Source organism: Megalops cyprinoides, chromosome 21 (genome assembly GCF_013368585.1).
Source record: "Megalops cyprinoides isolate fMegCyp1 chromosome 21, fMegCyp1.pri, whole genome shotgun sequence".
Classification (NCBI taxonomy): domain Eukaryota; kingdom Metazoa; phylum Chordata; class Actinopteri; order Elopiformes; family Megalopidae; genus Megalops; species Megalops cyprinoides.
In genome coordinates this window covers 19,598,430-19,653,577 of record NC_050603.1, presented here as the reverse complement: position 1 = coordinate 19,653,577, position 55,148 = coordinate 19,598,430, and the positions used below count along the sequence as shown (strand labels likewise).

Genomic DNA, 55,148 nt, shown 5'->3' with positions numbered 1-55,148 from the left:
AGTCAGGTGAGACGTCTCTCGTCTCAAAGTCACAGGGCTCTGAAAAAGACAGGCGTTTGTTATTTTGTATGCACCTGGGAATTCGTGTTGTGAATTTGTCACACAAAATGAGGAAAATAAAATAATAAAGGCTTATATCAGAAAGAATTACATCAAAGCACGGAAATAGCTTAGACGGTGGAACTCTGACAGGCAGTACTGTTAGTCATTTATCTATTACACAGTCATTGTATTAGCAGTTTAAAGTCATAAGTCAGGGCAAATCTCCAAACAGGGCTCAGGAGAAAGCATTCAAAAGCCTCCCGAGGTAACACAGCACCCCCACCTTGTTTTAGGTGCTTAGTTAACAAGCTGTCTTTTTGTTTACCTGTATTTCACATCGGACTGAACAACGGTCAGCCTTTGACTCTCTCTCACACACACACACACACACACACACACACACACACACACACACACACACGCACACACCAACCTACACAGAAACACACACACACATGCGCGCACACACGTCTACCCAAAAACACACACAAACAAATGAGCACACACACACAAGCGCACACAAACAAACACACACACACTCACGCATACTTGCGAGCTCAAACATACACACACACACTCAGCCTCCCTGCACTCCTTCACATCTGTTTTTATTTTTTTCCCTCCTGCGTTCAGTCCCCTCCGTCCCAGGCCCCGCAGCCTAAAATGTCATGAAACTTGAGGCAACCCCTTCCCCCCACCCACCGTGCCCCCCCCCTCCCCCCTGCAGTTGCCGAGTGGCAGGTATAGGGTGTCAGGATGGTGTGCTCGCAGGATACAGCGGGGGCATGTGAGCGCTGCTGCTGCCGACAGCTCCCATAGTTGACATAGTAAATCAATCCGGGGGGCCGGAGTGCGGCGGACCTGTGGGAGCGACAGTGGGGAACGCCTGATGCACACTCGGCCAACGGGAGAGGGGCGGCCGGCGAGTGGGAGAACGCTGGCGGAGCGGCGCTCACACGGAGATTGAATTACAGCCGAATTAGATCAGAGCTGTGGGAAACAGCACCTCCTAAACACACACACACACACACACACACACTCACACACACGCAGTCACCCAGGGAGACCTCAGGGAAGACAGAGGAAAGCAGCTGGGCAGAGGCCAGCTTTTAACAAATGCTTGCTTATACCTCTTAGCTTCCTGGCATTGGTAGGGGTGGGTATTGGGTAAAGGGAGGGGGGGTGTAGGGGGTGGCGGTGGTGGTGTGTGGGGGGGGGGGGGGGGGGGATGCGGGTGGGAGTGTGAAGGGAGCGCATGGGAGTCAGGAGAGTATGTGGGAGGCTGTTGTTTGGAATCAAGTCCTGGCCTTGACTTTAAGGCGCGATTGAAAGAAAAAGGGGGGAAAAAAACACAGAAAGAAAAGAGAAGAACAAGGGAGTAAACTCTCGACAACTTAATTTCCCTCCCTTTTTCACATGCAAATGTCTCCCCCCGGTGACACTCAAATGGGAGGGCAGGGCGAGCCGGTGCCAGTTTCAGAACACAGTCCACCAGTCTGTGATTATCTCTCCAAGGCGGAGCGTGAACCGGGCCTTTGTGGGAGGGGGGGGGGGGGGGGGGAGGCCCACGATGGACAAAACCCCACAAAACCCAATTTAATCAAGCGCCTTTCCCATGGAGCGCGGTTTGCCGAGGGGAGGGAGGAATCTGCCTTCTTTTGTCTTCCATATTTAGCCTGGCCATGTTCGCTGACACTGGCTACCCGGGCTCTGAGATCATAACTGTCACCCCTCCTGCACTCCTGCGCTGGTTCTGATTGGCCAAAAATCCCGCTGGTGATACGTGGGCCCTGCACGGATCGGGGTCAGGAGCGAACCGCGGTGCAAGCGAACGCTAAAGGCGTGAGACTGACGACCAGAAGGTTGTGAGTGTCCCCAATGGGGACATTTCTCGGCCAAAGTGAATCACTGCAGAGAGAATCAACCCGTGCAAATGTTAACCGTAGGCGTCCAGAATCAGCAAATAAGTTCTGTAATGGGAAAAAAGAGCCAGCTGTCTCTGAAATGTCTGATGGGAGGCGGGGTTGGGAGGAGGGTCATCTGATGCCGCTGTAATTTAGAAACCTGAAAAGTGCTGTGAGACTCTCGCAGGGTCGCAGACACAGGAAGCGCTTTTTATTTCACATGTAATCGTCCTTAATAAGGCCGAGAAATTTCAGCGCTAATGCTTTAATGCTCCAGGCCCTGACAGGCGGGACCTCACCATGTTTGCCTTTCAGAGCCGCAGGGACCATCTCTAAACAAGTCTGAGGCCGAGGAGCGTAGCCGTCGCTGTCCAACCAAAACCAACGATGAAATGAGCAGCAATAAGCCCATCTGAACTTAAGAACCGCACTGACACAAGGCATTTCTCTTGACAGAACTAGTCACCATTCATAGATGGGAAAGTCTGTTTCACACCAAAACAGATGGAAATACAGTAGTAGCTATGGAAATTATTTTCCATAGAATTAGTGAATAATGACCAATTCTGTCAAAAAAGCAAAAAAGAACAATTACAAATCACAATGAACTCTAAAAAACTGACTAAAAGCCAAGGAACCTTGACATGTCTATATGTCAATATATTGTTTCCGGTCCTTGACTCTTAAGATGGGGAGTCAAGGCTGTCTTCAAGACTCTTGACATCTGTGTATTTTGCAATGTGTGTTCTTGCTGGTGCCAGAAGCCACTCCCTGTTATTGGCTGCATTTTCGGTGCAAGGCACTGACCTCTCTAACATGTATTTTGCATAGCAGACATGTTTATAGCATTTCTGAATGACAGAAACATACAGATGACTAATTTTTTACTGCGTCATTACACAGTTTTTATTCTTACAGTTTTGTTTTAGGCACAAATCCACCAATGTACACAAGTCTGTTGTCAGTATACTGTAGTCTTTGTGAATTTGCCTATTTATGTGAACCTCTAGAACATAACTCCTATGAATGTTGTGGTTTCTGTATAAAAATGTACTGTAATAAATTGGACACAAGTAAGTAATTATGATAACAGTTCTAATAAATACTAATGAATGTTTATGAACTGTTATAAAACTCAGTATGCAGTCATGTGTGGTGCTTATTAAAGCATTATGTGTTTATACATCAGATTCTGTAAAAGTGAACCTAACTCTCATAGCAAAATTGGTTTGTTCAGTTTGATCTTGTTAATTTCTTTCAACCTGCGGCACAGTCCATATATGAATCAACCTAAAACAGCAACCAGCGGAATGGATAAAATTATCCGCAGTGGTGCACTTGATATGATCAAGGAAACACTCAGTGTTCCACTCGGCTCAATCAAAACCTCCAGCACGCTCTCGTAGCACTTGATCCTGACGTGTGAAACAAGATGCTAGCGGAAGCGGGTCTGTGGTTTCCGAATCGCTGGAGGGCCGGCGCTGGGAGCCGCTCCCGCCCGAGTCACGCTGCCAGGGCGGCGCGCCGTGCAAGCATGGTTCTCTCTAAACGGCGTAGCGAGGGCCAATAACATTACAGGCCAGTCGAGGGAGGCCATGCAGGGAGTGAGGGACACTGGAGCTGGCGGGGGGTGGTTTCCGAGGATTACAGCCCATAAATCGGGAATAGAGAGTGCGGAGATGTGGTTATTGGGGGCAGCCGGCCGACCCTCTCTCCTGCTTTAATGGGACGTGGTGTGGGGGGGTAGGGGGTTAGGGGGGGTAAGGTTACGGTATGCTGACTGCGCAGGGTGGCTGCTCCGGGCCGCGTTTCGGGAAGCGCGGGTTGCGAGGCCCCGCGCAGTTTGTCTTTCACCGCTGACAGCCCCCTGACATTTGCGAAGCGGGCGTCTGTCTGCAGTTGCTCCCTGAAATCAAGCCGCTCTCTCCACATGTCCGCCGCGGGCCTCAGCGGGTTAACAACTGACATGCCGGGGTCGAGGGGGGAAGACAGTTGCTCCTCTCCTGAGTGCTGAAGAGGATGTCAGAAGACTCAAGGGTTCTGTGGCAAAGTATGTGACCTGTGTCAAAAAAAGCTCTCTGGAAACTTGTTCAGTGGGGCAATGGAGGAAACGTGTCAACCGAAGGGGACACAATTCAACGATGAGTCCAAATGAAGCAGCTGGTTAAATCATTACAATCAGGACAGAGGAACCCAGTGTGAACAGTGGGTTAAATCAGCGTTTCCCAACCCTGCTCCTGAAGGCACACCGTCCTGCATATCTTCTATCTATCCCTGCTCTACCTACCTGACTGAACTCATCAGTGGCACTTTTGATTAGCTGAGCACACCTGATTTAGTCAAGCAGGAAGGATACATAGAAGATATGCAGGACAGCGTGCCTCCAGGAGCAGGGTTGGGAAACACGGGGTTAAATCACTACAACCAGGACAGGGAATCCAGTCAGAAAGGCAGGTTATACTGCTTTACCCTTAACAACAGCTCAGTCTTAAACAGAATCTGGATGGTTCATTGACAGTGAGGGAATGGGCGTTTAGGAATTGATCAGTTTGCATCCTAGCTGTGAGCAGACAATTCTTAAAAGGGAGGTGCTATTTTTATCTTGTCCTCTCCTTGTTTCAGGTCCTCTTTCCTGATACCCTTTAAGGTCAGTAAATATCACACTTAGGGTCTTTGTAGGACCTGCTATATGATCTCAAAACAGTGATCTTCCCGTTTTCATCGGATCTGCAATGGCAACAAAGCCATGATTCTGAGGAGGGTGTGAACCTGCTTCACCTGTTTTCTTTTCTCCACAGAGAGGTCGTAGGTTGAAGCTCCATGTAGGGTTTCTTATTGGCCCGGGAGCAGAGGACAGAGGGGAGACGCACCAACACAAACAAGCGCGGCCGTCCGCTTCCCGGCCCGGGCGGAGCTCCAAGCAGACAGAGCTCCCCGGCTCGCGGCGGGCCCCCGTGCCCCAGACAGACAGTTCCCGTCGCCGCGGCGCTCTCCGCGTGGGGGCTTGCAGCCGCACAGACTTTCCTGGCCCTGCCCCGCCGGAGGGCTCCATTTCACGGGGGTTCACATGGGCCGCGCCGGTTCCCAGCCACGCACGAGACGCAGGGGCATTCACGCACACACCCCTCCTGCCCTGACCCCTCCCTATTACCGGGGTCACGGCAATCTGCCTCCCAGCAAGCTCCTGGGGGTGGGGGGGGAAGCGGGGGCAGGGGGGGTGGTCGGAGGTCACGCCAAGGCCCTCTTGCCCCTGCACAGGTCCGGATCCGTGTTTCGATCCCGGGCTCGTTACCGTAAGAGGAAAAGCGTGCAGGCAGGGCTGTCATGTTAGCACAAGGCAGCCGTCTGACAAAGTGAAGGGCGCGTGGAGACCTTAATGGATTCTAACAGCGTTAACAGGGCTGACGCTCACTGAACTTTTCAGTCAAACAGGGAAACCATGGCAATTTTGATCTTTTTTGGAGCACCTTTCATGTATAAATGACTGTAATTCAACATTACCTGCGCATGACGAAGCACACTAAAAAACAGCCACATAGAACACGCAGATCTGAGAATCTCAGAGTCATTGGCCCCGGTGCTGAGAACTGGCAAACAGCCATTAACGTCAAATCAAATTGTTCAAAGGTTCCCAGAGAAAAATGGAAGTTGTGGTACGGCACAAACTTCCCTAGTTGTGGTCAGCAACACATGGAGGCAGGACACCACCCTCCTTCCTGTCTCCTCTGGTCTCCCCCCCCCCCCCCCCCCCCCACCCCCCATCTCCTGATGTAAAAGGATGAATGGGGAGGCACAGATCTGACCCCGTCCCCCTCCCTGGAGAAGCTCCTTCGGTTTCTGCTCTGGTTTTCGGCTTTCTCTGGCATCCGCGGCGGGGGCCACCCACGTGGAGTCGGGCTGTAACCTGTCTCCAGCCCGTCTCCGCCCACACTCCCGGACGCATGTCACACAGACGCTGCTAAAGCGGCGCTGCAGGAAGAGCCGCACCGACGGCTCGGTCACTCCTCTCCAAATAAACACCTGAGGTGAAGGCGTCACTTCAACTTTGTGTTTACAGAACGAGAGCTTTTTTTGAACATGTAATAATGGGAGACAGACATGGTTCTGTAAATATCATGATATTTGCAGAATTGCACTTTTGCAAATTCCCTTAATAATAACAAACGAACATAACAAACTATATATATATATACATACCGTTCAAGTAAAAAGTTGTGGTCACAACTTTTCTTATTTATTTTTACCATTTTCCACATTTTAGAATAATAGTAAAGACATCAAAGAGTAGTAAACAAATCAAAACGTATCTTATTTTAGGTTCTTCAAAGTAGCCAAAAAATATTTTTAAAAATAAAACATTTTTTGGAAAGAAATTCATGTATTGAACCACCTGAAACAACATTGCTGTACCGTCAATGTTTATCTTTATGATAAAATGAAAAATACAGTCACTGTGTGAACTGGATGGTACATCATGCATTAAATCAAAAAATTGACAAACAGCGGCCATGAAGTTGTGAGCTATGGGTGAAAACATCCAGGTCACAGGTCATTGGGTTGCAGCACGGCTCAGTTTCTGTGATGTGAAGCGGTCTGTTGTAAAAGGATACCCTTCAGGCAGGATGGTAGTCCATCACTCCCAAGTCATGCCTTTGATCTTTATGATGCCGAACCTCGACCAGAGAGGCGCCAAGCAAGCCTGAGGCATCCAGGCAGGGAATCGAACGCACAACCTTCTGACGATCCCATTGGGGGGGAGGGAACCTATGACCTCCTTGTGTCCCTCTGACCAAAAGACTACAGTGGCTTTTATTTTAGAACTGGTTGCCCCCAGTCTTTGAGTCTTTGTTTAGTTACAGATGTGGTTTTGGCTTGTTATTTGCCTAAACGTCCTGTATTAAGAGAGAGCGGATGCCAAAGCTTTGCAGCATTCCTGACCCAGACTTGGAGAAAACAAAAGGGTGATTCTTCCTTTTCCCCCCAACCCCAAACCAGCTTCCCGGGATGCAGTGGGTCATGTCACAACCTGACACAGGAGCCGGGAGTATCTTCGATGCAGCGTGCATCTGAGCCTCTCCGTAGAGCAACGGGCGAAACAGAGCACCGGAGGGACGCATGGGGGCGGAGAGAAAGACAAGGCTCCTGCTTCAAGTGGGTCACGGTGCCACTTCCTCCGCTCACATGCATTGTCACAGCGACAGGCTCGATTTCACGCGGCGGTACGCGACCGCCCGGCGCGGGCCGCAGACTAAAGATAACAGCCCCGCGAGTGAGGGAGGGAGGCCTGGACGAGCTGCCCTCACTGGGGCGGGGGGAGAGACGGAGAACAATGACGCTCCGCCAGCACAATGAGAGGTGTCACACACGTTTCGGGGAGAGTTAGTATCTGCTTCCTCTTCTCGTCCCTGAGACAAAGCTCGCTTTTCTCTGGGGACAGCTCCGAAAGCACAGGCCCTGTTTACAAACAATATCAACTCCAACTGCTGCTTGTCCTGATGGGTAACTTATTGTCTGGGCAGGGAACATCTGTCTGGGTGCCTCAGTCTGTGGAGTGACACTAGCCTTCAGTTCTTAGCACTCACTGGTGTAATGTGAGTTTATTTGTTTATTTGGGAGGCCTATCTGTCCAGCACACAGCAACATGACATCACATCATATAGGATTTTTTTTATTGAATTCCCATTAATCTGTCCTGTAAGGCTGTTTCTGGGTAGTTATTGACTCACATGCTGTTACATGCTTATACCGAAAAGAAACACTTCACTGTACTCTCTCCCCATTGGCTCGTCCTGTGTCTGGACCTTGATGACGCAATATTAGATTTGGTGTGTCACTTTTCATTGACTGTGATGGAAACGCAGCGTCTGAACAAATGAGATCCTTCCACAACGGCACAAATCCCCGGGGCTTACTGTGGTATTAGGGTGTCAAGCGAGAGAATCTGAAAACATTTGCGGCGATATTTAACGCTCTTTATCGATGCGCTGAATTATGTTCTCGCATGCCTGGGTAATCGTAAATGGTTTGTAAACTGATATGGTGACCCGTTATCTAAGACGAATAAATAAATGTAAGATTCCTAAAAATGAACAATGACGGCAGAAAGACTGACCGACTCACCCCGTGCTTTCCTGATGGGGGGAGTGATGTCGTGTCGCGGGTCCTCACCTTCAAAGGAGCTTCTGAAACCACTAATTAGAACATGTGACAAGAATGAGGAACAAACCGGCAGAAAATAGCAGCGTGGGAACCCTGTGTGAACTTCAGTTACAGCATGTCCCCAACCCCCCAAACAAAAAGCCCTCCCCTACAATCAGGCGCAAACACGGGGGAAAAAAATGAAGTCACTGAGTTACTCTGTCATGTTAACCAGAGGCTGGCAGCAAGAACAACAACAACAAAACAGCCTAAAGTGCTTCCTGTCATTCATAGTAGCTATAAAAGGGAGCTCCTCTTCTGTGTGGATGTAAATTGCACATGCTTTATTTAGACCGATAAGCATCCATGTCTAAAGATATCAATCTACTAATAGATGAACGGGGTGGTGACCTACTGGAAATCAAATAGGAGCACGTCCTTATTCCGATGCCTGATGCTTTGTTTGCCTTTTTCCTGAATGGGGCCCCGTGGAGGGAGGCCATACGTTTTTTGTTTGTTTTAACAAATCGAACATCACACTTTCTCGCTTATCGTGCAGTCATCTTTATTGCAGGTGCAAACAGCCCCGAGAAACGTATCAAACAGAGGTGGGAGCCTTAGGGTTGTCTCTCTTGCACACTCCTGACAGCCCGGAGTGAAGCCGTGCATGACGTCCAGTCGCTGCTATTGACCCGCGCAGCTGACGCCAGACAATGAACAGCGCACGGGGTCACCGCTCGCGCTAATGGCTTTTGTGTCCTGCAGGCGGCCCGGCTTGAGAGCCCACGGGGGTGTGTCTTGTGCTCAGCCTGCAATGTCCTTTCTTTGAAAATCTGGTTCACCGTGCCCCGTTTAATGTGTAATGCATGTTAAATAACAGCCGCGAGAGCGATGCACCATTATGCATGTACAACCGCCCGGCACCTGTCACCAAGCCATCGACGCATTCCTTTTTCCAATTACTTTCCAATTAAACTGTGAACTTCGACCCGCCCTGCATGCTCTACGTGCCTGTTTTATCATGCTGAATTCTACTTTCGTTCCTTACAAACCGGAATTCTCAGGGGACCACGATGAATTGCCTTATTTTTTTAAGTTAGCAGACTGCGTTCCGTACTGGCCGCAAACTTCTTCTTACGACACAATTCATTGCAGCTGGTGCGGTTCACCTGCGTAAAGGTGGCAGGTATTTTTTGGCTTTATTTTAACCTTTGTGTTGCTTCAGTAAAGTGTGTAAACACAGCGCTGTATTTCAAGACTGGGCCTTGCAGCTTCAGAATTCGGTGTGTGGACACGATGAATAACACAGCCTTATTTATGTCAGTGTATTTATTTGGCAGACATTCATGTCAAGGGCGAATTTTCGTGAAGCTCAAGTGATTCTGCCATCGGCGGCCCCCAAAAGCAATAGAAAAGGGAACAATCCCTGTCAAATTATTTGTAAGCGTGGCGAGGACTTTGGCTGTCTGGGCATGCGGCGTGGTGTGTGTGTTGGAGTGGAGAGGTTTCTTTTAATTGCATTATGCCTTTTGTTGGGACGCAGTCCTCCCAGCGCCGCTCGCATCTTTACCACGCACGATGCCTCGCCGTGGGGTAAGGCCAGACTTCGTAGCTTCCTCTTGTGCGCCGCGCTGGGTCGGATGAGTTAGTATTAGATTACAGGTTCACACGCTCGCTCGCAGACCGCCCGTCGCCCCAACCAATTGCCCCATTCATTCCAATGCCGGAGACGGCCGTCGCCCCTGATTGGTTATCAGCGCTCGGCGATGGAACTTTCCCACGGCTCGCGCGTGCTGACAGCCGGCCAGCCACTTCACAACGGGGACAGACAGCTACAGTGCCCGGAGTGCACGGGGGCGGGGTCCCGGAGTCACGGACTGCGAGCCCATTGGACCACTGTCAAGAATATTCAAAGCAGAAGGGCGTGTTCGGTTCCGAATCCTGGAAACCGAACCGTCGCTCAAAGCTTTGTCGATTTTTTATTGGCTCACCACTTCCCCTGCCCCGCCCCTTCTCGCTGGCAGCGGCGTAGAAATGATACCGTGGGAAAGCTCGGTGCTTTAAACTGGGGGGCACCGGCGGCGCAGCTGACAGTGGTAACGCTGACGAGTCGCTTATCGAAAGGACTACAGGCTATATCGCAGTCAAAACTCATTTGCGGTCAAAATGAAAAGGAATCATGATTTCAGCTCCTCGGACAGCGAGCTCGACGAGAACATCGAGATCGAGAAAGAAAGTGCCGATGAAAATGGGTAAGTTAGTAGCTAACCTACTAGGTAAACCGTATAGGTTAATTTAGTTGACTATAAATATCGTGCAGAAGCACTGCCGTCATTCCGAGACGTCGTTTTACAGCGAAAATATTAAAATATGCAAATATTCTTCTTATCATCCTAGGTTCCACATTCCTTATTCTCTTTCGCTGTCGTTAAAAATACACTGTGAGCACGGACAAGCAAACAATTTGGCAGACGACAACAGCGATGACTGAAGCTGCATTTAGCTAGCTATGTAATCTAGCTGCTGTTGCTCGGTTCAGAATATGACACATATTAATAATACCTCCGTTGGATTATTTGAAATTTCCAGTTATCTTTGGATGATAATAAATACTGACACGGAATTTTTATCCACATATTTAAGGAACCTCTGTTCTCCACACGGATCAATGTCTCCTACTACGTCGTCTCAAGTGCAAGCGAGAAAACGGCGCCGAGGAGTGAGTATTTAGACTGTTACCTAAAATTCAATCGATCAGTGTAAGTACCGGTATAGCTAGTTAGCTACGTACGTGTATGTAAATGTAGCTCAATGTAGATGGGTAAATAGTTAGCCATAGTAACTGTGCGTCATTTGTAATGTTTTATTTTAGCTATCATCAATATAAATTGATTCTCTCTTCTATAGATCATTGAAAAACGTCGCCGTGACAGGATCAACAACAGTCTAACGGAGCTGCGCCGACTCGTCCCCAGCGCCTTTGAGAAGCAGGTACGAACGGAGCGTCACCTGAAATCACTGCACTTCAAGTCCAAACGTGCAGAGCTGTGCAGTGTACCGACAATAGCATAAACGCATGCGATTTGTAATGAAAAGTATTTTCGGACGCTCATGTGCACAGTCTGTGTTTTTTAAAATTCGGTGACTCTCACAACCTTGCCTCTTTGCCCCAGGGTTCGGCTAAACTGGAGAAAGCTGAGATATTGCAGATGACCGTGGACCACCTGAAGATGCTTCACGCCGCAGGTGGTAAAGGTACTTCACATTATTCATATACCACAGTCAATTTTATGTATAAGTAATACTGACCCTTTTAGCCTGTTTGTGGGTTGTCACCAAGGACCTTGCTTTCATTTAAAATTTACATTCATTTGTACCCTGTGGAAGTTTATTTTATGGACTAAGTTAACCTGTTTGGTGCAGTCATTGATGTGGAGAAGGAATACAGAATATTAAGAGGTTGTGATAGTAACAATAAAATCCCAGGGCAAGTTGTTTTTACAAATAAGTGGTATACAAGGCCTTGAAATGTAGCCTCATTTTTAGATGACAAATGAACACTGTGTTAGGTACAGGTGAGCTGTTGTTGTGTTGGCTTCTGTTGCGAATAAGGTACAGGTTTTTCTGCTCTGGAAAGTGCTCGCATCTGGCACTCTCTGGAGCTGATAGACTGAACAAAGAGTAGATTTCCGCTCTGCTGGTCTCGCTGGTTTCCAGGCGCCTCCCTGACCACGGCTCAATCTCCCCACAGGGTACTTCGACGCCCACGCACTGGCGATGGATTACCGCGGCCTCGGGTTCCGGGAGTGCCTGGCGGAGACCGCTCGCTACCTGAGCATCATCGAGGGCCTGGACAGCACCGACCCCCTGCGGATACGCCTGGTCTCCCACCTGAACAGCTACGCCTCCCAGAGGGAGGTGCACACGGGACTCGGACACTTAGCCTGGGGCTCCGCTTTCGGGACGCCCCCCGCCCACCTGGCACACCACTTCCTCCTCCACCAGCAGGGGGCAGCAGCGTCACGCAGCACCAGCAGCCCCCCTTCCTCCTCCTCCTCCTCCTCTCCTTCCTCCTCCACCACCTCCTCGCCCTCCGCCGAGCCCCACGCTCCCAGCAGGCTTAGCGGCACGCCGCACCCCGATCCCGTGCACGGGCCCCTGAGGGTGCCCCCAAACGGGGCCCTGCCCCTGCCGGTGGCCGCCTCCAAGCTCTCCCCGCCCCTCCTTTCCTCCCTCTCCACCCTTTCGGCATTCCCTTTTTCCTTCAGCGCCTTCCCCCTGCTCTCCCCGAGCGCTCTCAGCCCCTCCACCCCTTCCTCCACTGTGGGGAAACCCTACAGGCCCTGGGGCATGGAGATAGGGGCCTTCTGAACTTTGCTCCTGCAGACTGAAGGAACCAGCTGAGCTGGGCTTCGGAGAACATGGTCACATGGTCACATGGTCAAAAGAACCTGCCAGTCAGTCGTTTTCTTTCCCTGTTGTTCCTCCTTTTCACTCGGCAGTAGAAAAAAAAAAAACAAGGCAGACGCAGATATAGAATTGCAGCTCTAGTAATTCTATTTCTATAAACAAAAGAAGAAAGGCAAAACAGACTGATTTACGACATCATTGAATTTGTGTTTTTTTTTTTTTGAGCAGCAGGGGGTAGGGGTGTGTGTTTGTGCGGGCGGGGTGGGGGTGGGGGGGGGTGTATTGCCTCCCCTCCCCTATTAGTGCCACTCCTGTTTTAAACCAATCAGGGGTGGATTGTCCAGATGGTCAAGCTGTTGCCCATTTACTTTGCAGTGAAACTGTCCCCTTTGTTTTCTGTGTTTAGTGGTGCGCTGCACTAGTGCCCTGCCCAGCGACCGAGAGGAAAGCGGGAACATTTGCATAGTAAATTATGGACTGGACTCTTTGCGACCAAGTGTGTATTTAACAAACACTTGGAACAGAACGACCAGATATGCAAGGGCGTTTCAAACCGAAACCGAATTTACATGTGAAAGCGTCCTCAAAAAAAAAAAAGATTCAATCACTTTCTTTTTGGATGCTGTTAGATCTGAGTCCCCCACTGAATTTTTCTTGCTATGGTGCAGCATACGGTCGATTGAGGAAAACGGTCAACTGCCCTTTGTGCTCCTGTGATATTAAGTCATGGTGTTAACCTGCAAATTCATTATCCTCCTCAGTAACAATGTTATTGAATCTGTTTCTACCTATAGAGCGTAGTTTTGTATCTCTCAAGGCTACTAGTTGAGGATTTTTATTTCTTTCAAAAAGAATCAAGTTTAATTTTTAGAATTCTAACTGTATGCATGTCTGAGACCTGCAAAGCTGATTTTTTTGTATTGTATACTGTATATTTATACCTATTAAGATGTATAAACATAAGGATTACATGGGCACCTTGAAGTACACTCTTTGATCAATTCTTGGTGTCATCCTATTTTTTCTGTGACTGGCAGTTACATTTTCACTAAGGGACGTTTGGAGGAATTCAACAGCACTGAACAAAATAAAATCCAAATCACACAGTGGCAATCAGGCATTTCTTATGTACCGTCGGAGATCCCTGTGTTCTCACTGAGTTTGCTATTGACCTGCTATTTTGATAGCCACCACCCCCACACCTCTTTGTGAATGGCGAGTATGTGTTGACCACTGCACCCTCAAACCGTTTTTTTTTTTGTATTTCTCTGGACTACACATTTGTAAATGACATAAAGAAGGTGTTTACAATAGTAAAAAAAAAAATGTATATTTTATGTGTGAACAGAGCGTTGACAAATCATAATTCTCAGCTTTATATCCTGAGAGGGTTAGAGGTAAAGTTAGGTGTAGGTCTGCAGGAGTTAGAATGGTACTGCAGTCCATCCTTTGTATACCGATCTGTGACTTCTCAATAAAAAATTCAAAAAAAAAATTCGAGAAAAGCTGTCTGAGATTTCTCGCTCGTTTTTCTGCGTTGTCCCTTTCTGGGTTGACTGACAATGATTCCATTTTAGTGGGCGGTGGCGGCATTGGCAGGAGCCTGTTTTTCGTCTGCTTCGCCCAGACAGCCACACCCTCCCCTCCTCTACGGTCACAAGGAAATCAAAGGTCATCCCTCGGACGCAGTCACCCACAGTCCACGACCTCCCTGTGTCATTTCTGTCCCAAAATACGCAGGCGTGGGCAGTTCTGAAAAGACTGAGTGACTATCATCGAGCGAGTGAACCCACGGTATTTTGTATCACTTTCACTTGTTTGTTCTTACTTGGTTGAAGTTGAGGTTTCGTGTACATTCCTGCAGACAAATTCCAGTTTACTCTCTTTCACTGTTCTGCATTGTGATAAATACACATATAAATATACATACAGATATACTATATGTAATGTGTGTGCAACACTTTACATGTACATGTATGGGTAATGCTGTATATAGACTTTATGGGTAGCTGAAAGAGTAAATACATACACACCATTCATGTAAATGTAATCTCATACATGTAAATGTCACCTTGTTTTGAGATTGGTTTATATCTCTGGGTATCTGACAAAGTATAGACACATATCACAATGCTTATATATTCAATTTCATAGATGTATGAGTAATATAATGTAGAAACTGGATCCTTATGGTAACTGAAACAATATATACACATACGCATTGTATGTGTATGTATATACGTCCCATTATGTGGAAGCTTTATGGGTCAGTATCTTTATGTTTGATTCACACACTGAGCTCATCTGACTCCATGGCAAAGGAGAAACTCTGCCAGGTTCTGTAGTCCCTCTGTATGTCCAGGAAGCTATCAACAACAAGAGGATATCCTGGACAATGGCCGCCGGGCCGGACCTGTGGGAAGCAGGAGCTGCGTGGGTGAAGAGGAGGGAGAGAGAGAGAGGGAGAGAAAGAGAGAGGGGGAGAGGGAAGTGTGCGCACACAGCGAGGCTTTGTCCAGGAGCGATGGCTCCGCACACGATCGCTCCCCGCTTCCTGACCTCCCACGCAGCCGCTCCCTCCATCCGTCCCTCCCTCTCTCCCACTCGCCTCTCCTCCGTCTCGCACGTCTCTCTTTATCTTCCTCGTTGCCTCTCGATCGAGTTTGGTCTTCAGCGAGCGCGGCTCCTCAAAGAAGCTCATTGTCAAACGGGCTGCTCTGCTTCTGTGTGCTGCTCCATGCAGTAAGAATAGCAAACTGTGCAGGAGTTGCATCTCTGGGTATTTGTTGAGGCTGATTATGGCTGGCTTGCCCAGGGAGCAGATAACAGAACAGGCTGGATTGTGGTCACTTATCCCCACCTAGTGGTCATATTTATAATTACAGCTGAGATTCCTATTCTACCATGGAGAGTGAGAGTGGTGATTGTCAGGTTTTCACCACGATGTGAAATGGCTCTCCTGCCACACTACACATAAATATCCACTTGAATTAATCAAATGCATATATGTGGTATATGATGTTCATTTTTTATGGTACACAAAGCAACCTACAAATATTAATAAGCTACAGCATTATTCATCGCGTCCTGTTAATGACATAGTTCTGTTATGTCATGGCACATGGTATTCTTGGATTTTTCATTACTTACATGTAGTACTTCTGAGGATTGGGTCTTTGCTTTATAAATGTTGCAACATGATGATCAGTGTATATACCAGTAAGGAATGGCATATCATCATACTACACAATAAATTTATTTTACTTTCCTTACATAAAATATATGATGAAGATCATACCTTTTTTATTTATCTCAAAGCAACCCCATCTTAATATTAAAATGTTAAAAAATTACTGGAGTATTACATATAACCGTCATTCAAAAAATTACTGTTATGGCGCATGGTATTATTTTACCATTTCTGGTTGGCTGGTTTTCATATTATATTTACATATAGTACTTCTGAGGTGAGATTCCTAGCTTTTTTTCCACTTGTAGCCTGGTGATTAGTTAAAAGGCATACCGTACAAAACTGTCAGATTAGAGCGATATTGAAAATTCAAATTACCACGTGTCGTAGAAGCCGAGAGACTCACAACTTGACACACACGTTCTCATTCACAGATCCCCGAACCTTTATTCACCACAGCTTGCTCACAAAGATACATGTGGGGAGAAAAAAAACAAACAGTAAGCAGAGGAGCCAGGCAGACAGATTCACCCCGAGGGGAAGGTTACTAAAGTGTTTCACAGATGCGAACGGTCTGCACCCGTTCCTCGCCCCGGCGTCCGAAGCGAAGGGACATATACGACCCGTCCAAATCTCCAGAAACACACGCGCTACGCACGCGCAGGGGCGCGCGCACACACGCACACACGCACACACACATATGGGCACACTATTACACACCGCTATACGTGTGTCACTGTTACAAGTGTGCACTTGTGACAGAGTTTCACTGACAAGGCCTTTGAGTGTCATGTCTGTGGCCTGCCCGTGCAACCCTGGAGCCCTGTAGGTTTGCAAAATCTGCACGCAGTGACGTGACTGGTAATTCTATGCTAAACATGCATTCTTTGATCTGCTCCTGTTTCAAACCTGGCCCACATTTCTGTGACTTTGACTTTCAAAATACTGTTAAAACACTGTAAAAATGCTAAAACGCTCCACAGACGATTTAACTTCATCAAATTGGCTAAATATGTTTGGTGTTGGTTTTTCTCAGCCACACCTTAGCAAAAATGTACTTTAGACTAATACAGAGGGCTGCTGTATTGCACTACAAGAAAGAGGCCAGGGACCAGAGACCTATGATTAAGAGAATCCAAATCCCAGCCTTCTTGCGCTAGGGAGGCAGAGATCAATTTTAGACACAGCTAATCTATGCAGTCGAAACCAGCAGAGATCAAAGCGTTCCCACAGCGAGCGATGGATCACACAGTTGGATGCGCCTTGAAAGGGTGGGGGCGTGACATGGCCGGGGAGGGGGGGGGTCAGAACGAGGCATGCAGGGTTTAAACGCCATTGCGCTGCGACGGAGGGACCCGGTCCTCAATCAACGACGGAGCGGGGAACGTCCCGTGGCTCAGAATACGGGACTCACCTCCTCGCACGAGGCACACAGCTGACGTGTGTGCGTGTGTGAGTGCGTGTGTATGAGAAAAAGCGAGAGAGAGAGATAGAGAGAGGAGGGAAGTGAAGGGCTTGTAAATGCTATATCAGCCGCATGAAAACTACTTCTAATTTACCTGGGGTCTGAGTGCACTAAAACCGCTTGCATTCTTCACACCAACACGAAAACACACATCATGGGGGAAACCAGACACCGCAAAATGTCAGCTAGCTGGCAACTCACAACACCGAAGCCCGTTCACGAGACAAACCGCTGCAGGTTTTTAAAGAAACACATACATTCATGAAGGAATAAAATTATAAAATTGCACACCGCGATACTCTTTTGTCATCTCATATAACAAAAAAAGGAAGTATTTACAAAACAATACCCATTTTCGTGTCGTGTTTTTTTCTTTTCTTGTTTCGTTTTCGTTTGATTTCGTTTCGTTTGATTTCATTTCGAGCAAATCATTCTTCGGAGAGGAGTGTGACAGGTTTATTCTTGTGTTTCGTTTCGTTGGATGATGCTGAGAGTGTAGGGTGGGCGGTCCTTCGTCTGCAATACGCTGGGGTGGGGGTCAAGGGGGCGTCTTCATGCTGACAGCTCTTCTCTCAACTCTTTGTTCCTGCGCACCTCCATGGCATGCTTCTCCTAAGCGAGGCACAGAGACAAGTTCATTACTCTCCCCTGTGCCCCCCTTTTGACCAAAAACACTGTGGAAACCTACTGACACATCCCTCCCTTTCAGATGATATGCTTCACCTACACAGACAGTTGTATTTTTGTCTGAATTTTTCACTTGAAAGAAAAACCATACTCTTTACCCCGCTCCCTAATTCCCGCCGACAGCCTTGCCCTTCCCCACCCTGCCCCCTTACGACAGACGTGACTCCGTCCCCTATCACATGCCCCGCCCACTCGCCTTCTCCTGCAGGCGCTCCATGATGGAGGCAAGGTAGGCCTGGCGGTTCTCCTTGATCTGCTCCATCTTCATGGTGAGCTTCTCCTCCGCCATCTTGCTGAAGTTGCTGTTCTCCTCCATGGCCTTGAGTAGGACGTCCCGCTCGTGCTCGCGCTTCTCCGCCAGGGCCTTGAGCACCTGGGCCTCCTGGGACTGGGGGCGGGGTTGTGGAGGTGGGGGGGTGGGGGTGTGGGAGGGGTTGGAGCCGTTACGCACATTACTCATTCACGCAGCACAACGACACCCTTCCTGTTCCTGCGTCCTCTGCATCATTCCCTGGGGCCCCGGTGCGATGCAGTGCTACTGGAATGCAGCCTGTAACCAGAAGCTTGCTGGTTCAATTCCCCAGGAGGGCCACTGTGTCCTTCAGCAGGGTATTTAAGGGCACTTAACCAAAATTACTTCAGTAAATACCCAGCTGTATGCGCAGATAATATGTTAAATGCAGGGTCTCCCTGGAAAGGTACATCTTTCAGGCCAATAAATAATAATTATATCCTTGTATGACTTCCATGCGCCAAACCTCCTATTTTTTTCTCGTGAGCTACCCTATCCCTCTTACATGTTTCCCAGTTAATGAAAAGAGCTAAATATGGGAATGCACAGACGATGTAGCAAACATGTACTCTGATTGGTCAATTCTCTGAACAATCTTGTGATTGGACACTCACTCTCCTTCGGTCCTCGGCTGCCTCCAGCTTCTTCTGGATGTCCTCCAGGGAGACGTCCCTCTTCTTGGGGGGCGAGGTGAGGGTGTGGGCGGCGTCGGACACGGGGGAGGGCGGCTTGAGGATCACCTCAAAGGCCTGGCCCGAGGCCCGCTTGTTAATGGGCTTGACCTCCATGTCTGCAGAAAAGGGATTGATACCAGAGAAGCTCAAAATGCAGACAAGGTCCCAAGATAACCTTTAATGACATGCTCGAAGAAAAGGTCACAAATGACAAATGACATAGCTCACCTCTGAACTGCTAAAAATCTGGGTTATAGGACCCATGGGAAGCACCTGACTGACCATGCAGGAGCGTGTATTTTTTGTTTCATACACAATATTCTTTAGTGTATATTAATTTTATTCTTTTGATTCTTTAATCAGTATGTTGTAAATCCAGGTACTTTATGGTTAGAGTGAATCGAGGTCATAAGCATTATTTTAGCTTGACCACCACGCTCCTGTATGAAATAAATTGGGTTAGGCCACCCCGGTCCTGGAGAACCAGACGCGTTTTTGTTTTGTGTTCTGTCAAAGCCCGTAATGAAGTCATCGTATCAATTCCGATGCTAAACGAACAATGGCGATTTTGTGCATCCGGTGAAGCGCTGAGCTCCTCCAGCACACAGCCACTCGCATTCATTAACCACGCGACGGCGACTTCAGAGGAAACAAAAGCCAGAAACGCCTCTGACACTCCGAGGCCAGGTTTGCTTACCCCCCTGCGGCAATGCCAAGCCCGGAAACGGACGCTGCGCTTACCTTCGAACTCGCCCATCAGAGTGTTGCGAGACTCCGGGTAGAAGCAGGAGCAGATGAGCGAGAGAACAGACAGCTCCTTCATCTTCTCTTTGTACGCTGCAGAAATCAAACGGACAGCGGCCGCCTCTGTTAACCCACCGTTTAAAAGGAAACGCTTTAAAGGGAATCTTGACAGGTTCATCATAATACATGTTCAGTGCGGTATACATAATAAAAAAAAAAAAACACAAGCAACAAAGCGCTTTTGTTGGTGCGGATTGGTTCTCATTTCATGGCTGCGATTCATGTCGTGTTTGTCACACTTCAGAGGAAACATTCTTCCCTCACATCCTCTAATTGCCTAAACGACTGTAAGCGTCCCGTCAGAGTTCCGTCACCACACATTACGCCGGTACCTCTGCGCCCGTGACACAAAGCAGACACGCCGACTGCAGTTACTGCTGTGAGGGCACTGTGTGATGTCTGTCACAAACAGACAACAGAGATGCTCTCGTTGTGCCCACTACATCACATTGCATTATTGTACATTTTTACATTAATGCAATATAATGCACATTGACATTTAGCAGAGGCTCTTATCCAGCGACTTACATAGGTTATAGTCGCATCCATCTATAAAGCTGGATATTAACTGAAGCAGTCGTGGGTTATGTATGTTGCCCCCAGAAGGGAATCAAACATGCTCCTTATGTTCACGGCACATGCCTTGGTTGTAAAATTGCTAAAGGGCTGACCTTGAATTGCAGTACACACTCTGACGTTCTCTGGGCTGAAGGGGAGGCTTCAGTCCAGCAGTGCAGCTCTGAGCCATGCCCCCGTGTCAGACAACCTGCTCCCTGCCTGTTCACCAGACCCGTGGCTCGATATGCAAGATGCCAGATACGCCGCTCATTTGATGGTGGTTCTGTCACCCCTCCCCGTCCGAGAAATGGGAATAAAAACCGGGAAGACATGTGGTGAGCAGGTCGCCCTCTGGGACACAGAGAAGAGCGCTCGGGCAAGTAAACACGGAGGCTGCCGTCTGTGGAAGGCTGGTAATTTGCAATTACCGGAGCAGGCAATACCAGACATTTCTGCTCGAGGGGGTGGACATCTTGGCCTTATTATGAGCTGTTCGGTATGCTTTGGCATGAGCTACGGTGAACTGCCAGGACTCCAATTCTGCTAGAACGAGAAACTGAAACATAGGCTTATTCATTATATTTTGTAGGGGTGGATGCGTGGTTAGGTGCTTGTATTAGTTTTGACTGTATAAATGTAATAAGGTGATGAAATCCAGCCTGGCAAAGTATAAAAGAGAAATTAACCCCGTTTCCTTGACTACTGAAATAGTCCAAAGCAGCTTTACTGAGAAGTTCTGTAAACTTGACTCTTTCTGGTCAGTCTGAGTGTTAGTGTTGTTTTTTCATTAGAAAATCTTTGATTAATGATGAAGTCCAAATCGCAGGTATATTTTGGCGCCCTATCTGTAGAGCTTACATTTCCTCTTATGTCTATGATGTAGGTGAGCTCAAATTGGTACAAGCTGGCCACTTTCTACAGCAAAAGCTTGTGCGTGATGATTGGCCAAGCTGGGAAGCATCCTCCTCCAACCCGAGGCAATGACGGGAGGAGGCATCCTCTCATCACCAAGGTAACCGAGCTGCACTCCAGGCCCCCCGCAGTGATCCATCAGAGTATGACTGCAGATCGTCAGTTAAGATTAACCGACTGCTGCAGAGCGCCCCCTGGCTGCTGCTTCTGTCATTGCTTGCCATCTCCCCTCTGCCAAGTGCAGTATGAAAAAAAAAAACAATGCCAGGGTACTGAGCAAGAGAACATTGCCATTGCCAGTTCATAATTCAGTCTTAGCTCCGTCACCTGTCAAAGACAGGAAGGCCTACACCCATTCCGAGAGGGACCGCCTTTGAAAGCATTCTTCCACCATGACAGAATTGCAGCCTCTTTGAATACCACGCTGTTGTATGTATAGAACATTGTTTGCATGCCTCAAAGGAACAGAAAACAAAAAGTGGACCAAAGAGATTGGTGAAACAGACCCCCAAACCGTTCAGCATAGTTCACACAGTCCGGTACTGTCCAGCACAGTCTAACATTAGCCTGCATAGATCGGCAAAGTCCAAGTCCAACACATTCCAGTATAATCACACATACTGTGATATACTCAATCAAAATGTCCCCCTCCCCATCACACGCACAAACACACCCAAACACACACACATGCTATGCGCATATACACATACACACACAGAAACAAACACACACGTACACACACATGAGCGTACACAGACGTACCCATACTGTGCATGCTGATGGGGGAGGAATCGCCCAAGAGAAAACCGTTTCTCTGAACACCAGAATCTGGAATTTCTCCCAGACTCCTTCACATTAAAGACACACACTCAAGTGGCCAGTCCATCTGTGGGCGTCCTCCGTCAGGATAAGATCAGGGCCGATGAGCTGCCAAGTCTCAAACCTCACCAGTCAAAGTCCCCAGCGCTGCAACTTGCAAGAGCTTTAATAACTGTCAGCAAATGGATGAGGAAATCCAAACAGCTTATAAAGGGACACAAATGGAAATGTATCTTTTATGGCTAATCCATGAAAATCATCGACCACACAAACAAGACCTGATGCCCTTTATCTCTCTGCCTGGCCACCACTGAGAAAGACAATTTATGGGCCAACCCCTTACAAAGACAAAGGAGCAAGACCTTTACCGACAAAGGAGAGGAGAGGCCTCTGCTTAATACCTGTTACTCTGTCTGCTCACCTCATTCATCTACCACATGCACAAATGTGTGTGTGTGTGTGTGTGTGTGTGTGTGTGTGTGTGTGTGTGTGCATGTGTGTGTGCGGGTGTATGTGACAGAGACAGAGAGAGAGAGGGAGAAGGAGTGAGCGAGAGCTCATTCATGTATCACACACACACACACACACAGCAGATATGAACCCTAAAACAGCCATTTTGATTTCTTAAATTCCAATAAAACATATCAAACTGTTTTACATTTGGACAATGTAATCAGCAACCTGTATTCAAGTTAACACACCTTGATCCCGGTTCAGCTGCTTTCTTTGACTTTAGATATATTTGCTTCTTCTTCTTCTTCTTCTTCTTATTCTTAGAGCTATGTGTTGTATTTAGGCTCATTATTCCCTACTGTTATTTTGCTAATGCATTCACACGAATGATGCCTTGGATGACTATTTAATACCATGCATTATCATGAATTATAGGCTGTTAGTATCTCGTCCGATGCCCAACCCGACTTACACATTGTAAATATTACTACTAGACACGAAATGAGCGATTAGTCTTGTCTTTGTCTCAATAAACCACAATATGCCATTTTATAAAAAAGTAAGTGTTTCAGATTGGAATTCCTATGCGTTCTTCTCCAATACAACATTGGGGAAGAATGCTTGAGGAAACAGGTATCACAGGAGGATAATGCCAAAATCATGGCGAATAGATACCTAACCATAGAATCCTGCAAGAATCAGCTTGTAAATTCGGTTATTATAAATTCTCAGCTTCAAAATATTCTTTGTCGTGCCCCTTTGCATTGCAGATCAGTATTTCATTTTCAAGTGACAGCTTCGTTATGACAAGTAACGCGATGCAAATTCCTATTTTTTCCTTTCTACATCTTAAACTGTATTTAAGGTCATTTTATGCTTGCCGAAATAGTGCATAACCATATACTTGAGAAATACTTGCGACATATGTAATCGTGCAATTTGATAAAACTGATTTACACCCGTAAAAAAATCCTGCCTTGAAATCATGAGGAGACCGGCTCCTTGGGTGCGGTCTGTCTGCATTATGCTGCTGGGGCATGTGTCGGGCAATAGTGGCAGGTGCGGCATTACCAATAAAACCTTTATGCCTGCTATTTAAGGAAAAAAAAACGTTAACTGGTGAAATATTACCTTCAAATCACGACCACAGACAACAAACATTATATGTGTGATGTTACAATTCTACATTATCAATTGAATGCGAATTCCCGCTTGCATTTGCTTTCACGATGGGCGTTTTGTTGCTGGCTAGCTATTATCATAGGTGCTGTTCGGCCCTATTGATGAAAATCAAATGTCTGATGAAAATACTGTCAACACTCGTGTTCAACGCACAAACAATTACTTTTCATGTAAAATAGAGCGGTTTGTCTTCTGTTTTCCACGCGACGTTGATGCTGACCGCTCCCATGAATCGACTCGCAGCATCGGCTGTCTTTTGTAACCAGGACGGCATCCCGATAGCGCTACATCATGCAGCATTCACTGGTCTGATCAGCGAAGACGCTCGGTTACCCATTCTAAAACGAATGCATGCACAAAACTAGTCTCTTACCAATTGCGGTTTTAGCCATGATTATCGGTGGTGCAGAAGTCTTGAGTACCGGAGCGGGCGTCGCAGTTCTGGTCGGTGGCGAGAGAAAGGACTACTGTAAGGCACTGAGTCAGCAGAACAGAGCTCGGTGGGGAAGCGAGAGACACGGAGTAAGTGAATTACGAGCGTCTTCAGGCACAAGCAGATTGGCTACCCGCATCCCCTGACGCGCATCTCGAAGATAGAGGCAGCCGCGCTCCCAATATTCTCTGAGCCTGAACCTTCGAGAGCAAATTACGATAACAAAGTGCGAAAATGTGTGCGCTCCCCTTGATATATCAATGGTGCAACCTAACTAAAATGGCTTGAATTTAATTATGTACAACAATTTTGGTGCTGAACTGGCTTACAAGGGAGAAAAATAATTTCTGACATGTATCACATTAATATTATTAATGACCTTATTTTGTGCAACAATATTACTCTCTCACCCACGGAAGCGTGGAAGGAACATTCTAAATGCAAATCAAGTCTTTGGGCATTATTACCGGTCTCCGACTTCTGCAGCACTCCCACATATGAACTGATACAGTGTCAGTCATCGTCCGAGATTTAAAAATGAGGACGACAAAAGACAGTCTGGCTATTACTCTGTTTTTGTTGAGTATGCCCACTGTTTCCAGTTGGAAAAACGTTTATTACATAAACAGAATGACCTGATTGAGAAAGGTTAAAACGTTTGGAAGGAACCCGGTAATATTATGCGGTATACCACTGCAACAGTGTCCAACATCGTTGCTAATGGGGATTCGCTATGCTATAGAAAGCCGACAACACTTTCTCCAGCTCGATCCATGGCCAATAAAGAATTTAAACAACGCCCAGTTTGATTGTGAGAACTTTTGACTAGTATAATGTGATATTGTAGGTTAAGTGATTGCATTGTTCACACGAGATGGTAACTGTCTGCTCTGTTGGCTTTAGGGACCTAATGAACACTGCTGGTTGCTGGTTGCACCTATTTCCTGGTCTCATGACTATTTGGATGTAACCCTCTTTACCTGAATTTGGATAGACATATGCATCTGTATAGAAACCCTTACACAAGAAGACACGCTCCCTCCACACATCGTAAAGAAAATTTCACTGCTGTTTTACATTCTTGCCACAAGATGGCAATAGAGACTTGATCCAGTAGCTGTCTCGGTTGAACCTATGCAGAGACATGGTATCTGTAAACCAAGTTCAGCAGACAGCTGTTAATACCCAAGAAGGCTGGCGTATTCTGACTTTGTTTTTTTAGGTGTGTGCAGAGTGCCATACTCCGAACGTTTGCCAAATGCTATGCAGGCTTTATTAAACCCAAGCACGCAAGAAGTGTTCCATGTGAACCGGTATGGTGCGTTCTTCATTCGTAAATATTGAATATGCGGAATGAGTCAGCATTCAGTCAGATTCATACAGTACACCTGTCGGTTGTATCCAGTCCTGGTTCTCATTGCAGTGCTTGTGTTGCTCTGACAGGAGCATAAATATCGATCTGAGTTTTATTTATTTATTCGCTTATTTTAGATGGCCGTGTGCAGAACACATGTTCTTTATCCTGAGGTGCATGTGCTGGAAATTTAAGCTTGGAATTCACCTCTGTCTCTTCCATTTTCATGGTAGGGGTTTTCTACAAATCGCTGTCTTTTTAAAGAATCACCTCTGAATGATTTTTGTCCGTTTTCGCTGAACGAACGTGTCATCTACCCCTGTTTTAGGGGGTGTGTTTGCATTGTCATGTACTCTCAACAATTACAAGAGCAACTATTTGTTATAGACAGTCAGGGAAAATGGTCACTGCTAATGTCTAATATGAACGCTGAACAAACAGTAGGAGACTAGACAACGGTTTAGTACACCAGAGTCACTCATTAACTATAATGGGTGCACTTAGTGGTACTTAACTGTAACTCATTCACGCCATTACAAAAACAGAAGCATATTCCTTGAAGTTTTTTCCTTAATGAAACCTCTGATGGCATGTAGAGATATTGATAGCTCCCATGGGTTTGCAGACTGCATTGGTTTTTCATTGCAGTCTCTGTTGCTGAATTGAAATAACTCAATCTGGTTTTCCAGTTGCTCCTCGAAACCTCTCAGCTGCAGGGGCTGACTGCTTGTGTTTCTGATCAATGCTACATGAGTAAACTAATCTACAATGATCACTGATCTATAATGATCTGATCATCTGGATGTCTCATCTTGTCCAAAAAGCCCACCATCATCCAGTCCTCATGTTCTATATACTGGTGGCTCTGTGCAGCACCTGTGCACCACTGAACCAACAAAAAGCAATGCCTTAGGTTCCCCAAGGACAGGATTTGCCAATCCCTGAGGACCTACTTTGTAGCTTATGCATCAGCTACACTGTTAGGGAATATGTCTGCTTTTGCAGTGAAAAGGTTGATGCATGTACCTATGACCATAATTAAAACGTTCATTTTCTGTTACTTGCGGGTACATACATGTAATGTTTCTGTGCTGTTTTGAGTGCCCAGGGGGCCTTAGCAGTTATAATCCACAGGCAAAGCGTCGAACAACAGGCTTTCTCTACGGGAGGTATAATAATTGGACTGTTCTCCCAGGAGGTAAACCCAGAGACGCTGTGTGCATCTACTTTGCTAAAAATCACTTTTGGAGAGGAAATCGGACAGGCATGAAGAATGCAGACCGCTCCAGGTGTTCCGAGGTGAAATGGAAGTTCAACCTGAGGACAAGTCTCGAGCAATCATCGTGATTCCCAAATCTTTACCTCCGAGAGCGCGGCTCATTTTGAAATTCTCCCAAAGCCGCTCCTGTGTCCACCTTAATTAGCAGCTTCCAAGTGGGTGCTTTCTCAACCAGGAAATGTTTTATTGCTTTAGTGACAATGGATTAATTTCATTTTGCGCACAGTCAGAACTGGCGCTTCTAATCAGATCAGTCTGGCAGGCCTTTGTTTGTGGCCAGCCGGGAAAGTGTTCCTCTAAACAGAGGCCAGAGGGAACAACGTCTCTTCAGGAAATTGCTAGAAAGGGACAAAGCCATTGTATTTATTTCGCTTGCAGATATAGAGGCTGCACTAAGTATCTTTCGCTGTCTGGGCTGGAACGCAGTGAAAGTGAGTCCTTCTGCTCAGCTTGACTGCATATTGAACATGCGGGGATGTACGTCTGTTCATGGGGGGTTCATTACACCATTCCCTGAGCTTTGCTGAGGTGCCACCTGGAGCCTGTGAAGACAGCAGAGGGTGCGCATACTGCTGTCTCTGACCAGGCCACACCTCTCTCTCCGGCATCTGATGCTGCCGCGTGACTCACCCAATCCTCGGCCGCGAGTGGCTGCGCCGGCAACGGCAGAGGTGGGGTTGCCATGGTGACGTGTGACACCCCGATGATTCAGGAGGCCCTCTGTGTTGTCGTCGCTGCATCCTCCCCCTAAGCGTGAGGACTGGAGACCGGGGCCAGGAGCCAGGGTGGTGGAATCGCACCCACAATACTCTGCCGTCTGCCTTGTTTTGTTGAGAAGGGTGAAATCAGAGAGTGGCATTAATCTTTTGATAATGCTGATGACTTCAACTATTTACCTGTTATGCTTTGAGTGCAACAGAAAGCCCCATTGTGGTAAATGAATACTACTTAAAGGAACAATGCCTTGAATGGTATTGCATAATCTGAATGGTAGAAGGGTAATTTGTTCAAATAAACCGCTCTGGAACAGTTATGTTATGGAGAAGCTTATTATCAGACATGTTCGTTCTCTCAGCGTATTTTACAACAGCCTGTCAACACATTAGTCCCCATGGAAGGTTACTTGCACAGCACACAGTATAACCTTATGATGGATGCACCTGAATATGTAAAAGTTCAAGGGTGAGACAAAAACTGGCTGAGCACAATACAAAACTACTTCTAATTCTAAAAGTCATGAATTCCCTTCACAAAAAGACCATTGTCAAAGATGCTGAACTCCTCGTTTATGCTTTCTCAAGGAGATTCAACAAGGAGTTTTTGTACACTGACACACTTGGACACGCACACACATCTTACGCGCACTGACAAATGCTTGTTTAACAAAATAATTTAACCATTGCTACTTCCGTCGACAGTCCAGTAATCTATCAAACGAAAGATACCCTGTTCATTCGATATTTTTTAGCACTTTATCTTGCTGCCTGTCATATCAGATCATAGTAATTGAGCTGTATGTTATTGGCTAACCGGTACTTATAATTACATCAGAAAAGGGCACACGGCGATACAGAGAAGGAATGACAATACGGTCACGCTCTAGTTTCTGATTGGAGCTTCGACCCCATCCTGTTCAATGTTAAGGAAGCGTACATCTAGCACGCTGCTGTACAGACTTGCCAGCATCACAGGAAGTAGCTGGAGGTAAGAAAGTTGCTCATTGTCAAAGTCTGTTCAGGCATTTCTTTGTATCGCTAGCTAGGTCATCATGCCGCATTTGGAAAATCAGATGAGCGTATTTTCATGGCATAGCCTGGTAAATAACTGACTGTATGTGTGTGCCCAACAAAGATGTGACCGAAATCGAGATTGTCTGTAATGTTAGCTAGCTAGCTAGCTAACCACTTAGTGAGCCAGTTGGCCATCTAGAGACAGCATTGGCTGTCTTTTTTGCTTGATAACTGTAGCCGAAATATGTTTAATTTTGTTAGCTAAGTATAGTTGGTGTTAATGTGGCTAGGTAGGAAATAAAACCTCTTAAGTGATTCATGTGGATTACAGCTGTGTGGAGCACAGCCATCTATCTTACAAGGTAGCTATTGTAACGTTAGCTGTGTAGGCTGTAAAGATGTGCCGGTAACGTTTGTTCCCTCGACTGCGTGTTTTTAAAGACAATCAGTCGCATGTAGTCTACCATCGTCCTCGTCGGCTATCATATAACGTCTTTCCTCATTTCAGTTTTGGACAAAATAAAGGAAACTTGCGCTGGGTGCCAAGCAAATAATTGTGACTAGCCTCACACTCACGGATAGAGCTTGTAAGGTTAGCTTTTTGACTCGGTCCTCGTTGATCATAGCTTGCTAGCTAGCCGCTCAGTTAAAGTATAATCAGTCTAGTTATCTTAATAAAAAGGCTAGGCAATTGCATATAACAGATAGTCCAAGATTGGTGTCGATAACAGCCGATGTAGATTGTTAGCTGTAATTATTTGGGGGAAGAGAAGTGTCTAGTTTAAATGGCAAAGGCCATTCCATCAAGACCCGCGTATTCTGAGATTACCGGCGCGTTCGGCGCTGGCTACTACGTAACACATGGTTTGTGCCTTTCAGGTTTTCATTAAAAGGCGCTATAGCTAGCTGTAGCGAGAGCATCGATCCAGTTTACCACTGAATACGCATGTTACGAACTTAATTTCGTGTGGATAGATAACGAACGTTATCGCATCGTCGCAGCTGTCTGGCTAACGGTACACGAGTTTTGAACGAATGACACTATGGGCAAAACCAGTTTACTAGCAGCCACGGAACTAGGTCCACGTGTGCACGCAAAGCAACATCCGATTCTAACTCCGGACCGGTCCATTATCGACGCGTGATACAACGGAGCAACGCGTCAATTTTTTGGTCGTGCGGTAAATTAATTCCCAATACATTCCCATTTTTTTAGATAGCTAGCCAAATAATTCTGCCTATGATAATATCGTCGTTAGTCACTACATCCATGTTTTCAGGTGGCTAACGTCAGTTGATGTAAATATTGATCGTATTCTTAAATACTACAGCCAAGCATTAATGTATAGAATGGGGCGATATCTTATTCATCGACCCCAACTAATCATCTTTACTTTGTAATAAGGGATTGAAAACAGGTAGTGAACTCACTGGGCGTTCACGTGGGCATTCAGGTCCATAAATTGCACTATAAGCTTTTCTTACTTAAAACATTTGTGTTATCGTTTCAAACATTTGTCGAAATTTCTGCAAAACTGGTAGGGGATTTCGTACGTAGTTAGCTAGTGGTAACCATATGGACTGAAATGTGCACAATGAACGTTGGTCTCTCTTCTTTTCGGATAAATGTCAAACTCTCCATACTTCAACTGATTCATGCATGAAACCGGGGGTTTACTTCATTGTGACGGATCCGCCTGTGAACCGTAGAAAGTTATACTGTAGGTAGCTATAAGGGATGCAAAACACGTCTCCGTTCATACAACCTGACCCCAGGGCATTTGACGCAGTATTGCATGTGCCGGCGCATTACGCTATTATTTACCAGACTGTCTGACCGCACCGACCGACCATGATAAATACAAAATATTGTATAAGGGTGGTATCTCGTCTCGGACTTGTAACCACTTCAATGACGATTCATGCCAAACGACAAAGGAATCTCCCGTGTGAGCGGGTTATTCTCATGTCTTTTCCATTAGTAAAACATATGGTGCGCGTTCTATTACACCTTCACGGGAACACTGCGTTAGGGTCTTACGGTCCAGTGAGGTCACCATTCCGCCGTTGTTCGGTGCTGAGTATTGAGCTCGCATGATTGCGGGCTTGTTAGACATTTCCTGAAAGCAACGCCGTTGCTGACAGTTTGTCACCGCGCAGTGTTAGCTGCGAATTTTTGTGTCCCCTCCCCCAGCTTCAGGCTGTAGTTTTAGACCAGACAAAGCAGACATTGTCTTTTGTCACCTCTGCACTTGTTAACCAGACAGAGCAGCAGAAATCACTTAAAATAATAATAAACTACAGAATTATGATATGGTGTAAGGAGTACTGCTGGGCACTAGCGGCATTTATGATGCAAGATTATGTTGATCTTACAGATCAGTAGTGGTTTCTTTGCAGAGGTGGAAAACCCCGGCTTCAAAAAGTCAAAGTCCTACCATGTATTTGTTCTAGCCATTCATTAAACAAGGTGATTTCACTAATTAGCTCTTCTACCTGGCTGAAGAGTTTGCTAAATAAATGCAGCTGGTGTATTGCATGGGTGGAACAAATACGTGGCAGGACTTTTACTTTCTGAAGCTGGGTTTTCCACCTCTGCAAAGACAGCTGTTTCTTTGTGCCCATTACTGTAATTCTGGTCTTAAGTACATTTCTTTGGCGCTGTGTGGGGTGTTGTTGTGTGCTTTTATGTCTTTGATACCCATGCACTGTGTTATTGGCTGTAACAATGTTGCTGTTTTTCTTGTGTGTTGCATGTATTTCACCATGATGGCCTCTTAAACTCGCTCCAGATAAGAGGATCTGCAAAGTAAATAAAATAATCAGGGGGTGCATTGTTGGAATAGTTGGTCTCTGCTTAACACAAAGATTAGACCATGACCGAGGTTAAAGGCATATTGCTGCCTTAGTTCAGTTTTGATTGAGCAGAGAGATTGAGAAACTAATGAACAGTAATTCTGTTGATGATGTTAAGCACGTAAGCCAACATTAACATTAACATTGAGGACTTTTCACTGAGGAAGTAGGCTTTTGAAAATGTGTGGAATATCATTACCAACCAGCTAAAAGCAGTCACCACAGGGGGCGGAGAGGCGTTTTTATCAGGAGGAAAAAGGGGGGGGGGCGGGACGGTGTTTAGCCCCCAAACAAACACAGCCCACGCACCCTAATCATGGCCCACCGCGAGGCCACAGGGAGCCGTGAGGGGGTAAACAGAGTCACAAGACCTCGCTCCTTCATTAGCGTGACTGTGTGTGAGGCTCTGGAATGGAGATGCATGCTTAACTCCTCACTGGTCGTGGAAGGTGCAGCGGCCGGCGTTACACCTCGTAGCGCCTCAGGACAGCTGTGCAGGCGTCCGCGCGTTTAGCACTGTGCTGCAACTCGTTAGCGCAGCACTGTGAACGTGACAAGCAGAAGTGCCGCAGGCCTGTGAACACTCATCTCGGCCTCTTCGGTCTGACCACAGTGTGCTTCGTGCCTAGCTTTCTTCTGTCAGTGTTGAGGAGTCATTACTTTTTGAAACTCTTGTGAACAGATTAAATGACTTGCTGAAATTAATAGAAAACATTTACAAAAGTGGGAAACTTAGGAGTAAGTAAGGAAGATGTGGACTGTGGTGAGACAGTGGGGGTCTGATCATTAGACTCTCAGGCCATTAGACTGCACTCATTTTATGGAACTCATCTCCCCGTTATCCAGAGTCCCAACAGCAGCGATACATCACTGTGCAGAATAATTTTTCAGTATGTCTGTCTCACCTTACCAGTTTAATGAACCTGATGGCAGAAAACAAAGAAAAAAGAACAACTGATCCAGAAACTTCTGTTGTCCTACAGATTTCAAGGTGGACCGCATTCTGGATGGTCACATTCCTCGGCTGAGAGACGCGGTGATCCAGGTCAAAGGTTATTGGTCGCTTTCGGTTCCCCTGCCCCTGCCGTCCAGCTGTTTGAGCCATGGGGAAGGACGGTGACACCGCTTCCACGGGCTCCATGCGCCTAAAGCAGGAGATCTCCCTCCTCCACGGGGTGTGCCTGATCGTGGGCAACATGATTGGCTCGGGCATCTTCGTCTCGCCCAAGGGCGTGCTCCTCCACACGGGCTCCTTCGGCCTCTCGCTGGTGGTGTGGGCCATCGGCGGCGTCTTCTCCGTCTTCGGGGCGCTCTGCTACGCCGAGCTGGGCACCACCATCCGCAAGTCGGGCGCCAGCTACGCCTACATCCTGGAGTCCTTCGGCGGCTTCCTGGCCTTCATCCGCCTGTGGACGTCGCTCATGATCGTGGAGCCGGCCTGCCAGGCGGTCATCGCCCTCACCTTCTCCAACTACCTGGTCCAGCCCTTCTACCCCTCCTGCTCCGCCCCCTATGACGCCGTGCGCCTCATAGCCGCCGTCATCATAGGTAAGCTGTGCCGCCCTTCACCGCACCTCGGCGTTCCGGTGGGTCGCGCTGCCGCCAAACAACGGTAGCGCGATACATTCTCAGCACTGGAATACACAGAAGCGATTATAGGCTTTTAAGTCATTGTTCTCTTTGGCTGGCTTGTTGTAGAACCTGTTGCTGATCACGTATTACAGCCTTAAACAGGGTTACTTGAGCTGGGATCAGGGAAGTTAACAAAGAAAGTGAAAGGGGTCACCAACGGTTCGTTTGCACTAACTGGGAAAACCGCTTTGCTGACTCCTCCGTTTTGGGTCTGTGTTCTTGAGCTGTCAGTTCTTGAGACTGCGCTAGGCGTAGACTCCGTAATTAGGCAGAGCACCTTGATGTTTTCACTGGCTTATTATTTTTGTCACTGTGTCGGAGCAGAAACTTTGGCAGGCTGTAAGAACTAATTGGCTGCTTTTGGAAGGGTTTTCGCAGGCCCCCCTCTCTGAGCGAGGACCTGCGTGTAGCGGGCGTTTCTCCACACTCGCGGTAACGGGAGGCCGTGGAGAACAGCTGCGTACCGCCGTCGTTATTACAGGCTTCGGTCGCTCATTTCCTGTGTAGCTGCCGTATCTGCAGGTGGCTTTTCGCGAAACGCTGCTCGACCTTTCGTTCCCCCGAGGGCGAAGCCTTCATTCCGCGTTCAGACAAAAGCAGGGGAAGGTTATCTCACAGCCGGGTCGAAATCCAAAGCAAACAGGGGAAAAATGCTCAGCAAAGGTGCCGTGCTGGGAGCACAATGGAAACTAAACTCTTGTTTGCTGACTTTCTCCTAATGACACCAAGAACAACGTATCGTGTCTAGTGGCTTAAGGCCAGTACAGCCACCAGGAGAGACATTTTGTTTTATTGTTTTTTTACTTTTTATTTTATTGGCCTTTCAAACGCCGTATACGAACATTCGTTCAGTGTACTATTGAAATTGGCATGCAGCTACATTTGCATTTAGATGCAGAATGCAGATATCAGGGAAATATTATGTTTTATATGCTTATACATTATTTATTTATTACACACATTATGTTTGTCATTGTGTGTCTATCACTTCTTAACATGACTGTTTTGGTTAAACTGGCTGTGCCTTATACCACAAATTTTGTAAGATGAAAAGGTTAGAATATGGGAATGTGTAACGGCACTACTGTGGGGGGGAACTATGTTAATGTTCACTGTCAGCCTGATTGATAAAATTACTTGGTAGCTTAGGAGTACTTCCCTAAAACGCCCACAAAGTCAATGTTTACACTAGCCAGTGAGAGCTGGCCTGGAATCGGCACTGGCTATAGCTCTGTGCCATGTGAATTCAGGACTGTGTCTGTGTCCTAACTGCTGCAGCTGGACACTGCAGGGGGAAGGCCCCTTGGTTCATTTCTGTAGGGTTTCTTTCGGCTCAGCTGCCCCGCCCAGTTCCCCTCCCCCTTCCGCTGGGGGTAGGGGGGCTTGTTCTCCAATCCATACCACGAGGGCCTCAGGCCATGCCAGGGGGGGGTGCCCCGGTCGGCATGTGCGCGTGTGTCAGCGTTCAGGTCGCTATGAATTACTGCGAGTTTTCCACTGTAATCCCGAGAGACTGTAATCGCTTTCTGCGCCTCTGTATCGGGGCCTTGTCAGTAATCCAGCAGCCTAGCCGTGCTCTTTGGAGTACACAGTGCCAGCGGTCTACAGGCCAGGCGGAATACTAGATTCCCTGTACTCATCTCGATAGCTAATCTTCTGCTTTTCATGCACATGAAAATAAGCGGTTACGCTTTCCAGAGGGCTCTCAGAATATCCTGCCCGGTGTGTTTTTCCATTTTCAGAATGATCTCTCTCCCTCCCTCGCTTGCATTAAAGCGCTTCCCAGCAAATCCTTGGAAATGCCAGGCTTGTGTTTGAATGCTGAGAGAGAGGCATCTCTCTTCCATTCGGGCGGGGATGTGTTTACATCACAGAGTGGTATGTAAAGCCATACCCGCGCCGAGGGGTTAGCGGTATCAAAGCGGAGGAAATTTCCCTCATGCCAGGGAGTTAGACGCTCATAAATACCCACCTTCTTCCTTCAGGCAGCTTACCTCTTCCAGCTCGCTCTGTTGTCTCACTCCCCTGAGTTATGCTTGTGTTTTTACTGATAGTGTGTTTTTACAAGCTATCTCCTGCCGGGGCTGCATACCCGAGGGTCTGGAAGGACAGCGGAGTTTATTGGCTTTTTGACTCCCAGGACTTTTGAGCTGAACCTCAGAGAGGCGAGGATTTTGATCGGTCCCGCTCTGCTTGCTGTCAGTTGGCCAGATCGGGGTTTTTGTCTTCCTTCCTTAATTCCATTTCCCCTCCCGTGCGAGCCAGGAAGTCGGACATTATCACATAAAAGCACAGTTCCGTGGCCCAGCCCCAAACTATTAAGCGCTGATAGTAATTACCCTGATCAGTGGTGGATGGAGCACGCGAGCCCAGCGAGTGATTAAGCATGAGACACGCGGTCAGGATTGACTTGTGACTCATGTGGTTTAAAGCTGGCAGGTTGTCCTCCCAGAGGGAACATCCTTTATTGAGTTAATCGTTGTGGTCTAAGGCTGATAACGCAAGAAACAAACTGGTGGAAGAACAGCTGGTTTTTTATCATTACATCACCATCTTGAGTGAGGATTGTGACCAATCACAAGTGAATTAAAAGTCAGACATCCTTGTACACACCCTTTCTGCAAATATTCTATGGTATAAGCAGATACTTGGCTTTCATTCTCCACATTTTCTTATCCAGGACGTTCTAGTGATGTCTGTGTTGCTATGCTTAATGGGGATGTTCTCTTGTAGTCTGTGCTCCATCAGTAGTATTCCTAACAAAATGTTTAACCAGGCAAATCAGAACACTTAGTTTCAACAGCGACAGAGACAGAAATTTCAATGAGATGTATATGTCATATTATATAATATATGTATTATATATGTATATATTATGTGTATTGTCCATATATAGAATACCTGTGCCCTCTCTGTGCCCTCACAAAATGTAGTCCCACACTGACCTCTGACCTCTGACCCCTAGGCCTCCTGACCTTTGTGAACTGCATGAAGGTGAAGTGGGGTGCGATCCTGCAGGTCGTCTCCACAGTGGCCAAAGTGCTAGCACTCATTGTCATCATCGTGGCCGGCCTGGTGAAGCTCGGGCAAGGTAGGTTACCACCGGGCACTCAGATTCCCATCATGCACTGCATCAGGCCTGCTGGGCTTCACTTCAGCTTCAGTTTCAGCAAAATGGAACAATGAAGCTATGGGCCAATTCTGGAGCTCATTGGCTGCAAAATAAGGCTGATCGCTCACGTTTTATTGATGTCACATTGTAGGAATATGTAGGACTGTGATTTTTTTTCTTTTATTTTTAACTGTATTAAAGTCAACCCCCAAGATGTGCAAAGGTTGTTTGAGGGCATGTGTCAAAACGAGTTACGCCTGATCACCTGTGTTGTCTGAATGACTAATCATTCGCAACCACAATATGCATGGTTTCTCCTGAAAGCAAACATCTGGGGAGACTCGTTTCAAAAGGGCTGAGCTTGACAGAAGCTGTTTACGGATTTTGTAAAAAATTACCCTTTAACTTGTATTGACCTGGAGCTCAGGTGTCTATGTGTGTGCGTGCATGTGTGCACGCTCGTGTGTGAGTCTATAGGCTAGTCTGTGTGCTATAGCTGGTGAGGTGCTCAGCGCATGTGGTCCCCGTCATTCAGGGCATACGGGGAACTTTGACGACTCCTTCAAGGACTCCAAGCTGAACCCCGGGGACACTGCCTTGGCCCTGTACTCTGCCCTGTACTCCTACTCGGGCTGGGACACCCTCAACTTCATCACCGAGGAGATCAAAAACCCAGAAAGGTAGTGTGCACCTTGCCTGATCAAAAACACAGAGGGGTAGCGTGCACCTTGCCTGATCAAAAACACAGAGGGGTAGCGTGCACTTTGCCTGATCAAAAACACAGAGTCTGATGCACACTGAGTCATATTAGTACTGTCAGAAGTCAAAGGTGTTGTTGTGAAACTTACTACACAGAGGTGCACCGAGCTGTATGAAATAGTATCAAGGCAGTAGCCACTTCTCTTGTAAAATACAGAATGGGTGGCAGTGTAGTATAGTGGTTAAGGAGCAGGACTCTTAACTGAAAGGTTGCCGGTTTGATCCCCGCTGGGACACTGCTGCTGTACCCTTGGGCAAGGTACACAGTTGCCTCAGTAAATATCCAGCTGTATAAATGGATAACATTGTAAAGAACTGTAACCTATATAAGTCGCTTTGGATAAAAGCGTCTGCCAAATGAATAGATGTAAATGTATAGTGAACTTCTGTTTTCAAAGACACCACAATAGTGTTAGCCACAATAGTTTCACAGTGAACCATTCTGTTCCTCTCTCAACCCTCCGAACAGGAACCTCCCATTGTCGATAGCAATATCCATGCCCATCGTCACGGTGATCTACATCCTCACCAACGTGGCCTATTATGCAGTCATGGACCTGGACACGGTGTTGTCCAGCGAAGCAGTTGCCGTGGTGAGTACACCGCGCCGTGTTCACCATCCTTCATTCGCCTGCCCTAAATTGCACCCCTATGCATAGCTGGGTGGTACCTATTTGCATCACTGGAGGAGTGGAGGTGAAGTGTTTCTAACACCACTCTGTGCAGCTGTGCCGATTGCATTTAATGTCACTGATGCTGCTCTGTGCTTAAAGGAAATGGTCTTGGATGTTGTGTGGATGCAGTGGAGCCACTGAAAGAACGCTCAAAGGCCACACAGCCTAACCGCAGAATGTAATAATAAAAATGATGGATTGCATTTATATAACACCTTAATGAAGCTCACACACTCACGTAGGCATGCACTCATGCGCGCGCACACACAGCGCTCACAAGCCCGTGCACACACACTCGTGCCCAGTCGCGCACTCAGACACTTGCATACGCATGCGCGCGCACACACACACACACACACACACACACACACGCACACAGATGCGCACCCGCCAGACACAGCTGGAGTTCAGAAAATGACTCTTAATTGACAGCAGCTCCAGTAAAAGCATGGCTGATTTTACAGTGTTGTGATCTCTGGCTCATACGCATGGAATGGCTGTAACCTCAGGTTCCATCCTTCTGCCCCCGCCATTCCACTTATAGCCGCAAATGACATTAAACCGGAGCTGCTCCATGTGTCAGTGAGGGTGCCTCTATTGTGCGTATTGTTACAGCTAAGTCTCCCCATATTTACAGTAACCAGGGGGAAAATGACACAAGCGTATAGCAAGCGAAGCATACCATCTATGAGTAATATTCAGCACTGTTCACTCACAAAAATGAGCTGCCGGTTTGTAGCCTGTGAAATTGAAGCAGTTTGTTCAGTAATATTAGCTTCTGAGTGTAAGGTAAGGAAATACACTGTTTGTGGTTAGTGGGCAGTTGTTTGGTCATATAGTCTGTGGAATGGGTATGACACTGAGCATGGTGCAGACGAAAAGGAAGCGTGAATTTAAGAAACCAACCTGCAAAGGGCTGTCGGATTCCATTAACTCCCCAAAGGGTTAACACGTACGCTTTCTAGCAAGATAATAAAAATAAATCTGAACACGTAGGTAAATTTGTCAGACAAGCTTGAGGCTCGCCAAACTGCATTCTTAACCACCGGGGGGAGAGAGGAGGCGGGCGTGGCCCTAACGCACCCGCTCCCAGGCAGCCGAATACACACGCGCAGTCGGAGTGAGGGTGCTGAAGCGTGCAGCTCCGCCCCTTGTGTTCCGCTGCTCCCGGAGGCCTTGGCCCACGCAGGCGTCTGTGTTTTGTGTGCAAACGCAGGCCTGTTGCTCAGTCAGCCGTTCTCTCACGAGGGCACCTGTGTTACAGGTGTAAATGTAGGCCTGCCGAGGGTGTTTACATTACAGGCATATATAACCCAGCTGTTTGCTGATGAGGGTCTCTGTTACGCACGTATGTAGTCATGCTTTACCTTTAGTGTTTTGTCGATGAGGGTGTCTGTTTTGTGTGTGTATGTAGTCCAGCTGTTGAATGATGAGGGTGTCTGTCACATGTGTCTGTAATTGTCCTTTTCCTTTAGGGTTTTGCTGATGTGGGTGTCTGTATTGTGTGTGTGTGTGTGTATGTAGTTCAGCTGTTTGCTGATGAGGCCGTCTGTATTGCGGGCATATGTAGTCCAGCTGTTTACTGATGAGGCCGTCTGTATTGCGGGCATATGTAGTCCAGCTGTTTGTTGATGAGGCCGTCTGTATTGCAGGCATATGTAGTCCAGCTGTTTGCTGATGAGAGCGTCTGTATTTGCTGGTGAGGCCGTCTGTATTGCGGGTGTATGTAGTCCTGCTGTTTGCTGACGAGGCCGTCTGTATTGCGGGTGAATGCAGTCCAGCTGTTTGCTGATGAGGGCATCTCTTTTCTCCCGCAGACGTTTGCAGATCAGGTGCTGGGGTACGCTCGCTGGCTGATCCCCCTCTCCGTCGCCATTTCCTGCTACGGGGGCCTGAACTCCTCCATCATCGCCGCGTCCAGGTGAGAGAGCCCGCCGGGCACCATGGAGGGCGTGACGGAGAGCGCCAGCGTCTCCCAGGAACCGGAATGATTGACACCCACTGTACTGTGGAATTGCAGCTATTGCAGAATTTACTTTCATTTTTCACACTGGCTGATTTTAATGTAAAACACTGATTTTTATGTTATTTCTGATAAAATATAAGAGTGGCATTGATATTAATGTAACTATCTTAAATCTGAAATCACAAATTTAAATTTTTGGGGTTTTTCTTTTCCAATTTTCACTTGCACAACATCCTAAATTTTGCAGCTGAAATTAGACGTCTAAAAACAAAACTCAAAACCCTAGCACTTACATAAATGTGTTACTTGAAAGTTGCAGGCACAGTACATTGTCGTTAGATTGAAATAGAAAAGATCTGCTTTCAGTGACAAAGACACAGATCATTATCATTACGTTCTGTATGTTCTCTCTGTTTAATTTTGGTTGTGTGCACAAGTGTAATTCAAGAAAATCCTGCCTGACAAGGCCTAACAAATGCTTTATCCACCAGTCAGAACTCAGAAGTTACACAGGGTAGGAGGGGGAAATGTTAACATGACACCTTCTTTCAATTTGAAGTGCTGTACTGCTTCAGCCATGAATTGTGGGTAAATTGTGACCCCGCCTCCTTCCTCTGTCCCCTCTGCAGGCTGTTCTTTGTGGGGTCTCGGGAGGGCCACCTGCCCAACGTCCTCTGCATGATTCACATCAAGCGCTACACGCCCATCCCAGCCCTGCTCTTTAATGTGAGTGACCAGGGACACTAACACTCACCACTCAGAAACCCGACTCTGCGTGTACCCTGTGTACAGCCATGTGTTCAAGTACTACACACATATACACACACATTGTAGGCTCAGAATAGCAAGCTTTCTTTTATGTAATTCAAAATGCCAAGCAAAGAGACCTGTCATGCTTGGTTTGGGGATTGAACCCACAACCAGCTGGGGCCAGGGAAGGTGCTCTCACCACAAAGTAAACTCTACTGCCTCTGAGAGTGAAAGCAGCCCTGCTGTTTGCAGTATGTGCACATCTGTTGTTGATCACTGCAGGTGCAGAAATTTCTCCCTTTCAGGCGTTAGGTGTGTAGCCCTCAAATGAATCTCTCTCTGTTTCTCTCTCTCTCTCTCTCTCTCTCTCCCCCCCTCTCTTCCTCCCCTGCTACATCTCTTTTAGGGAGGAATGTCGCTGTTCTTCCTGTTCGTGAAAGACGTGTTCCAGCTCATTAACTACTTCAGCTTCAACTATTGGCTGTTCATCGGCCTCTCCATAGGGAGCCAGATCTACCTGCGCATCAAACGTCCGGACATCCCCCGCCCGGTCAAGGTGCGGGCTCTTCTCCTCTGAAGTGACCAGAACGAGCTCTTACACATTACATACACACACGCGCACACATACACACACATATTTGCTCCTTGTACCACAACACGCGGTAGATGAAATGTACGTGCCAAGAAATGAAATGCCTCAATGAGGCGCTGAGGAAATTGTGTTTCTGCTTGTGGGATTGCAGAGTTACTTGTGGAATGCATTGACTTTAAAACCATTCTTCTCTCTCCTTCTCTCTCTCTGTCTGTCTTCCTCTCCCTACCTTGCTCCCTCTCTCCCTCCCTCCCTCCCTCCTTTTTGTTCCATTATCTCTCTCCCATTTTCCCTGTTGCTCCCTCTGTCTCACTCCTCCTCTGTCCCCTCCTATCTGTCTCTAGCTGAGTCTGTTCTTCCCGATAGTGTATTGTCTATGCAGTGTCTTCCTGGTGGTGGTTCCGCTCTACAGTGACACCATAAACTCCCTGGTGGGCATCGGCGTGGCACTGTCTGGGGCCCCCGTCTACTTCATCTGCGTGTACCTGCCCCCCAGCTCCCGCCCTGGCTTCCTGGGGGATATTCTAAGTAAGACGCGCCCAGTTATTTCGCCCAATCCTCACTCAAAGGCCCAGGGTCCCTAACCTATGGCTTTTGAGGTGAAGCTCGTTGTCATGGTGGAAAGGCTCTGTAGTAGCAGTACAGGGAGGAGTAGGAGTCAGGGCTTTGGAGTAGGATACATCAGATACTTTGGGGTAGTCTTGTGCTCGAGGCACTGCACGGTGCAAAATAAAATACAATGACGTGATTCAGATAAAAACATGGATATGAAACAAGATAAGCCTGAAATTATGCTTTAGATCCATCTGTCAGGAGGATGGGAGAGTGTGTGAGGTGTCCTTTTTAAGATTAAGGTTCACCTCTCCGAGTTTGGGCCCCGGTAGGAGTGTGGCGTTAATGCACTTAGGTCAGAACAACATAGGAGCGTGGTATTTGCACGCTTTGCTCAGACTAGTTCAGGAGCATAGTGTTAACACACTTTGTTCCAAATAGCATAGGAGTGTGGGACCAACATTTTTGCCAGACGCAATCAAGAAAGTGACCTCAACGCTCTCTGGTCAGAACAGCATTGGAGTGTGGTGCTGACTCTTTTCTCAGAGGAGCTCAGTAGCGTGGCATTAACATGCTTTTGTCTGAAAGTGCATAGGAGTGTGGCATAACCACCCTTTGGTCAGAAGTGCATGGGATCATGGCATTTAACGCACTCTTGTCAGAATAGCATAAGAGCATGGCGTTAACATACTTTGGTCAGACAATCTAAGGAGTGCAGCATTAATGCCCTCCGGTCAGACGAGCTAAGGAGCGTGGCATTAACACCCTTTGTTCAGGCGAGCTCAGGAACGTGCCGTTCACGTGCTTTGGTCAGAAGAGCTCGACTGTGGCGTTAACGCTCTCTGTGTTGCGTGTTCCTGCCCGCAGGGTTCATCTCGACCAACACGCAGAAGCTGTGCATGTGCTGCGTGGCCGAGCCGGGCCTGGACCTGGACAACCCGCCAGAGAACAAGGAGGCGTGAGGAGAGGCCTCACACGAGTCTCACCGACGCCGTGTCACTCCGTTTAAATAGCCGTTTCGACTGATTTGGATTATTTAAAAAAAAAAAAACAAAAAAAAAACAAAACCCGTTCTCGTCAACGTCCATTCAAACCATCCAGCTTGTGACCTTCCTGCTGGAGGGAGAGTACTCAAAGGAGTTCCAAAGGAGCTCCATGTGAGGCCAACGACGGGGGGTCGGACCTAGGAAAGTGGCCACACCCTCCGCCCTGCTCTGGCCTCTCCTGCCACCCAACCATGTACTGGAGCGCCCCCCTGCAGGAAGGGACCAGTGACAGGTGGCCCATCAAGGACTGACTTTCCACCATCAACAAAGCAGAGGGGCTCCCAGCACTTCTACTGCACTTTCAAAGCATGCTGGGAAAAAGTGTCTTGAAGGACTGAAATGATTGATTTTGTTTCAATGTAGTCAGGAAATGGATGGACAGAATGTAGGCTGCCTTTTTAGGTTACACCATAGGATATGTTTTAAAGGTGTTTTTTTTATGTTAGGTTTTAAAATGACAACTTTAAACTTTAAGTACATTAAGCACGTTCACTCATTGCTGTACAACCAAAACCCGGTGGAGCTACTATATAGAACAACAGAGCGGTCATCGCAATGGCTGTGCTCTTCACAGAAGGAGGCGGCTCTCTCTTTACCTACTCTCTCCATTAGGACCTGAGGGAGGCAGCAGCGCCCCCTGGAGCCGCGCAGCTCTACGCACGGTCACCGGCACTTCCCGAAGCCAGTCAATCTGCGCGCGCCAGGACAGTCATTGCCATTAGCTGCGCGGAACTCTGAACGGTGACCACGGAAACAGAAACGGAATGGTTGCGTTCAACACGTGCAAGGGCCAGTAAGCCATATAATAGGATCAGTCCAGAATCCCTGTGTTCAAACTCCAGTGCAATTCTTCAGATGCAGTCTGAAGTGAATCTAAAATGGCAAGTAGCTACTCTTTATGTGTACACGTTTCGCAAGAGTATGTCAAATGACCTTTACCAATCCAATGACTGTGCTCCAAGCCGGGACTTTGTGCTGAAATCGACCACGAAGGGAAGAAAGCTAACTTCAGACGGAGCAGATAAGAATTGATTAGGGGTACTGCCTGCATTTAAAAAGTCTTGCTTTAAGTTAAACTGCTGTTTTCCTTTTATTCAGCTGCATTTTAACAGTTCCAAATGGTGGTTGCTTATCAACTCTGTGGTTACATATTACATGATAAGATTATATCTCGCATCCAAGTGTCTGATCAAGAGCCTTTCAACCAAACATCACTACTTGTCTCATAGTGGCCTTTTTGAGTGGATTTATGATAAACAGTAACTAGTTACTGACAAATGCAAGATGCACATGCAGTAGGGGAGGAGCACACCATCCAGTCAGGGCTCCCAGGCTGACATGGCATTTATCAAACACCAAAATGGCAATAATGACTTTTTTGTTTTTATGTATGTTTTAAATTTATTTTACATATTTTTGCTAATTTTGTCACCAAAATGGCTGTCATAAGCCTTTTGTCATCAAACTGTCAAGCTCTTAATACACCAAAAATCCAAACCGCAAATGAAATGCTGTGACACAATATTTTCCTTAAACCTAGCAGGACTGGAATGGCTGACAGTTTAAGACTGCAGTCTGTGTTAATGGAGGACATTCACACTTCTCATCAGTAATGTGCACTGTGGTTATATTAGTTAACAATGCTCAGTTTCTATTTAACACTTTACTGTCACTTCACAGTCACAAAGCTGAATACCTTTTTGTTGTTTATACAGTTTGACTGGAACTTTAAGAGGATACATAGCAATAGCATGTAATCGGAGAGAGACGACACTCAGACCAAAACTTGACCCTGCAACAGAGAAACGCAAACATGATCCTAAGAGACTACTCTATGCAGCACTTTTGCACCACAACACAACCCAATCCACGTTTCAGACAATTCTTTGTTCTTTGCGGTCGTTTAAAGAAGTGTCTAAATGTGCAAGTCTGAAATATCTGCTAGTTTGTCAGCCTTCCAACGAATCATCATCGTGCTGGTACAGTTCCTACTAAAGTGACCAATTTCATGCTCTGTTTGTTTAAATCCTGAAAGTAAACGCTTAGGGTTTTATCAAACCGAGGTCAAACCCCAGGGAAGGGCTTCAGTGTGATGTGCTGAGCAGTCTGCCCGATTTAATTTTCCAACGCTTATGAAATAATTCCGTGGAACTTTAGATACCATTACAAGCTCTTCTCTGATAGAGACATTTAAAATAATCGGTAATAACAGGCAGTAAAACCACAGGTGCAGTGTTTGAGTGAGTCATGTTTGAGCCATATTGGCGCACATGCTCCCCCTAGAGGAGGCAGCCAGGAAGTGCAATTTCCCCAGCTAAATGTACCACAGAGAGGGGTGATTCAGTAACGGGGGACAGGGACCATAAATGATCTTTCAGAATCATCTTTTGTCTGTACCCTCAGACCAAGAGAGTTTGTGCAAGTAGTTAGCATGCCAAAGCATGCCACCGGCAATAGAATCCAAATGCTTGTCTGGTCTGCCCAGCTTGCTTTACAACCAGCTTTGTAATTTGTGTGACTAACTCTCTCTCTTTTTTTCTTCTCTCTCTCTGGTATCCTTACACGTCTTCACAACAGCATCCAAAACTATTTAATCAGCAGAAGCCATTAAAGGCTTGTCATTGTGAGTTTTAATGAGGTGCTTCTCCAGACCGCAAGCATTTGCCTTGGGGTGAGTTTACCTTGCACGACCTTGGGATCGGGTTTCTCTTCTTAGTGAGTGCTAAGGTGTCCGAGAGAGCCGAAAACATTGTCAGGCTGTTGCTGGTGTTCAGATGTAAAATACTGGTAGCACATGTTGAGTGGGGCTTTCAGACATATGCCTTGGGTGCACTTTAAAACCAGCAGACACACTTGTTTGCTGCAAAGCGGGATGCATATAATTCTGAACTGCCATCAATGTGTTGATGTGCAGGAGGAACCGTTTTGTGTTTTTTTTTCCCCCATCTAAGTGTGTACATGCTAAGGTAGCACGTTGGTGTACCTTTTACTTGTTTGTGTAAAGGGCACGACCTCGGGGTCACAAAACCAGGCCGCAGTCTGAGGTAAAACTGCACTACAGAAGCAGACCTGTTCTTTTCACTGCGGTGGGCGTGGTTCATGTTGCTCTAATCATAGTAGTTGAGTTTTTTTTTTTCTAGTCAGCAAGGCTTGTATTCGGTCCAAAATTTATGTAACACAAACCAGTATCATTCCTGCCCCAACAGCCTATGTCTCCAGTAAGAGTGTTGCATCTGTTAAGTGAGGTTTGAATTGGTTCATTTCCATGTTCTCCATGAAGTAAGGCAATAAGTCTTAAAAGTGCTCCAGGGACCTCACTGAGCAGCACTGTCCTGATGTGCAGGGCTTTGAAGAGGTTTCTATTGTGTGAAATAAGCTTCTAAAAAATGTTTCAATAAGCACAACCATAACCAACCAATAAGCCACAAATCCAACTTCAGTTGCCTTCACACAGCTGAAGGGCATCCCCTGAGTGACTTGTGAAATTGCATTGTTGTCCCCTGTCTCTTTAGTGGAAAGTAAAAAGGTTATTGAAGGTAAGCAAGCAAGACCAGCTTAGGCAGCCAGAGGAGGACTGGCAGTAGTTTATTTTTTAAAGAGGGGGTTGCTCACTGGCTCTTGTAAAAGTATAATTTATTTCCAAATTCCTCTTAGAATGTTTTCGACCCCAGTTGTAGTTGTTTTGTCCGTACAGCGTTTCATTTGGTTTTTATTTGAATTGCTACAATTTGAAAAGCTGGGCACACCATAATTAAGCTCAGTTCAAAGTATCTATCGGTGCATTTTTTTTCCGTTGCTATTAAAATTATTGTTCATGCTGTAGAATCCTCTAATAATAAAATAGATAATTTTGGATATGGGGAGCTTTTCTGTAATTGTCCATTTTGCTCCCATCTGCATGGTATGTCGAGTCCAGTATCTTACACAACAGTAAAAGCTCCTGTGTATGAACTTTATCCGTGTCTCTGCTATGACTCTGTCTGATGGGACCAATAGCACAGAGGTAGCTCTACTTGAGTAACTAAGTTCCCATGGCTTCACTTCCTGATATTAATGGCATGCACTCATGCATTAAAATGTATTAGCAACCATGACCTTAAACTGATTCACACCTCCAACTCCAGCCACCACTGTTTGTTCCCATTTGCTGAAAGATGCTGTCCATATTGCCACCCCAGTGCACTGACAGACTGTTGACCAATGGCAGCTCTGATTAATCATTGATTATCGGTGGTCGTCCAGGTCCCTCCCCTTATTCAGGTTTTGACTCCAGCCAGTTCCTTCATAGTTCCAAACACCAGTCACTTTCACTCCTCACCATCCTTAGCAATGCCTGTACAACTTAGGAGAGTACTGTATGCCAATGTTCATGTGGACAGCACAAAGTTCTACACGTGCCTTAGCATAATCGGTCACAAGCCCTCTTGCCGTTGTGTGTAATCTTGTAATAAGTGTATAATCAATGTGGGTGCAGTGTGCAACGTATGTAACTGTCAAAACTGTTTCGAATTGTCTTACGACTGGTATCGACTACAGCATTGAAAGTTTCCTGTTCCGATCGTTGTTGGTTTCCCAGGTGACAGTGTCAGAATGTTTTTGCATGTGCTTCGTCATCCAGAACGCCGCCCTCTACCTCCCAGTTTCCAATATCTCGTCATACACAACTGTCTGTAATGCTCCCAGGATTAAAGTGTCTGCGGTCAATGCCGTGCAGTTACTGAGAGATGAAAAAGCCCTTCACGGGGCCTCTTCTTCGGTGGTACTACATGTTTTGCAATATTCGCTTTGTTTGACGTAATTTATTTTTGGAAGGAACCATGTACACACCAAATGTCGACAAATAAAACTATGTCACACTCCCCTTTATGTTGTGTTGTCATGATTTGACATTTGATTGGTTGGCCTGTTGGACAAACACCCTGCTAGAATGGTTTATTTGGCCCTGACGGCCAGGGTATCTTGGCCAGGGATTGAGATGCTCAGATTTACAGTCTGGTGAGATCATAGTTTGTCATGAGAAATTTGCTCAACTGGATTTACTAGCTTGCAGTAACAGGAGCAGCCACTTGAGGTCAGCAGAGCATAATTTGTTATTCCTGACATTTTTTTTTTCAAAGAAAAACTATGCAGATATGCTTGAAGTTTGTGCTTTGCGGAAAGATATGCTTCAGAGGAAAAGCAACAGTAGTGAATGGAAATGTCAGAGTGGAATGCATCAGTCTTTTTTTCCTAAATCTAAACACTCATTTATGCCTAACATTTGTGGTGTATCACCTGTTCTCCATCTCACAATATCTGGTGTTAATGTTCATGTATGAAGTTTTTCCCCATTTGCACTGTTGTGTGCTTGCGCGTGTGTGTGTATGTGTGTGTGTGTGTGTGTTTGTGTTTGTGAGAAGGTTGTTAAATGAAGGCCTTCCTTTGGCAGGGTAGGGAGGAGGCCTATGTGTTTGTGTCAGCTGTCAGTCTGTATGAGTATGTATATGTGCGCACTTGCTCCTGTTTGTGTATGTGTTTGTGTGTGTGTGTGTGTGTTTGCTCCAGTCAGCACTCCTCCTGGCAGGGATCACGTTTCAGCGGGCTACACAGTCGGCTCGGATGCTGCCCTCCAATAGGTGCGGTGTCCTGTGGGTGGGGGGAGGGGGGAACGGCCGGCTCATTAGGGCCCGTGACTGTGAGCCACACAGGGAGTAATGTTCCTTCAGCCTCATGCATAAAAGATGGGGCCGGGACGAGGCCTGGCGCAAGAGACAGTGTGTGAGCGCATCCCCTGAGCAGAAGCACCTAGCCGCCGAGGATCCTAGCCTCCAGAACCCCCCCCCCCCCCCCCCCACACGACGCCGGGACCCCGGGATGCGGTCCGTACCCAGCGCGGTCCTGTTCGCCGGCTGAGACCGGATCCAGACCGCGCGCGGTCCAGAGGAGCCATGGATTTGTCGGGACGCTTGCGGTGGATCAGGAGCCGGCCCTGGAGGGCCAGGGCTCGCCAGAGGGAGTTCAGCCGTAAGTGTCCGAAACTCCGTCCCCACGCTACGGCAGCTGTCTTTAAACACGGTCGTTTTTGTGCGCAGTCAACAGGGCGGATTTCCTTCGATCGAGGAAACACAGGGAATCTGCTATTGTTAGTTTAATTGTTGACAGTCGGTGTGGTGAGTTTCCTTCAAACGAGGAGTTGGGTCAATATCAGCCGACGGCATTTTCGGGAAGAAAGTGATCCGGGGGACATGGAGATGTCGGCCTGTCACCTGTTACGTAAGGGGGGCATTGTGACAGCGTCTCCTCACCTGAAAGGTATTGTCCTCCGTCGCTTCAGCACGTAGGCCGCATACTAAACAAAAGCTGTGGGGACTCGGTGGGGTCCAATTGCAGGACTCCCATGTAGTCATTTTACAGCAGAGCCTAAAAATCGCAGCTTAAATGGTGCCTTTGATGTCATGTATTTACAGTAAGCCTCAGGCTCTACTCATGGATTTGTGTGCTCTCGCTGTGGTCAAAGCCGACTTTTTTCTACAGTATCAGCGCCTTCTCGGTCAATGGTTTCTGCATAGATAGTTTCGGCATAGATATACAAAGACTAGATAAAACACAACATTCTGTCTGACTTCTACATCTATTTAGATGTGCACAAAATCTCCCGCAAAATGTCGCTGCAGTGTCCCGAATGGATTTGAAATTATGGATCCTGAGGGCTTGGCAGTTTCTAATCAAGTGTGTTTCAGCGCTTTGTGACCACGCAGCTCGCATACATTTTACTGTTCTTTCTGCTTGGCTTGTCCAGTCTAGTAACTTTATATCTATGGGCTGTTGCTTCTGCTTAGTGCAGTGTTACTGAGGCAGCCTGGTCCCTGAACTCTGAGCTATTTGAGCTCTTGAGAACTGTCTGGTATTATGTACCCCGGCAGATTCTCTGTTCAGTGCTGCTTATCCACTGTCGCCAATTAATTAGAAATGGATGTGAATCAGTGGAAGTTTAATCGGAACGGCTTGACTGGGTTTCTTGGCGGTTCAGGTGCGTCTCTACAGCACTGTCTGAGAGGCAGAATAATGACAACCTCCGTGGTAAACATAAAATTTAATCTCATCTCCCGCGTCTCAGACGGCGTACCAAGAATCATTTCTGAAAGTGCAGTCGGCATGTGGCGCTCTCAGGAAGGCTAGACTCTGCTGTCAACGCTCGATGATGGGTCCATTTGATGCTTTTATAGGTGTCTGAAAGATTCTGCTTTTTTGGATATCAAGGCAGGATTTGGGCGAATCAGAGAACGAGTCACGCAAAGGCACAGCTTTAGTTTTTAATATCTGTCACAGAGATGGAAAGGAAGAGAGAGAGAGAGAGAGACAGAGAGAGAGGCCGCCAGGATAGGCTGTTTTAACAACTAAATTCAACAGTGTTTTTTTTTTTCCCCCTGAAAATCCACTGTTCCGAGAATTCCGCATTAGCCACGTTAATTGGAATCCTCCCTGCGCATAAGTAATCAAGAACAGCAAACATCTCAAATATGAGTGAGTCAGCAGAGCAAAACAGGGAATGCAAATCATGTCCGCAGTAAAATAAAAAGCCAGGACTGCACTGCGCTGCGTGTCAGTAGATCCTCATGTCCTGTCTGGTACAGAGTCAGTGTGGGGCAGTGGTAAAGAGCTGCTGGTTCAGTTCCCAAGCGAGGCACTGCTGACCAAGCTACTCCACCTGAATTGCTTCAGTAAATGCCCAGTTGTGTAAATGACGATACGTCAGCTGTGTAAGTAGGTCTGGATGAGCTCTTATCGCGATGGAATTGCAGATGTGGTCGGGGCAGCTGTGGTGGTGTGATACCCTGCTCTGACTGTCTGGTCAGCGGCCGTGGGTGTGGCTGGGCCGGAGCTGTGGTGCGGGGGTGGAGATTGATAGGCGCGGATTGATGGATGCCGTCGCAGCACTAACAGCCCCACCCAGCCCTCCTGCAGACTCATGTTCACATCAGCACCCCAGACGCTCCCTGTCACCGTGGTGGCTCCTTAGAGATCCCGGCAAGACTGATTGCTCTCCCATCAGGCATTGCGGCCTGGGTCTGCGACGGGATGGGGGGATGTTCCGCTACTTATAGCTGAGGATGCACAGCCTCCAGTTCCAACTGCAGTTGCCTTTATATGTGTGCTGTTTTTGCTGGGTCCAAATCTGGCAGTCAGGAAAACAAGTCCCATTGGTTGAAATAATCAGCGGGGCCTGGTGAAAGTCCAGGCGGGCCCCGCCCTCCCCTATGCAAGTGCTCCGACGTGTATGATTGGTTGTCGTAGTTTGGGAAGTACTTGCAGTGAACAGAGTGGTGGGGGTACCCCTGGACGCTTCCCCCAACCCTGAGCATGGTGGTACGATGACCAGAGCAAGCCTTCGGGCACACGGGCCCTTTGAAATTAATCCAAAGTGTGTTAAGTAGGACACAAGATTCTAATCTGAACCAAGCGCTGTCCGAATCCCTCCACTCAGAAGCCAAATTGGAGGTGACGACAAAGTCGCACAGACTACCACTCTCCTCAGCTCTGTTCTGTGTGAAGAGTCCAAACGCTGGGGAAAAAAGAGACTGCCAGAGAGGATTTGGTTCGAGTTAATCAGCTGAATGTCATTTCTAATATCCAGTGACGGCAGAGAGAGAGCTCAGAGCTGTAAGCGCTGGCGAGGCGACGTGATGACCGAAGTGTGCTCGGCAGCACCCCAGACCTGACACCCCTTCAAATCAAAGTGCTGAATGTTTACCACTACAGCCGTGGCATCACGGGGTCCCGCTAACTTTCTCCTCAGTGATCAGCAATGCTGTCTTATCTTTCAGATCAGACCATCGTTAGAGTTTGTAGAACTTTGGCCCTTATTCAGGATACACCTATTCTGCCCAGTCCAGGGTTTGCCCCTCTTACCTAAATAGGGTCTTTTAAAATTTTTTAATCACCATACCAAAGATGGTGGAGGGAACAAGATGTGCTACTCCCCCTGATTTCCATCGTCATCCCCGTGGGAGGTGGCCAGGCACAGACCAAGCTTGATTAGGCCAGTCATCAGCGTTATTGTTTCAAACAAATGCCTCCTCTCAAGCACTGCAATGCAGCAACTTTCCCCAGTGTGTTTTCATGAGCTGATATTAGACTATTGTCAATTGATTGGGCCATAGATTTGGCGTGACTGTTTTGTATTCCTGGAATTTATTAATAGAAATGAACGTGCCTGGAAATAAACACGTCTTTGTGGAACCAAGATCCCGCTGTCTCATCAGCGAGGGACAGAGATGCTATTCTTAGCTGTGGGTGAGATGGCTCACAAGAAGCAGACACTCCGCTGTCCCAAAGCGGGCAGCTCATCAGCTCTCTGATTGGTCTCTTGGGTATATCACCACCTGAAATAGCCACGATCATGTCCAAGCGTGCAACACTTCCTGTTTGTGTAAAACAGAGCAGGATCTGACCAACTGTCTCTGCTTTGAGCCCAGAGCTTACTTGCTATTAAGGTCTCCAGAGTAATAACAATATGTTGTATTCCCCTTGGTCGTTCAGTATGGCAAGACACTTTGCAAAACCACTGCAGTTGTTAGTAATGGCCACTAGGGGGAGGAGGTGGGATTTTCACAATTGTAGTTTGGCAAGAACTGCTTCTTTAACAGTAGCAAAATGTCAGTGTTGCAGTCAGTACAGTCACACCAGCGCTCTAACACATACATTAGAAACACTTTCTCTTTGTGGGTTTCAGCCCACACGACACGTCCCGCGTGCCCGATGTGTCGCCCTGTCAGAAAGAAAGGCCACGAGGGCGTAGAACGCAGGGCTACTCACCGTAACCAAGGAGACAGACACTCAGCTGCGGGCTCCCAGAGAACAGAGTGAACCTTCCTGCGGTGTCAGTTCTGATCTGTCTTCCCCCGACTGGAGCATCTGGGTAAAATGGGACCTCATCATCAACCCTTAAAGGCCACCTCGGGCTGTTGGCTGTTCTCTGAAACATTACCTGGAAATGGTCTTTTTCCATGCATTTCCATTTGAGGCTTGAAGTGAATATTAGGTTTTCTAGAAAAAATACCGGTGTATATATTGAAAGAGAGCTAGTAATATTTAGTCAAACATTCATTAATCATTACATAATGGTCTTTACGACGTTGATATGCTGAGTAAAAGCTTGGCTCATCCAGCTGAACAATTTCTTCAGGTTTACTGTCTTATCAAACCACCTCAGGTCCCTTTTAATCGTAATTTTCCGTCAGTTCTTTCAGGACTCTTACAAAACCACCCTTATGTCATCGGTGTTCTTTGTGCCGTACATTGAATTTAAAAACCGAGCACAAGCGCGCACATCCTCCCTGACCTTGTTCCCCTAATTCTGCTCAAAAAAGTGTGCCGCTTACAAAAGGGGGGACATTTTGCAACGGGGGGGGGGGGGGGGATTTGCACTATATTTCCTCTAGAAGTGGACTGTGACTGTGCCCTTTGCAGGGGAAGTGATGAAACCCAAACGGGCGATGCCTCTTGTCGTTTCCTCAGCGTAAGTCACTCTTGATTCTCGCCATTCCTGGAGGGTCATTAACATGTGGGCAAAATGCTGCCCCATTGTTTCATTGCGGCTAAAGGCTTCACGCTCGCTGCGATGTTCTTAAACGCCCGCCGTGGCAACTTGGGATTGTCATAAGCGGGCAGGGGTTTGCAGAGGCTGCCGGGCTCTGGTGTCAGTTATGTTCTGTTTCTAGCAGGCTTTGTTTCTGAATTGCCGACACTTTCACACGGGGGAAAGCATTTTTTTGGATGAAAGAGGAGACAACGCAGGCTGCAGCAAAGGCCTATCCGGCTCGTGGTTATCGGCGGAGATGGGACCTCAGATCGTGCCGTGTGTCTGACATCGCCGGAGCTCAGCACGGAGTTTATTTTTAACACCCCTCACCTCCCCCTCCCCCTCTACCCCACCCCAACCCTTTTTTCAGTGCCACTGCCTTAACTTGATTTGTAATTGGCTTTACAGGGAACGCATCTTCCCGCACCATGGCAACACGCCTCTGAAGTGCGAACGCAAGGAAACAGGCAGAAACCAGGTCCAGTCGTTTTCACGGCACAAAACTGGAGATTTTATCTGCTGTGAATTATGGAATATTAAAGTAGAAACAAACTGCATATCTGCAAAGGGACTGTCTCGTATTATTTTCCTGTCGGGATAATACAATGAGACCGTCAGACATGGAAGGTCACTATGGAAGCCCCAAATTTCCCAGCATTGTCAGTTATCTCATCAAACCATTGTTTCAACATGTTGGTGCAACTGCCTCAAGGATCCCATGGGTACACATTTTCATAACGTCGTGATTTACGGCACGGGCAAAATTGCGTCAGAATTTCAGCAGCATAATTTTGTCAACCACTGTCACTCCTGTGAGGCGTTCATTACATGGCTCAGTTAATGTGTGATATTCTGTGGGTAACATGTTAATTTAATCACAGACAGAAAAACATTCTTTCACTGGGTCCCATAAGGACCTAATGGAAGCAGTCAGCATGACAGATTTGCTGTTTAAAAAAAAAAAACAGGACTTGCGCACAGTGTGATATTTCCATTTTTATGCAAACCCGTTGCTCTTTTATGTGAAAATGGCAGTTCAGTTCAGTTCAGTTCAGTTCAGTTCAGTTGAGACTGCTTTCAGTTAAGTTCAGACATGTTTGCAAATGTTATGGTGACAGTTCAGCTCTGACTGTAAGATTAACCTTGGTCCCAACGTCTCCGTCTCGCAGTCTGGTCTCCCCAACCCAGTCCAAAAGCAGACCTGAAAATCAAGATGGAGTGCCTTATCTATATAGAGATAACATTATCTAGAACCTAAAAATGCCTCATTGATAAACTTATGGCCAAGAAATTTCCCAGGGTGCACTGTAACAGTCTGCACATCATCACCATCATCATCATCATCATCATCATCATCATGCAGCTGCTCTGTGCAAAGTCCCATTGAGTCTCTTCCTGCTGCTGTGGCCTGTAGGAAGTAGGGCTGTCTGCTGCTCCCGATAAGGAGAGCTAGGCAGGAGAGCGCTCAGTGACCCACAGGCCTGTGTCTCAGTGCACCTCAGCCTGGCTTACAGGCTGGCTCAGAAAGCGGCAGTGATATTGATGTCTATATTGATTTCACTGTAGTTTTTCATTTATTTTCTCTCTTATTCATATTATTGCCCTTTTATCAGTGTCGTTTTTGTTTTTTTTCACTCTGTTATATCTATTTCATTTTTTGGAAATGCAAGTGCGGTGGGCTCTAAGCCACTGTATAAAAAGGGCCATATAAATAAAGCTGTTGTTGTTATCATTATTATTATTATTAGGTTGTAATGTAATGGAAAACCAGGCCTGGAGCTCTCCACAGGGAGCATCTGGGGTCACCGACTTTTGCATGCTTGTAGTCCTCACATGTCCTGTGAGGATACGATCAGAGGGCCACGCAGGGCGCTCGTAAAGATGCACACACGCAAGCGGACACACTCGTGTGGCCACATACCCACACACTCACATGCACATAGAGACATGGTGCCCCTGGGAAGTGTCCTCAGGCCAGCAGCACACAATAAATCATTTCAGGAATCATGTAATGTTTATGTCATGCTTACTCATCTGTGGCAGGAGACGGAGTAAAACTGAATCATACAAAAGTGCTAAAGGCGTAACAGAAATGCCTCCTAACCGTCACGAAAGACGACGGTTTTATATATTTTTTAATATTTAAAATCAAACTCACTCATACAGCGGGATATTACACAAATTGCTAAAGCAATTTAGGTGAAGTACATTTTAAGGGTTTAGCAGCAGTGCCTCAGTAATTGAACTAATTTATGTGCTATAATATTATTTATATACTGTAATATATAGATACACTGAGGTCTGTATAAAAGAGCATATTAT

The 55,148-nt window shown here is 46.9% G+C and overlaps 3 protein-coding genes across 4 annotated transcripts; 2 read left to right on the top strand and 1 right to left on the bottom strand.

The window, feature by feature from the left end:
- Nucleotides 1-10,164: 10,164 nt before the first annotated feature.
- hey1 (hes-related family bHLH transcription factor with YRPW motif 1) lies at nt 10,165-12,749 on the top strand. Of its 2 annotated transcripts, none has more exons than XM_036515727.1 (5): nt 10,165-10,336; nt 10,728-10,803; nt 10,992-11,075; nt 11,258-11,330; nt 11,836-12,749. In XM_036515727.1, exons 1-5 carry the CDS (start codon nt 10,251-10,253, stop codon nt 12,453-12,455), a joined length of 939 nt encoding a protein of 312 aa, XP_036371620.1. In that variant the 5' UTR covers nt 10,165-10,250; the 3' UTR covers nt 12,456-12,749. The 2 variants fall into 2 exon arrangements, with proteins under 2 accessions (XP_036371620.1, XP_036371619.1); XM_036515726.1 differs by having other exon boundaries at nt 11,258-11,339.
- A 4,819-nt stretch (nt 12,750-17,568) lies between these two features.
- On the bottom strand, nt 17,569-24,202 carry stmn2b (stathmin 2b). Its single transcript, XM_036515547.1, has 5 exons — nt 23,904-24,202; nt 19,544-19,639; nt 18,743-18,918; nt 18,033-18,224; nt 17,569-17,761 (listed from the first exon to the last, which is right to left on the bottom strand). The coding sequence occupies exons 1-5, from the start codon at nt 23,920-23,922 to the stop codon at nt 17,702-17,704; spliced, it is 543 nt and encodes a 180-aa protein (XP_036371440.1). The 5' UTR covers nt 23,923-24,202; the 3' UTR covers nt 17,569-17,701.
- A 4,076-nt stretch (nt 24,203-28,278) lies between these two features.
- On the top strand, nt 28,279-42,181 carry si:dkeyp-120h9.1 (uncharacterized protein LOC566469 homolog). Its single transcript, XM_036516225.1, has 10 exons — nt 28,279-28,300; nt 32,166-32,730; nt 35,780-35,905; nt 36,462-36,606; nt 37,155-37,278; nt 39,177-39,280; nt 39,955-40,051; nt 40,482-40,631; nt 41,012-41,195; nt 42,087-42,181. Exons 2-10 carry the CDS (start codon nt 32,286-32,288, stop codon nt 42,179-42,181), a joined length of 1,470 nt encoding a protein of 489 aa, XP_036372118.1. The 5' UTR covers nt 28,279-28,300; nt 32,166-32,285.
- The last annotated feature ends 12,967 nt before the right edge of the window (nt 42,182-55,148 follow it).

Bases quoted from the DNA above. Each gene is read 5' to 3' on its own strand.
- hey1 (XM_036515726.1), top strand. From the start codon at position 10,251: ATGAAAAGGAATCATGATTTCAGCTCCTCGGACAGCGAGCTCGACGAG. The intron at 10,804-10,991 runs GTGAGTATTTAG...TCTCTTCTATAG, and splicing joins CGAGAAAACGGCGCCGAGGA to ATCATTGAAAAACGTCGCCG. The intron at 11,076-11,257 runs GTACGAACGGAG...TCTTTGCCCCAG, and splicing joins CCAGCGCCTTTGAGAAGCAG to GGTTCGGCTAAACTGGAGAA.
- stmn2b (XM_036515547.1), bottom strand. The intron at 18,225-18,742 runs GTGAGTGTCCAA...CCCCGCCCCCAG, and splicing joins CAGCCGAGGACCGAAGGAGA to TCCCAGGAGGCCCAGGTGCT. The intron at 17,762-18,032 runs GCGAGTGGGCGG...TGCCTCGCTTAG, and splicing joins TGGAGCGCCTGCAGGAGAAG to GAGAAGCATGCCATGGAGGT.
- si:dkeyp-120h9.1 (XM_036516225.1), top strand. From the start codon at position 32,286: ATGGGGAAGGACGGTGACACCGCTTCCACGGGCTCCATGCGCCTAAAG. The intron at 37,279-39,176 runs GTGAGTACACCG...TTTCTCCCGCAG, and splicing joins CCAGCGAAGCAGTTGCCGTG to ACGTTTGCAGATCAGGTGCT. The intron at 40,052-40,481 runs GTGAGTGACCAG...CATCTCTTTTAG, and splicing joins TCCCAGCCCTGCTCTTTAAT to GGAGGAATGTCGCTGTTCTT.